At 46.1% G+C, this 72,089-nt stretch overlaps 1 protein-coding gene and 1 pseudogene across 2 annotated transcripts; one reads left to right on the top strand and one right to left on the bottom strand.

Annotated features, from left to right (window-relative positions):
* Positions 1-15,814: 15,814 nt before the first annotated feature.
* LOC148140951 (cytochrome P450 2K6-like) lies at positions 15,815-39,215 on the bottom strand (annotated as a pseudogene). Its single transcript, XR_015753108.1, has 6 exons — positions 39,079-39,215; positions 32,467-32,600; positions 26,326-26,467; positions 22,701-22,887; positions 22,235-22,375; positions 15,815-16,897 (listed from the first exon to the last, which is right to left on the bottom strand). The product of XR_015753108.1 is annotated as a cytochrome P450 2K6-like (transcript).
* Positions 39,216-44,688: 5,473 nt separating this feature from the next.
* Positions 44,689-70,909, top strand: LOC148140950 (cytochrome P450 2K1-like). The gene is made up of 9 exons (XM_087978932.1): positions 44,689-44,889; positions 47,930-48,092; positions 50,212-50,361; positions 58,810-58,970; positions 60,002-60,175; positions 61,507-61,648; positions 64,863-65,047; positions 67,787-67,928; positions 70,459-70,909. The coding sequence occupies exons 1-9, from the start codon at positions 44,698-44,700 to the stop codon at positions 70,635-70,637; spliced, it is 1,488 nt and encodes a 495-aa protein (XP_087835058.1). The 5' UTR covers positions 44,689-44,697; the 3' UTR covers positions 70,638-70,909.
* Positions 70,910-72,089: the final 1,180 nt, after the last annotated feature.

The following is a 72,089-nucleotide window of genomic DNA, read 5'->3' as shown; positions in this document are numbered from 1 at the left end:
GTGTGGCATTGCTTGTCAAAGATCGTATTACAGCGGTGGAAAGGACGATGGATGAAGACTCGCCATCTGAGGTAGTTTGGGCTGAGGTTAGGAATAGGAAAGGTGAGCTCACCCTGTTAGGAGTTTTTTACAGGCCTCCTAATAGTCCTAGAAACGTAGAAGAAAGGATTGCGAGGATGATTCAGGAGAAGAGTGAAAGTAATAGGGTGGTTGTTATGGGGGACTTTAACTTTCCTGATATTGATTGGGAAAGCTATAGCTCTAGTTTGTTAGATGGGTCGGTGTTTGTCCAATGTGTGCAGGAGGGCTTCCTGACACAATATGTAGATAGGCCAACAAGAGGTGAGGCCATACTGGATTTGGTTCTGGGTAACGAACCAGGCCAGGTGTTAGAATTAGAGGTAGGTGAGCACTTTGGGGACAGTGACCACAATTCGGTGACTTTTACTCCAGTGATGGAGAGGAATAAGTGTGCACTGCAGGGCAAGAGTTATAGCTGGGGGCAGGGAAATTATGATGCGGTGAGGCATGACTTAGGATGCGTGGCTTGGAAAAGTAGGCTTCAAGGCAAGGGCGTAATTGATATGTGGAGCTTGTTCAAGGAGCAACTACTGAGTGTCCTTGATAAGTATGTACCTGTCAGGCAGGGAGGAAAGGGTCGTGTGAGGGAGCCGTGGTTTAATAAGGAATTGGAATCCCTTGTTAAATGGAAGAGGGCGGCCTATGTAAAGATGAGGCGTGAAGGTTCAATTGGGGCGATTGAGAGTTATAAGGTAGCCAGGAAGGACCTGAAGAGAGAGCTAAGAGCAGCAAGGAGGGGACATGAAAGGTCCTTAGTTGGTAGGATTAGGGAAAACCCTAAGGCTTTCTATAGGTATGTCAGGAATAAAAGAATGACTAGGGTAGGAATAGGTCCAGTCAAGGATAGTAGTGGGAAGTTGCGTGTGGAGGCTGAAGAGATTGGGGAGACACTGAATGAATACTTTTCGTCAGTATTCACTCAGGAACAGGACATTGTTGCCGATGTGAATACTGAGTCACAATTAAGTAGAATGAATGGCTTTGAGGTATGTAGGGAAGAGGTGTTGGAAATTCTGGAAAGGGTGAAAATAGATAAGTCCCCTGGGCCTGATGGCATTTATCCTAGGATTCTCTGGGAAGCAAGGGAGGAGATTGCAGAGCCATTGGCCTTGATTTTTATGTCCTCGTTGTCTACAGGAGTAGTGCCAGAAGACTGGAGGCTAGCAAATGTGGTTCCCTTGTTCAAGAAGGGGAGTAGGGATAACCCTAGTAACTATAGGCCGGTGAGTCTCACTTCTGTTGTGGGCAAAATCTTAGAGAGAATTGTAAGGGATAGGATTTATGAACATCTGGATAGGAATAATGTGATCAAGGATAGTCAGCATGGTTTTGTGAAGGGCAGGTCATGCCTCACAAACCTTATTGAATTCTTTGAGAAGGTGACTAAGGAGGTGGACGAGGGGAAAGCGGTAGATATGGTGTATATGGATTTTAGTAAGGCGTTTGATAAGGTTCCCCATGGTAGGCTACTTCAAAAAATACGAAGGTATGGCATTGAGGGTGAGTTGGAGGTTTGGATTAAGAATTGGCTGGCTGGAAGAAGACAGAGGGTAGTAGTTGATGGTAAAGGTTCATCTTGGAGTGCTGTTACTAGCGGTGTTCCGCAAGGATCTGTTTTGGGACCATTGCTGTTTGTCATTTTTATAAATGACCTGGAGGAGGGGCTAGAAGCTTGGGTGAGCAAGTTTGTGGATGATACGAAAGTCGGAGGAGTTGTTGACAGTGAGGAAGGATGTGGCAGGTTACAGCGGGATATAGATAAGCTGCAGAACTGGGCAGAAAGGTGGCAAATGGAGATCAATGTAGCAAAGTGTGAGGTGATTCACTTTGGTAAGAGTAACAAAAAGATGGGGTACTGGGCTAATGGTCGGATACTTGGTAGTATGGATGAGCAGAGGGATCTTGGTGTCCATGTACACAGATCTTTGAAAGTTGCCACCCAGGTAAATAGTGCGGTGAAGAAGGCATACGGCGTACTGGCTTTTATTGGTAGAGGAATTGAGTTCCGGAGTCCTGAGATCATGTTGCAGTTGTATAAGACTCTGGTGCGGCCGCATCTGGAGTATTGTGGGCAGTTTTGGTCGCCATACTATAGGAAGGATGTGGAGGCACTGGAACGGGTGCAGAGGAGGTTTACCAGGATGTTGCCTGGTATGGTCGGAAGATCGTATGAGGAAAGGCTGAGGCACTTGGGGCTGTTTTCATTGGAGAAAAGAAGGTTTGGGGTGACTTGATAGAGGTGTACAAGATGATTGGGGGTTTAGATAGGGTTGACCATGAGAACCTTTTTCCACATATGGAGTCAGCTATTACGAGGGGACATAGCTTTAAATTAAGGGGTGGTAGGTATAGGACAGATGTTAGGGGTAGGTTCTTTACTCAGCGAGTCGTGAGTTCATGGAATGCCCTGCCAGTAGCAGTGGTGGACTCTCCCTCTTTATGGGCATTTAAGCGGGCATTGGATAGGCATATGGAGGATAGTGGGCTTGGTGGGTGAGGTGGGCTTGGATTGGTGCAACATCGAGGGCCAAAGGGCCTGTACTGCGCTGTATTCTTCTATGTTCTATGTTCTATCAAGATTGGATAATCCATTTACAGAACAAGTCTCAATGGTCTTTACCCTGTCAAGGTGTTGTGTGCCAGTTTGATTTCAGTTGTCCTATGGGCGACACTGGTGAGCTTTGTCCCCCTTCAAGTAGATCACGCTGCAAAAGAGGAAATGTTATCGTCCACTAATAATTTGTTTCCCTAAAGTCACAATAGAATATTTGGTAGGGATGAAGTGGTTTGTTATGCCCTAACTTCAGTAAAAGACTCCTTAACCCGTTTTTCCCCCTTCTGAATCCCAACGGAAGAGTATGGGACACTTCTAAAGTGTTTACTGGACATAATATTTCTTTTGAATATTATTTATCTCCACCTGCCAGTTGCTTATGGACTTCCTCCAATAAATCCGGAGTAGCCGATCCAAATTGCTACAATGGTAAGGGATGGAGGTGCACTTACATAAATGTGACTAAGACTATCCCCTGTGCAATGATCAAATGTACCAGACACTTCTGTTCCCCTGAAGGACCTCGCATCTCATGCATATCCCTTGAGGAGGAGTGTGTCTCTGTTATCACTGGTATTCAGGCCCTTTGTGGAATGGGTAATAGCATCCACCTTTATTATGAGACCCCTAGTGGCACCTCCATCTTCCCAATTGTGGGATCGAAGGAACCATTCTGGGACATTAACCGCATCTCTTACTGAAAGACCCACCTTTTTCTATTGAACAGCGTTCACCCCAAGCGCTCAGGACAGCCGTACTTTGTAGCTGTGGACTACCCATATGTTCCAGGAAGTGACAAAGACAGGCCTGCTTCTTACTGGGAAGCTCCTTCCATTATCGATACTAAACCCACTTATTGTTTTCTCAGTCACATTAAGGCAACTAGCTTCCTTGGCCTTAATGAAATCGGTCCTCCCCATGCTGGAGCTGTAGGGACACGTTTTCCGACTACAGTTCCCTGTCCGATTACTTGGGAATGGGATCGGGATTTCCCTGTTAAATGTTCAGTCTCACCTGAGTTGTGCGCACATTGGAGGAATGCTCAGACTTTGAGCTTCAACTGAGACTGACTGTCTGGGGTGTGCATTCCTTAGTACCTTTACCTTAGGAGGGTCTGCAGACATCATCAGCCATCAAAATCGAAATGATCTCATTTGCGGTCTCACCCTCTTGGGTAACGAGGCAGCTGCTGCCCTGGCAGGAATTAGGCAAATGCTTTCAGAATTGCGCCTATTTTCCCAACAAAACCGGTACCGCCCTCGATTACACACTGGCAAAGGAAGGTGGAGTTTCTGCCCTAGTCAAAGGCAAATGCATTATGGGGGTCACTGACCTCATCGAAAATATTACCAACCATGTAGATAACATCCACACTTTGTCAGCCAAATGACTGAAGGTGCGGGATGGGGAGATTGGGGTTTTGGCTCATGGTACAACTGGCTGATCAATATGGCTATGTATGTTGTTATTGTTTTAGTTGGTCTTTTTGTTGGTATTGCTATTGTCAATTGTATTATTGCTAAAATGCTTCTGCTCCATTCATGGGGAACATGAGGAGGTGCCATTACCTGCCCCTATTTCCTCCCTGGAGGAGGAGGAAGTAGGGCAGTCATAGAGTCATAGAGATGTACAGCATTGGAACAGACCCTTCGGTCCAACCCGTCCATGCCAACCAGATAGCCCAACCCAATCTAGTCCAGCCTGCCAGCACCCGGCCCATATCCCTCCAAACCTTTCCTATTCATATACCCATCCAAATCCTCTTCAATGTTGCAATTGTACCAGCCTCCACCACATCCTCTGGCAGTTCATTCCATACACATACCAGCCTCTGTGTGAAAACATTGCCCCTTAGGTCTCTTTTATATCTTTCCCCTCTCAAGATATAAACCTATACCCTCTAGTTCTGGACTCCCAGACCCCAGGGAAAAGACTTTGTCTATTTATCCTATCCGTGCCCCTCTAAACCTCTATAAGGTCACCCTTCAGCCTCCGACTCCAGGGAAAACAGCCCCAGCCTGTTCAACCCCTCCCTATGGCTCAAATCCTTGTAAATCTTTTCTGAACCCTTTCAAGTTTCACAACATCTTTCTGATAGGAAGGAGACCAGAATTGCATGCAATATTCCAAAAGTGGCCTAACCAATGTCCTGTACAGCCACAACATGACCTCCCAACTCCTGTACTCAATACTCTGACCAATAAAGGAAAGCATACCAAACACCTTCTTCACTATCTACCTGTGACTCCACTTTCAAGGAGCTATGAACCTGCACGCCAAGGTCTCGTTGTTAAACAACACTCCCTAGGACCTTACCATTAAGTGTATAAGTCCTGCTAAGATTTGCTTTCTCAAAATGCAACACTTCACATTTATCTGAATTAAACTCCATCTGCCACTTCTCAGCCCAGTGGCCCATCTGGTCCACATCCTGTTGTAATCTGAGGTAACCCTCTTCGCTGTCCACTACACCTCCAATTTTGGTGTCATCTGCAAACTTACTAACTGTACCTCTTATGCTTGCATCCAAATCATTTATGTAAATGAAAAAAAGTAGAGGACCCAGCACCGATCCTTGTGGCACTCTACTGGTCACAGGCCTCCAGTCTGAAAAATAACCCTCCACAACCACCCTCTGTCTTCTACCTTTGAGCCAGTTCTGTATCCAAATGGCTAGTTCTCCCTGTATTCCATGAGATCTAACCTTGCTAATCAGTCTCCCATGGGGAATCTTGTCGAAGGCCTTTCTGAAGTCCATATAGATCACATCTACTGCTCTGCCCTCATCAATCTTCTTTGTTACGACTTCAAAACAGTCAATCAAGTTTGTGAGACATGGTTTCCCACGCACAAAGCCATGTTGACTATCCTTAGCAGTCCTTGCCTTTCCAAATACATGTACATCCTGTCCCTCAGGATTCCCTCCAACAACTTGCCCACTACTGAGGTCAGGCTCACCGGTCTATAGTTCCCTGGCTTGTCTTTACCACCCTTCTTAAACAGTGGCACCACGTTTGCCAGCCTCCAGTCTTCCGGCACCTCACCCGTGACTATCGATGATACAAATATCTCAGCAAGAGGCCCAGCAATCACTTCTCTAGCTTCCCACAGAGTTCTCGGGTACACCTGATCAGGTCCTGCTTCCATTCAATTGGACTAATCTAACCCATGTCCTCACATCCTATGATGTGGTCATGAAATGACCAAAGTGGGGAGATGAGGATCAAAAATCTGGATTTAGGCTGTTATCAAGAGTAACTATTTTATGCATGCTTTTATTAACCACAAATAGCTTCTTATGCAAAGTTACATAACAAAATGGCTTCAGGCTGCAAATTAACACTATGTTTGAAATGGCTTCTCACCCGGCTATAGGCTACATTCCTGCCTTGCTGAGCTAACCAGTCAAAGATAAAGCAGAACAATGGATCCCTGACTGTATGGAATTAACTAAGCTAGATAGGACATTACTAACCATCCAAGCTAACCTTGAAATGTAGGTGGGAAGAGAATGGGTGGTAAATAACTTTGTTTCCCATGAAATATCATTGGGCTAGCCTGCTGTCCATTATGTCAATTTATTCATTGGATTCATTCTGCGATTAAGGCTGTACTATTTCTTAAGAACATGTAAAACTTGCCTTTGTTCCAAGTGAAATTGCGCAGGTTCTCCAAGGAACACAGAAGTCTTTAACCTCTGTATTGCTGGACAAACCTGTGCCTGGCGTCATAATAAACTGTGAAATCTTGCTGAAGCAGACCGTATTCCTGTAGATTATTTAACCGATTGCGGAACCAAGAGACCCCTCTTGGGGAGGGGGTTGAGATCCTCAGGCCAGTGTGGTCAAGCTTGTGGATCTTGGGTAGGAGGTAGAACCAGGCAGTGTGGCATTCCTTAACAGCTGCCAATCTCATAGTTTGGGAACGCCACACTGGCCTGTTTTACCCCCTCCCCAAGATATACAAGCCTGACTTCACCGGCCGACCCGTTATCTCAGCCTGCTCCTGTCCCTCGGATGCTGCCTGACATGCTGTGTTTTTCCAACTGTATTCTTTGCTCCTGAGACAGTTAGCTCACCAACCTATCCCACTCCTCTAGGACTTTCTCATTATTTAATGTAGTTTGAGCCATATCAAGCTGCATGACATTTGGATTTGGTTCCTCACTCTGCGGGGCATAACTAATCTCTGTTTCTCCAGTTCCCAATCTCTATTTTAGTAAGGTTTCAATATATTCATGTGACATACCTGATACAGTTTTTTTTCTATACAGATGGTTTACTTGACTCCACTTTGTCTCAGTTTGATAGTGACCACTAAACCTGGCTTTGAAGGGATTCCTACCACTGGTAACAATAGTAATAAGTCATCCCCACAGGAACATGTCTGAATAGTAGAGTTTTTTTCTATCTGCTCTTTTGGAAAATGTAGCGGGTGGTGGATTCTCAGGGGAATGTAGCACAAACAGTCAAGACTGGCTCTAATGCCATGAGGGGTTCATCTGGTTCCAAGAGATCAATTGTATTAGGGAACTCCCTAGTCCGAGGTACAGACAGATGTTTCTGTGGCCAGCAGTGAAAAATCCCAATAGTGTGTTGCTTCCCTGGAGCCAGGATCAAGGATGTCTCAGAGAGGGTGCAGAATGTTCTCAAGAGGGAGTGGGACCAGCAGGAGGTCATTGTACACATTGGAACCAATGGCATAAGAAGGGAAAAGGCTGTAATTTTGAAGATAGATTACAGAGAGTTAGGCAGGAATTTGAAAAGGAGGTCCTCAAGATTAGTAAAATCTGGATTACTCCCAGTGCTACGAGCTAGTGAGGGCAGGAGTAGGAGGATAGAGCAGATGAATGCATGGCTGAGGAGCTGGTGTATGGGAGAAGGATTTGAATTTTTGGATCATTGGAATCTCTTTTGGGGTAGAAGTAACCTGTACAAGGAGGACAGATTGCCCTAATTAGAAGGGGACTGATAAACTGGCAGGGAAATTTGCTGGAGCTGCTCAGGAGGATTTAAAATAGTAAGGTGGGGGAGCGGGGTGTGACCCAGGGAGATAGTGAGGAAAGAGATCGATCTGAGACTGGTACAGTTGAGAACAGAAGTGAGTCAAACAGTCAGGGCAGACAGGGACAAAGCAGAGAACAAGGTAGGACTGATAAATTAAACTGCATTTATTTCAATGCAAGGGCCTAACAGGGAAGGCAGATGAACTCAGGGTATGTATAAGAACATGGGACCGGGATATCATAGTAGTTACAGAAACATGGCTCAGGGATGGACAGGACTGGCAGCTTAATGTTCCAGGATACAAATGTTACAGGAAGGATAGGAAGGGAGGCAAGGGAGGAAGGGGGAGTAGATAAGGGATAACATCACAGCTGTACTGAGGGAGGATATTCCCAGAAATATCCAGCGACGTTATTTGGGTTGAACTGAGAAATAAGGAAGAGATGATCACTTTATTGGGATTATATTATAGATCCCCTATAGTCAAAGGAAAATTGAGAAACAAATTTGTAAGGAGATCTCAGTTATCTGTAAGGTTGGTTATGATAGGGGATTTTCACTTTCCAAACATAAACTGGGACTGCCATAGTGTTCAGGGTTCAGATGGAGAGGAATGTAAGTGTGTGCAAGAAAACTTTCTGATTCAGTATGTGGATCAGAGAAGGTGCAAAACTTGACCTACTCTTGGGAAATAAGGCAGGGCAGGTGACTGAGGTGTTAGTGGGGGAGCACTTTGGGGGCAAAAACCATAATTGTATTAGTTTTAAAATAGGGATGGAAAAAGATAGACCAGATCTAAAAGTTGAAGTTCTAAATTGAAGGAAGGCTAGTTTTGATGATATTAGGCAAGAACTTTCAAAAGTTGATTGGGGGCAGATGTTTGCAAGGAAAGGGATGGCTGGAAAATGGGAAGCTTTCAGAAATGACATAATGAGAGTCCAGAGACAGTATATTCCTGTTAGGGTGAAAGGAAAGGCTGGCAGATATAGGGAATTCTGGATGACTAAAGAAATTGAGATTTGGCAAAGAAAAAGAAGGAAGCATATGTCAGGTATAGACAGGATAGATCGAGTGAATCTTTAGAAGAGTATAAAGGAAGTAGGAACATACTTAAGAGGAAAAAGGGGACATGAGACAGCTTTTGCAAATAGAGTTAAGAAGAAGACAAAGGGTTTTTCCAAGTACATTAAGGGCAAAAGGGTAACTAGGGAGAGAATAGGACACCTCAAAGAGCAGCAAGGCAGAGTTTGTGTGGAGCCACATGAGTTGGGGGAGATACTAAATGAGTATTTTGCGTCAGTGTTTACTGTGGAAAAGGACATGGAAGATATAGAATGTAGGAAAATAAATAGTGACATCTTGAAAAATGTCCATATTACAGAGGAGTAAGTGCTGAATGTATTGAAATGCATAAAAGTGGATAAATCCCCAGGATCTGATCAGGTGTACTGTATAACTCTGTGGGAAGCTAGGAAAGTGTTTGCTGGGCCCCTTGCTGAGATATTTGTATCACTGATAGCTACAGGTGATGTGCCAGAAGACTGGAGGTTGGCGAATGTAGTGCCACTGTTTAAGAAAGGTGGTAAGGATAAGTCAGGGAACTATAGAGCAGTTGGTGGTGGTCAGGTTGTTGGAGGGAATCCTGAGGGACAGGATGTACACGTATTTGGAAAGGCAAGGACTGATTAGGGATAGTCAACACGGCTTTGTGTGTGGGAAATCATATCTCACAAACTTGATTGAGCTTTTTGAAGCTGTACCAAAGAGGATCTATGAGGGCAGAGCGGTGGACGTGATCTATAGGAACTTCAGTAAGTCTTTTGACACGTTTCCCATGGGAGACTGGTTAGCAAGGTTAGAGCTCATGGAATACAGGGAGAACTAGCCATTTGGATACAGAACTGGCTCAAAGGTAGAAGACAGAGGGTGGTTGTGGAGGGTTATTTTTCAGACTGGAGGCCTGTGACCAGTAGAGTGCCACAAGGATCGGTGCTGGGTCCTCTACTTTTTTTCATTTACATAAATGATTTGGATGCAAGCATAAGAGGTACAGTTAGTAAGTTTGCAGATGACACCAAAATTGGAGGTGCAGTGGACAGTGAAGAAGGTTATCTCGGATTACAATGGGATCTTGATCAGATGGGCCAATGGGCTAAAAACTGGCAGATGGAGTAATGTACCAGCCTCCACCACTTCCTCTGGCAGCTTATTCCATGCACACACCACCCTCTGCATGAAAGAGATGCCGCTTTGGTCTGAGGGGTGTAATTGTGGCCGTGACATTGATAAGGAGCAGAGACTATTGGCGGGGTGTCTGTGATAGACTATAGCGAGGCTGGAACCACCCTCCAAACGTGTCTATCCTGTATCCCACTGATTGCCACCAGAGGGGGGTGTTGTCCCCGTAAGCCGAGGGGGCCCCTATCAGATTCAGGAAGGTCGGAGGGATGTGAAAGGTCATGACAGCAGCAGAACAACATTGATGCAACCACCATTCAGCAGCGTCTGAGTCATTAAAAGGTACGGCCCTCCAGGGAATCCCACCTTTAGAATGGAAAGGAACGTGTGCACAAACCCAGCAGCCAGAGTGGCTGACCTACCGTGTGTAAAGATATGTATATAATTAAACCTGTTGGACTATAACCTGGTGTTGTGTGATTTTTAACTTTATATAAAGAAAGGCATTAAAATGCAATTCTTTCTTAGTTGAGGCCACCAGGTTCTACCGAGGACCCCAGTCAGATAAGATCGACATCAGAAAATCAAGCAAAACCAATGTAATAACTGCAAAAACAATCAGTTGGGGACATCTGCGGCTGTGGGTTTTCCAGGTAATGCAGCAGGAATCAGTAGATGTTCTCCTTGGGGTGGTCCTCCCTTGCACTGCGTCCCCTGTGTCCATACGGCCTCCCCTTGACCTTGATCGCTGAATGGGTGACCAGCAGGACTAGGAACGGGCCTTTCCACCCAGGCTCCAATTTGCCCGGGCCTAATTCTCAGGCCTGGTGTACCTGTGAATGTAAACTTTGAAGAGTTTTGGTTAACTGATGCAAATATTTCCCACTTGTCCAACACTGTAGTGGCAGCTGTATCAGTCATTGGGATAGTTTGATTCATCTACTAAATACATCCACTGTTATTAGACAATATTCAGAACAATGTGCACGAGGCGATTCTATAAAAGCAAGTTGTGGACAAGTAAAAAGGCCCACCAGGCAAGGAAGGGGTTAACAACCGCACGGCATCCCTCTTACAGCGTGCGTCTCGTTTGTTTACAAATTAAACAACGCGTCAGCTCTTTTCCTGGCTGCTTTCTGGAAATCTGGGTGCCACCGTGTTTGTAACAGAGTATTAACCATTCCCTCCTTGCCCAAGTGTGTACAAATATGCACATAATCAACTACAATAGGCAGCAGCAACACAAACTTGTCCAGCAGGAGTCACCCACATTTTGGTTTGAGTATTGAGGGAGTACTCTATTTGAGTCCACAGTTTGTGCTGTCCAGCAGAGGGCTTCCCCTGTGATTTCTGTACCTTACCCAGGTCTGGCATACCTGTCCCCATATTGTCTCTATCTGGGTGTTGCTGGGGACCCAATGGGACCAGAGGTTTGGGGTGTAAGGCTGCATGCAGGGCTGCAGCATCTATCTGCTGATTGCTTTGGAAACTGTATCAGTTGCCTCAGTGTGAATCGAACATCTTAATAACTGCCAGACTGATTGGACAAAACAGCATTACTATAATGCCATCCCGTGGGTGTTAACAATCCTTTATGTTCCCACAAGGCTCTGTAATCATGGGTCACCCCAAAAACACAATGAGGAGTCAGTATATATTCACAGATTTTCCTTTTGCCAGGATGCAAGCGTGTCGATCCCTGCAATTGCTCCAAGGTAACATTAAGGACACATCATTCCCTCGTGGCCATATTTCCACAGTAAAGCAAGGGCCTGCCATTTGTCCCTGGGGGATTTCACTGTCTTGTTCCCAGCCTCAAAGGTGTAGCACTGGGGCCTGTCTGTCCCCATTTGCAGGGTCCCCTCGAGAACGTGTTGATCAGCTGTGGTCGCTGGGTGGGCATCCGAGGTAGATTCCTCTCCCAGTGAGTATCCTGGCGCCAATTAACCCTGTCAGGGCTGGGCACACAGCACTTGGAATCGCGAGGTTGCTGGATATAATCAGTTTTACCTGTAACTTGCACCGTGGTTCAGTCTGGTTTTGGCCATCCCAATAGAAAACCACCATTTGTCTCATTGGCGACTGGAAAATCCTGGACTAGTTCATATTGTGTGTTCGGATCATGTCAGTGACACCAGGAGGAAAACATTGTAAAAGCATAGGGTTAAACAAAGGTGCATCAGCTCCTTGATTATTTTTTCAATTGTGGGCTGTATACCACTTCCATCAAACAGATGGCCACTTGTTTCAGTCCTATAACACAAGCCATTCGTATTCAGGCTGCTCCCAGAATCTCACTGAGTTTATATCTGTATCACCCTTGGACATTCTGAGCAAAGTGGGCTGGTTTGTTCTTGTGGTCAGGGGCATGTCTCATTAACATTACTCTGATTCCCAGGAAGGCCCCTGGTTTAGGATGGCACAGGCCACTCATCCCCATGATATCGGCAATGAAGGCTGGATGCTTCATTTTCAAAAGAGGGAAAGGTTTGTAATAAGGGTGGGGGGTGGGATCTATCAGGAGATGTTAGGGGCTCAGTAGGTATCCAGGAATAAAATCCCCATCTTCATCCCTATCAGCGTCATCCCCATCCTCAAATAGGGTCTGTATGCCAGACATAGGCTGGGGATTCCGAGTAGAATCTAAGTTCTGAATTTCACAGCATTGTTGCTTTAACCCTGTTTGTATATTCCTCAGCCTTAGTCGCCTTACACTGTTTCACATGGCCCTTTTATTTTTTTCATCTACCCATTCACAGTCTGCTATGACCACCTCCCACCTTTTGGAAGTTCCATCTACTCTCCATACCTCTGTTCCTCAATCACAAGCAGAATTCCTTCAACTGGCCAGTAAGGGATCTTTCCATTCTTTAGTTCGCAACGAATCAATGTGGCCATGCTTCAAATTACCCATGAGGCAATGAGGCAGGTCACTGACAATGTGTAAAGGAATAAAACCAAGCGATCCTGCCAATTCATTCTGATTTTGTGATTCAGGGCTCATACAATTATCAACTGGAAATTCATTTATTCAGTATTCAATATTTCAAATGAAAAATGTACACAGTTTCCAACTCTGAAATCCATTATCATTACCTGGTTCTAGTCCCTTAAATTAAATCCCAGATTAGGTTCTGTAAGCAGTCCTGACCAGTCATTGCTCATTGACAATGCTATAGGCCGTGAAATGTCTACAGTTGCTGTAAAGGGTCTTGTCTACTCACATGGTAACAAAAAACATCTCATGCACAAATAATGGCCGAATCCAAAGACACAGATATTAACAATAGGATGTTAATTTTGTAACATGATTTATCACAACCTAATGTTGAACTGAAATTACAGTTGCCAGTGAGGGAGAGGAAATTGCTATGGAATAAAGCTACGACTGGCACATCATAATGACCAATGAGACACGGCAGTCTTAAAATTAAATGGAAACAAACAAGTCTGAAATAAAAATTAAATCTGCTGGCATCATTTTCTGAAACCAATGCTGTTAGTTTGAGATATTTTGGATCTATCTTTATACTTCCAGTTTTCCAAATTAAAGTAAATTAAATAAGGTTCATGCAATTCCTCCACTCACTGAGCAAATATTAAAGTCTCAGGTGATTTTCCTCAATGCCAGGCTTAGATTATAACTAAAACTGTGCAGAAATGTGCTGTCATCCTGGTACAGAATGATTCTGCACCTCAGACCCAGATTTAGTGCTCCTGCTTCACTTCCTTTAATCAATTCTATGACAATGTTCTGTGTTGAATCTGCACATATCTCTGTGCAGATCTGGACTTGGATCTCTGCTGATTCACTATTTGATCAGTAACGTAGTTGGCAATGAGGCAGCACCAAACGGTAATGAATATATATCCAGGAGCTATCTGACTGTACTGTCACACCACCCACTCTGCACTTTGAGTTCCATTTTCCAATTGAGCAGAAACCTGCGCTCATCCCGGAACAGAATGATTCTGCAGCTGAGGCCCAGGTTTAGTGTGACTGCTTTACTTCCTTTAGTCAATTCTTTCATTTGTCCAACAGGTAGGGGTGAGACGGGTGAAAATGAACTTTGGCAGTAGTATGAAAGTATGGGGAATTTGAGAGAAGGTTTATACTGATGTCAAATGGTGCAGAATCAAAGGAGAAGATTTTTTAAAAAGATTGTAATGTCGTCCTTCTCCATATTAAACTGATTTGAAATTAACTAAGATTGGCTTTCATGTAAGCATAAAAGAGATTAGTTAGAAATTGACAGTAGCGCAGTCAAGAACAGGGGTTAATATTTCATTTCATAATCACGGATGGATCCTTAACCTTAAAAGAAATCATCTTAAATTCCCAAAGGACAAATCAAATTCAAAACAGTCCTAGATCTGAAGCTCTAGGAACAAAACACAAACATTCAATCACCAACAAACAAATGTGCATTCAAACTGAATCACAAAGGGTTAAACTTGCTGCAAGCTGCAGGAAATCAGCACTGATTCTCTCTCTCTCTCTCTCTCTTTGTCTCTCTCACACACACACATATGAACATTTTAAGGGTAATGAGGCACTCACATTCCAAAACAGTTAAAGTTAAGGCGTTTAGTCTCATAAATCCTGGCTGTGGCACACAGATGCTTAACCAAGTGTGTGAGAGTTGTATCACTGGCCAGCTTTCTTTTTTTTAACACGATAAAGGCAGGAACCACCCTCTCTATTCCATAAACAAAGGACAAACACCAAAACAAACAGAACAAAACTATAGCAGACAAACAAGACAAAGCAGCAAAGCAAGACAAGCCAAGCCGAGTAGATACAACAGAGAAGATAATCTCGACCTAAAGCTTTCACGAAACAACAATCTGACAATGAACATCTAGACTAATGGTTTTTGCAAAACACTCTCGACATTCTCTAACCCTGACAGTCTCCTTATAATATATCATGATGTTTCTTTGTTTTGTCTTTCACAGAATAATTTGGGAATTAATTTAGACAACGCCAATTTGACTGAAGTTGAGTCCCCGACTCATTTGAAGTATTTCCTTACGCAGGTCCATGACCTGTTCGTGGGACTCTCCGACTCCCTTGAAGTCCCTGACATCTTTTTTAAGGGTCCCCGACTCTATTTGGGCCCTGATCCGCAGGTCCCTGACCTGTCAGTGGGAGTCCCTGACTGGAAACAAAACAAATCAAACTTGTGATTTTTCAAGGTAGGTCTCCATCTGGAATCTGACTTTTCTGGTATTTCACTCAGCATATCCCAGATCCAACCATCCATTTCCCCTCCCCCCACCTTATCCCAGATCCAACCTTCCATTTCCCCTCCCCCCCACCTTATCCCAGATCCAACCTTCCATTTCCCCTCCCCCCACCTTATCCCAGATCCAACCTTCCATTTCCCCTCCCCCCACCTTATCCCAGATCCAACCTTCCATTTCCCCTCCCCCCACCTTATCCCAGATCCAACCTTCCATTTCCCCTCCCCACACCTTATCCCAGATCTAACCTTCCATTTCCCCTTCCCCCCACCTTATCCCAGATCCAACCTTCCATTTCCCCTCCCCCACCTTATCCCAGTTCCAACCTTCCATTTCCCCTCCCCCCACTTATCCCAGATCCAACCTTCCATTTCCCCTCCCCACACCTAATCCCAGGTCTAACCTTCCATTTCCCCTCCCCACACCTTATCCCAGATCCAACCTTCCATTTCCCCTCCCCACACCTTATCCCAGATCCAACCTTCCATTTCCCCTTCCCTCACCTTATCCCAGATCCAACCTTCCATTTCCCCTCCCCCCACCTTGTCCCAGATCCAACCCTCCAACTGGACACCGCCTTCTTCACCTGTCGACCCTATCCATCTCCCTTCCCACCAATCCACTCCATCCTCCCCACCGTCCTATCACCTTCACCCCCAACTTCATCGAACTATCGCATTCTCAGGTACCCTGCTCCCCGACCCCATTCCCCTCCCATTTATCTCTCAGCCCCTTGAGCTGCCTTGGGCCATAAACCTCATTCCTGATGAAGGACTGATGCTCCGAACATCGATTCTCCTGCTCCTCAGATGCTGCCTGACCTGCTGTGTTTTTCCAGCACCACACTCTTTGACTCTGATCTCCAGCATCTGCAGTCCTCACTTTCACCCTGTGATCACAATACGGCAAAATTCTGTGTTAAATCTGCACATATCTCTGCACAGATGTGGACTTGGATTTCTGCTGATTCACTATTTGATCAATAACGTAGTCAGCAATGAGGCAGCACCAAACGGTAATGAATATATATCCAGGAGCTATCTGACTGTATTGTCACGCCACCAACTTTGAGTTCCATTTTACAATAATGACATTGCCTTAATTGGATATAGAGCACATTTATTAGATATTTAATCATCACATCCATGATTAACTTTATTAGATATTTAGATTAATCTGACAGAGTTTGCAGCTCCCTGAGGATTTGTATGTGATTGGGTAGGAGACTGACTAACGTAAGGTGGTCTCCCTAATTCAGAATCAGTGAAACATGCTGGTTATTGTTAAAGAACAAGGCTTAACCATTCGGTAGTTGCAATATATCCATTTGAAAGCATTTCGCTAACCCGATTAAGTCAATGCTCCGTGTGTAAAGTTTTCTCAAACTGAACGAGTTGGATTGGTTGAGTGGTCAGTGGACTCACGCCTCTCGATGGGATTCCAGCTTCTTTATACAAGTGGAGAAAATGTTCCTTGGAATTGTTATCATTCATGGGAGAGTATTTCGGAGACAAGCTGATTCACTATTTGTGAATTACGATTTGTGCAAAAAGTAAACGATAGTGTCGCAGCTAGCATAGAGATAGGATAATCAAGTCCCACCTTTATAAAGCCAGCAGTGAAAGACCAACTGGGCCTTTCGCTGGGTCCCATCAGTGAGACACAGCACAAACCCAGTGGGGTTTCGGGTTGGACACTAAGCCGATTCTCGGGCTGGTGTCCAGGTCTGTCACACCTGGTGGGGCCTGGAAGTGGAACTTCTGCAGCAGGGTGGTGAAGAACAGGAAAAGCTCCACTTTAGCCAGTGCCTCACCAGCGCACACCCTCCGACCTGAAAAAGAACAGGGGACGGTCAGTACCTCACCCACACACACAGACACAGACACACACACACACACAGGCACACACAGAAACACACAGACACACACACACACACGGTTCGTTCATAAACAGGTGGAGTCCATTCGCTCACTCGACCCCCCTGCCCCTTTCAGTAAGATCCTTGCTGATCCTTTCCCTCCACTCTGCTCTCCCACACAAACTATTATGATCCCAGCTCATGGTATTATTCCGTTAGGAAAGAAGACAGGGAAAGTGACTGAGGTGGGGGAGCACTTTGGGCTGTGTGATCAGAATTTCTATTCGTGTTAAAACAGTTATGGAAAAGGATAGAACTGATCAAAAAGTGAGAGTTCTAAACTGGAGTAAGGCCGAGTTTGACGGTATTAGACAGGAACTTTCAAACATTGATTGAAGGAGGTTATTCACAGGTAAAGGGTTTGTTGGATAGTGGGAGGCCTTTAGGAACGAGAGTTCAGAGACAGTATGTTCCTGTTAGTGTGAAGAGCAAGGCTGGTAGGTGTACAGAATGCTGGATGACCAGAGAAATTGAGGCTTTGCTCAAGACAAAGAAAGAGGCATTTTATCAGGTGTAGCCAGTTGGGATCGAGTGAATCCCCAGCAGAATATAAAGGCAGTAGGAGTATACTTAAGAGGGAAATCAGGAGAGCTAAAAGGCGACATGATATAGCTTTGGCAAATTGAGTTAAAGAGAATCCATAAAGGCTTGATAAGTACATTAAGTGCAAAGGAGTAACTGGGGAGAGAATAGGGCCCCCTTAAAGATCAGCAAGGCCGCCTATGTGTAGAACCATAGGAGATGGGTGAGGTATTAAATGGAGACTTTGTGTCAGTATTTACTGTGGAAAACGACATAGAAGTGGGGGAACTCGGGGGAATAAGTAATGAAGGCTTGAAAAAAGTTCATATGACAGAAGAGGAGGTGCTGGAGGTCTTAAAACACATAAAGGGAGATAAATCCCTGGGAACTGAGCAGATGTTTCCCAGAACTTTGAGGAAAGCTTGGGAAGAGCCACTTGCTGAGATATTTGTATCATTGATAACCATGGGTGGGATGCCGTAAAACTGGAAGTTGGCTAATGTGGTGTCATTGTATCAGAAAGGCTGTAAGAAAAAGTGAATTACAGACAGGGTGAGCCTGATGACAGTGGTGGGTAAGTTGTTGGAGGGGGTTTTGAGGAATAGGATTTATATGCATTTGGAAAGGCAAGGATTGATTAGGGATAGTCAACATGGCTTTGTGCATGGGAAATCATGTCTCACTAACTTGGACACTGAGGGTCTTTTTCCATGCTGTATGACTCCAAGACTCTAAGTGAAATCCCAGGCTGAAACCATAGGAACAGCAGTGTGCCATTCAGCCCAACCAGTCTGTTCCACCATTTAATGACTGATCTATTGTCTAGCTCCATATCCCTTAGGCCCATACCCCTTCAAATCTTTGCTTAACAAAAATGTAAATATCTCAGATTTAAAACTAAAAACTGATCCAGCATCAACTGCAGTTTGTGGAAGAGAGTTCCAACCATCTCCCACCCTTTGTGTGTGGATGTGCTTCCTAATGTCTCTCCTTCAGACAATTAAGATAATAGAGAATTAACCAAGTAATTTACAAACAGCAAAAATGTAAAGGTTTTGTAAAAATCAATCCCATTTATTCCACTAACATGCCTCGACAGTACTCCCATCTGAGACAATTCCCTGCCCTGTCTGGAACTTTTAAACTAAACTCCTTAAACTGAGGGAGCCTTTCTCTTAAAACTAGTACCTCCTTTCTGGGGAGCAACTGCTTTATGCATCCAACTTCAGCCAAGGCTTCAAGTGAATTGATTTTCCCAGCATCGTTAAGACCCTGATGATCTTTGCAATTGTATCTTTCTGACTTGCCGTTTCGGTCTCCTGATTTATTTTCTTCCTCACATCCTGACTCTTGCTCAGAGGCTTGTACATAACACCCATCAGGGTCTTTTAGCCTTTGCTGTTCCTTGATTCTACCCACACAGATTCTGTGCTTCTGACTCTGTATCACTACTTGCTATCGTTGTAATTTAATTTCTTATTGAGAAGGCAACCCAACCCCCTCTGCCAATCTGTCTGTCCATTCAATAGAACGTGTCTCCTTGGAGATGTAGCTCCCAGACCTTATCCCCTCACAGTTACATCTCTGTGGCACTGACAACATCATACGGTGGCACAGTGGTTAGCACTGCTGCCTCATAGCGCCAGAAACCTGGGTTCAATTCCCACCTCAGGCAGCTATCTGTGCGGAGTTTGCACATTCTCCCCGTGTCTGTGTGGGTTTCCTCCCACGATCCAAAGATGTGCAGGTTAGGTGAATTGGCCATGCTAAATAGCCTGTGGTGTTAGCTGAAGAGGTAAATGTAGGGGAATGGGTCTGGGTGGGTTACTCTACAGAGGGTTGGTGTGGGCTTGTTGGGCCGAAGGGCCTGTTTCCACACTGTAAGTAATCTTAAAAAAAAACCCCAAGTTCAATCTGTACTACTAGCTCATTTACCTTGTTTTGTACACTGCACACATTTAACTGCAACACCTTCAGTCCTGGGTGGGCCATCCCCCTTCTGACAGTTAGATTCCCAACCCCTTTCCATACCCTCTGTCCTATTACTTGTTCAGGAAACTTTAATAACCTCTGATGAGCCCTTCTCCACCTTTAGCTAGTTGAACATTCTTGTGACCACTCTATTTAGCCTTTTCACTGGGATCCTGGTCTTATCCCAGTTCGGGTGGAGTCTGTCCCAACAGTGCAGTTCCTTCCTGTTCCAATACTGATGCCAGTGCCCCACAAGATGGAACCCCTTTTACCCCATACCACTCCTTTAACCTTGCGTTTTCTTCCCGAATGTTTTTAACATCCATCTCAATTTGGGCTCGGGTCATAATCCAGAAATTATAACCCTCGAGCTCCCTTTTCTTTAACTGTGTTCCAAATTCCTGATATATCCAAACAGGACTTCTTGCCTATGTTACTGGTGCCAACATGGACCACAGCTATTGGATCCTCCCTCTCCTACTCCAATATCCTCTCAAACTGATTTGAGATGTCCTTTACCATGGCACTGGGCAGGTAACAAACAATGCATGACTCTCGATCCTGCTCACCAAGGATGCCATCTATATCTCTACCGTTTTTCTCCTTTGCTCTCCCCACTTGAATGGCCTCCTATGTCCCGGTGCAGTGCCCAGTTTGTTCCTGGTAGCTGTGGAAGCACATGACAGGACTGCATCAGAGAGGAGGGAACTCCGTCCCCATGAGACAGAGGGCAGTGAGATCTTTCACCCTCTCCATCGGACAGATGCCCAGCTTGCCCTTGGCAACTTCCTGGCAATTTGGCGCCTTGGTGATTTCGACAGCCACCTCCTGCTCCAAGGTCATCAGTACGGTGACACCCACCACACCACCATTGCCCCCTTCTCATGCCCTGTGTGTGGGGGGGGGCTCTTGGTTCCCCCGACGTTAAGAGTGAGTTTGTTCAGACCACAATGCCCTCTGTCACTGCACCCCAGGGGCTCTCTGTCTGTCCCACTTCCAGCCTCCAAAGCTCTACGGGCTCCTCCCTTCCTTCAAATGCTTCATGTGAGTGTTTCCATTATTCAGGAGTACAGCCAGCTCTGCAATGGAGGGGGTGGTGGGCACCACCATCAGCTACCAACCTGCACCTCATCCATAGTAGTGCCCCCTGGCAACCAATGCCAGCCTTACATTAATGGTTCTATGGTGGTCAAAGACATGGAGCACGGGCCATGGTCTCCTCTGTCACACAGATATACACCTTAGAAGCTGCCTGACCCAGTCACAGGGATGATAAGCCGTGAGAAGGTTCGTTTGTCGGTGATGCCTCATTGGTATCGTTTTGAAGATGTGCGATCTGAAGCAGGAATTCATAACCTCAAAGGCTGGCCAAGAACAAAGGGCATTGGCTACGACAGCAAGAAAATTACACAGGACACAACCTGCTCGATTGGAGTCATTGGGCTCAGCGCACTTTCAGAGAGAGGCCTCATAACCCAGTTTCCGCATATGGGTCAAATATATGTACAATATATAGTGATCAGTAAAATCAACACAGATGGTCAGAGAGAGAGAGAGAGGGGGAGAGAGAGAGAGAGGGAGAGAGCCACAAAGGCAGCAGTCCTTGTCCGCTCTGTCTTTCTCTAAAACCCATCAACGTTTGTGAATTGAAAGGGCACCTGCCTCCAGAAAAACAGTCTTCAACCAGCCATAGCTGATCCAGGAAGAAGCCACGTGCTAACTGTTGTGGTGTTGGCCACAGACCAGTTTTTGGATGAATATGTGATTAATTATTGTACTGTTATTTGACTGAAGTGCTTCGAAGGCAACACTCTGCAGAACCTTCTTTTTATGTTTTCTCCAATGGCTAGACCATGACATCATGAGAGTAAAAACATAGGCCATTCAGCCCATTGAGTCTGCTCTGACGGCTGGTCTGATAACCCACTCTGCTGCCTTTTCACCACCAGCTGTGATTCTCTCACTTACCTCAGCCTTGAATAGACTTAATGACCCAACCTCTGCCACCCTCTGCAATGAAAAACTCCATAGACTCGCCACCCTCTTAACAGCAACAAAATTCCTCATCATCTCTTTGCTAAATGGGCTCCCCGTTATTCCAGATTCTGCCCTTTGGTCCAGGACTCTCCTATGCTGTCAAACAGCCTCTTTGCATCTACTGCGTCTTGTGGCCTGGTGTATAAAGCAGTTCAGACCTGAAAGGGTTAATTGACATCATGGGATGTGCTCCTCCCATCTAGTTCTAAAGTGTCAGCGTTTGTACATTCAGTCACGTTGACCCCCCTGCAGTTGCTGTACTCTTAGATTGGACCCGATATCTCACAAGAGGAAATCGTAGTATCTCAGATATGATGCAACTAGTCATTCAGTAAGATGTAATAAACCTAGTTACTGTACATCAAACTAAGGCTACCTTCTGCTCAAGACGTTGTGTCAGTCTCCTTCCCCATTGGATGTCAGTAACGCAGATGGATACCAATTAGAAGGATTGGTGGTAGTGAATCAACCCAAGATATCTCTCGTGGTCCCAGCAGGAACTGGAATGTCCCAGATGGGACCAGCAACAGTAGCAGCAAGATACAAGACCACGTTCACCCTGTACAGTTTACACCCGCGGTAAATGCTAAAGCATGTCTAATTGTGACATTGTGGAGTTCCTGCCTGTTCAAAATAAAGATTGTTCTCAACAGTTCCTCATCTCACTTCAGAAATGGAAATATTTAACAACAGGAATACATGTCCCTCTCGTCCAGTTACCTGCAGAGAAAGGCATGAAGGCATCCTCTTCACAAAATTCCCATCAGCATCCAGGAAGTGAGCTGGGTTAAACTCCTTTGGAGTTTTCCATTGAGTTTTGTCACGCAGCACCGAGGTCAGGACAGGAATCACGTACATTTCCTGCAAACAAGAACAATAATTCGGAATGCGTTTCTGAGCCTGACTTCAATGGAGAGTGAATGAAGTGGGGTGTGTGAACCCAGTGTTGTACCTGATCCTGTTAGTTTCCAGTGGTCAAGGCAGGGCCCATACTTAATTTAAATGTCATTGGGATTCCTCCACTATGAAAATTGCCACCTCCGATTCACGGATTTCCAAATCAGTCCCATTTAATTTTTTTTTGTTTTCTTTCTCTGTCATTTTTTATTTTAGTTTGAAGGTATTTCCAATTTCTCGCAGACACAGATTGTGAAACCCGAGCCTGGTTTATATCATTCAGAACTACCTTTGGAATGAAATGTCCTTTCACATGTGTGTCCTCGGTTGTTGAATGAGGAAGGTTCATGGGGACGATGTTGGCAAATCTCTGGATTTCAGAATCACAGCCTCAGTGTAAGGCATTCGCTTTCGGTCTTCGGTTACAGGGGCTCATCCGGCTCCTATCACCTGATCGATTTCTTCCTGAACTTTCCCTGAAATAGAGAAAGCTTGGATTGGGGAAACTGCCGTCAAACAACGGGATAGAAATTCATCAGTGACAGAAATTAGGTGCGATCAATGTGTCTTATGTTCCCCATTGGATATTCATCAACTTCAATAAACACAAAAGCCAAATACATACAACAAGCGATTGGTTGTATTTGGGTCACTGTGTGCTAACCTTCAAGATCAATTTTATCATTTTATTTTTCACTCATGGGATGGGCATGTTGCTGGCTCAGCCAGCAATTATTGCCCGTCCCTAGTTGCCCCTCGAGAAGGTGATGATGAGCTGCCTTCTTGAACGGCTGCAGTCCACCTGTTGGAGTGAGACCTGCAATGCTGCTAAAGATGGAGTTCCAAGATTTTGACCCAGTGACGCTGAAGGAACGGGGATATATTTCCCAGTCAGGATGGCGAGTGGCTTGGAGGGGAACTTGCAAGTGATGGCGTTGCCATGTATCCGCTGCCCCTGTCCTTTTAGATGGACTTGAAAGGCTATTTACAGATTTTTGGTGAATTGCGGCAGTGCATTTTATCGATGGTACACACTACTGCTACTAAGTGCCGGTGGTGGATGGAGTTGATGCTTGTGGATGTGGTGCCAATCATGCGGGCTGCTTTGTCCCTGGGTGGTGTGAAGCTTCATGAGTGCTGTCAGAGTTGAACTCATCCATTTACTTGTGAAGACAATTGGACAACACTTCTAAAATAATTCCATGCCAATTTTGGAGTGACAGATATTTATTACCATTGAGAAGAATTCCATTGCAAGTGGATATTTACTGAGCCTAAATTTCTATGAAAATACCTGCTAGGCTCAGAACTCACCCAAGACAGGAGGACCCCGGGTGGAAACGCTTTCGGGGTTTCCTCAAAAGCAGCCCAGAAGGGGTCAAAGGTTTCAGGCCCCTGGACTGTAACCAAGTAAATAGGAGACAGTGTGTTCAGGAAGCAAACAAACGATTCAAGAGAGGAGCAAATTCCTGCAGAGGCTGGAGTCTGGACTGAAACAACAAACGCTGAGGATCACAGCGGGTCAGACAGCAGCCGTGGAGAAAGAGGAAGCTGACTTTTCAAGTCCACATGACTCTTTGTCAGAACTGGACTGAGCAGCTCTCGACTTGAAACATTAGCTTCCTCTCTCTCCATGGATGCTGTCTGACCCGCTGTGATCCCCAGCGTTTGTTGTTCCCAGAACAATTCGAGAGAGTTCATCGGAAACACATGGAGGTGAAGTTCAAGTTTCAAAGAGATCGTACAAAGAACTAAACTCTCTGACCCCTGACCCATGTGTGGCCAAGTCCTCAGGTCACACATGAGACTTATTGCTGAGTTATTGAACTGGATTGACAACAAGCCATTCCAAGGGACTGCCTGTGTAAAGTGACCTATATCAACCAATGGCTTAAGGTACTGTACCGACAGTATGCATTGTATTGCAGGAAATACCTTGCCAGGTTAAATGTGAGAGAGATCGTTCTGCTCTGAATTACAATGAGAGACCTTGGTGATGTCCAGGAGGCCTGCCATTGCTTTGTTCTCTCGTGCAGCATGCTTGTCTACAACCAGTTACATTGAGATCGAGATGAAGGAAATCGTTTTGACATTTTCTGAAAGGTTGCCTTGCCCTTGCTTCTGAAACATGTTTATTGGTATCATTGGCCATTCTCATCTCCACAAACCCTTCTCGCCATCAGTCCATGTGAATCTGGCCAGTTCTTGTCGGGTTCCTGATATTTCTGTAGAAACCCTCAGAATATTTAAGAAGTGCACATGCGATCCCCAGTGTTATGGACCACACCAAACCCACTCAAAATATATTAAGAAGATAGCCTAAACCCCCAACATTTCCTTATTTTTAAAGGCAAGTGCGTTCTGGATACAATTTGATTGGTCAAACTACCAGGCTTGAAAGCAAACACAGTTTAGGGCAGCATGGTGGCTCAGTGGTTAGCATGCTGCCTCATCGCACCAGGATCCCAGGTTCAATTACCGCCTTGGGTGACTGTCTGTGTGGCGTTTGTGCATTCTCCCTCTGTCTGCGTGGGTTTCATCCCATAGTCCAAAGATGTACAAGTCAGGTGAATTGGCCATGCTAAATTGTCCATAGTGTTAGGTGCATTAGTCAGAGGGAAATGGGTCTGGGTGGGTTACTCTTTGGAGGGTTGGTGTACTGATTGGACAAAAGGGCCTGTTTCCACACTGTGGGGAATCTAATCTTTATTCTTAAAACCCTGTTCAAATACAGACAAATAAGAAATTCTAAAAATTAATTTAACTGTGACTCTATTGAATTGCTTAATGAGATAATATATATGCTAACTACTACTTATTAGCTATTCCAAGATAGTAACATCCCATAAACACACACTTGGCAAAGGCAAATTCAGTGAAACAGATTGTCTCACGCGCAACTCTCTAGTTCAGTCCATCCAGGGATAACTCTGAGAGAGAACTCGAGCGTTTTGCTTTAACAGGGAGAGATGTGTAGCAGCTTCCAAACCCCAACACGACTGAAAGTTAAACTAAAATCCTGGTTCTGTGGGAGCTTGACACCACCCCTTCAGGCTGCTTCTATTGTTCCAACATTAAAAAAAACAAAGCTCGCTGGGCTCAGAGCAGACCGCTGGGCTTTTAGTTTGCAACACTTGCTTTCAAAAGGACAAATCCTTCTTAAAGCAGCACCTCATAACATCAGGTAAACATGGCTCTGGTAATTGAGATTAGAATAATTTGGTTGCTGATTCTAACCAGCACGGACCCAAAGGACCTTTTATTGTGCTGTAGAGCTCCATGACTCTTAACTCCAATCATCTGTGCGTGAAGTAAGGTGTGTGATACAGTGTATTTGGATTATTGAATTTTGAACCAGTGGCATTTGGATTTTCCTTGTGTCTGAAGGGGTTTAATGATTAACTTGTAAGTATTTCTGTCACTGTGGTGAGTTTTCTTAAAGTACAGTATTAGAGAAAGAGAGAGACCTCCTGGAGAGTTTTATTTACCTTTGTAGAGGTTATGAGTGAACAGAATAAACAGAGTAGTATATTAGGCTTTCAGACAGAAGATTCCAGAATTTGGGGGGAGGCTTAGACGAGACATCCATAGCATGAGCTTTATGGTGGTTTTGACATTGATATCACGTTGTTATGAGTGTCACACTGGGTATAATCTCTGAATCTGCAGTGCACGTCATGCCTGGGGGAGTTACCTTGGGTTCAACTCAATTTCAGAAAGACTCCACTTGCTGACTCACTCACCATCAGCTCTTCCTGAGACCAACCAGTTGAGGTGTTACTGATTAAAATGACCAATGTCACACTGACCATGGGCCTAGTTCACTACTGACCTCGATAGTCCTATCCATATGCTCAAGTAACAGTTTGGAGACCAACAACAACTAACAAACACAAAGTTAGTGATTCCCTTACTCTGGATATCCGGATATTTCATCATGAGAAGGAGTCCCCAGCACACGGTGGTGGAAGTGGTTTCTGTGCCGGCACCAAACAGGTCAATGATTGTAATCAGCATGTCCTTTTTCTGAATTTCCAAGGCTTGGCCTTTTGATTCCTTCAAGACAAAATAGAATAAAGGAGAAGCTGCCACATTCTTGACAGAAATATTTTAGTGCAACTGGATGCAGCAGGAACAGAACCAAATAAATCCCAGATGACACAGTACAACAGCACTTCCCAGGAGGCTCCAAGGCACTGAAGGTGTCACCGAGACAGGGAACGGCACGTCAGCAAATCAACTTCCCAGCTCGGGGCGAACATACCCACAACTACGGCAGAATAAAGGAGAAGGTACCACGTTCTTGGGGGAAATATTTGAGTGTGTATATTGCTGGACGGGTGTGTCATTGGGGGCAGTGGCTGTCTTGCTCAGAGTCAGGATTTCATGAATTTAGGCCACACTTCACAAATCTGAGTGCACAACCTCAGCTGAAATTTCAGCTCAGTTCTGAGAGGGTGCTGCACTATCAGAGGTGCTGCCTTTCAGATGAACTATTTAACTGATGAAACACAGGTGTAATTCTGGTCTCCCTGCTCAGGGAAGGATGTGGTGAAACTTGAAAGGATTCAGAAAAGATTTACAAGAATGTTGCCAGGGTGGAGGGTTTGAGCTATTGGGAGAGGCTGAATGGGCTGGGGCTGTTTTCTCTGGAGCGTCGGAGGTTGAGAGGTGAACTCATCAAGGTTTATAACATCATGAGGGGGATGGATATGGTGAAAAGCCAAGGTCCTTTTCCAAGCAAGGGGTGTCCAAAAGGAGAGGGCACAGGTTTAAGGAGAGAGAGGCAAGATTTAAAAGGGACCGAAGGGGCAACTTCTTCACACAGAGAGTGGTGCGTGTGTGGAATGAGCTGCCAGACAAAGTGGTGGAGGCTGGTACAATTACAGCATTTAAAAGGCATCTGGATGGGCATATGAATAGGAAGGGTTGAGAGGGATATGGGCCAAGTGCTGGCAAATGGGAGTTGATTAATTCAGGGTATCTGATCAGCATGGACGAGTTGGAGCGAAGGATCTGTTTCGATGCTGTACATCTCCAAGACTCTGGGTACATGTAAAACATCATGTTATTAATTTAACAAGGACAGAGATGCTCTTCATTGGTATCTTAGCCAATGTTTACACTTCTACCAAAAGAGTGATCTGGTCATTATCACTGTTATTAGTGTGGGGCCTTGATGCACACAAATTCATTAACTCATTCCCCTGTGTCACATTTTAAAAATCAGTCCTTCTCCATAGAATGCTTTGGGACATCGCAATGACATGAAAGGTAATATATTGAGGAGCAAGACTTGGGTACGCAGGCTATATTTATTACTACTTTTGTACACTTGATAGAAGTCAGCAATATATTCAGCAATGAACAAGATATTAACAAACTTTAGGACGTCAAAGGCGGATTGGTAAAATGGACAGACGAAAGTGACCAGAAAGAATGGTGAAGTGATACACTTTTCTATGAAGAATGAGGGAAAGACAATATGGAGTCAACCATTTGATTCTAAAGTCAATGCAGAAGGAGACAGAGCAGATGGGAATTGACATTGACCACAGATTCCGAGTGAAAAACCGATGGGAAACCTGAGTGGTTTTCCATCAGGAGCTATTCCATTGCAGTCAGGAGCTAACTTGGGAAGCCTCAGGCCTATGGCCCATTTCAGCCCAGGGTGGGAATGATGAACCTGCCAGCCAATCAAAGTGGTGGGCACTGCCAGTGTTACACTCAGGCCTTCACCATAGATAGTCACTGGATTACCACAGACAGACAGTGGGGCAAGGGGTAAAGTCACTGGCCTGGTAATCCAGTTCAATGCTCTGTGAGTATGGGTTCAAATTCCACCTATGGCTGATGGTTAAATTTTAATTCAATAAAATCTGGAATAAAGAGCTGGCCTTGCTGTGAAAGCCCACCTGGTTCCTATGTGGAAGGGAATATCTGGATTCTTACCTAGTCTCGCCTATACACAAAGGCAGAGCCACTGAAAGGTAACAAAAAAGAGAAAATGCTGGAAAATCTCAGCAGGTCTGGCAGCATCTGTAAGGAGAGAAAAAAGCTGATGTTTCGAGTCTAACTGACCCTTTGTCAAAGCTTTGATTCAAAACATCAGCTCTTTTCTCTCCTTACAGATGCTGCCAGACCTGATAAGATTTTCCAGCATTTTCACTTTTGGTTTCAGATTCCAGCATCTGCAGTAATTTGCTTTTAGCGACTAAAAGATGGTTGACTCTTTACTGCCCTCTGGACAATTTGGGAGGGGCAATAACTAGGCAGTACAGTGGTTACCACTGCCTCCCCACAGCACCAGGGATCTGGGTTCCTTGGATGGCTGCGTGGAGTTTGCACGTTCTGCCCGTGTCTATGTGGGTTTTCGCTGGTAATTCCGGTTCCCTCCCACAGTCCAAAGATGTGCAGGTTCAGTGGATTGGCCACAGGAAATGCAGGGTTACAGGGAAGGGTAGGATGCTGTTCGGAGGGATAGCACAGACCCAATGGGCCAAATGGCCTCCATCTGCACTGTCCGGATTTGATGATTCTATCCCCCTGTGATGCCCACTGTGATTTGAAAGAGCTGGTTTAGGATTGTGGGAATGGGAGAACGGAAGGGGCTGAGTGTAAGCTGATTGTTCTCAAAGCCCGATTGTGAAGTTGTGATGTTGTGGGAATGTCACAGGGATTACTGATTCAGAACCCCAGGCTCGTATTCTGGGGGTATAACTGTGGATGCTGTAAATCTGAGAGAAGACCAGAAAGTGCTGGAGAAACTCAGCAGGTCAGGCAGGATCTGTGAAGGGTGTAACAATGTTAACGTTTCATGTCTGGCCTGGTCCTTCTTCCGAACTAATTCGCTGGAGGAGTCCTGCCAGGGCAAACTGCAAAAATTGAATTGAATGAAAATCTGGAATTAAAAGCTAATCAAATGGCAATTGTAAAACTCCTGTCATTGAAGCCAATCTGGTTCAATAATGTCCCTCCGGGAAGAAAATTGGCCATCCTTACCTGGTCTGGTCTACATATAACTCCAAACACATAGCTATGTGGTTGACTCTTAACTGCCAGTTAAATGAGCAAAAAAGCTGGCCCCATCCCATGAAGATCGAAATCACTGTAAGGATATTGTCAGCTACTTCACAGAGAACAGGCTTTGGGAGTTATTGAAAGAAGAGTTATTGAAAGGGTGGCACGGTGGCTCAGTGGTTAGCACCGCTTGCCTCACAGCACCAGGGACCCGGGTTCGATTCCACCTTCAGACAACTGTCCATGTGGAGTTTGTGCATTCTTCCCCGGGTTTCCTCTTGGTGTTCTGGTTTCCTCCCACAGTCCAAAGTTGTGCAGGTTAGGGTGGGTTGGCGGTGCTAAATTGCCCCGTCGTGTCCATGGATGTGCAGGCTAGGTGGATTAGCCATGGGAAGTGCAGGGATAGGGGGATGGGTCTGGGTTGGATGCTCTTTGGAGGGTTGATGTCGACTCGATGGGCCAAACGGCCTGATCTATGATTTGAACTCAAACACAAAATGAAGTGCGAGCAGACAATGGATTGGGAAGTTGAAAGCAGAGATGGGACACCTTCCTTCTCCCTATCGCTCAGAGTAAAGTCCTTTGCTTGGTCATGATGTGCCTGAGCATAAAGAATATCCCTTTCTGATATTTGTCACCCATGAGTCCCAAGGTGGAGGGTAAGGACAGACTTGGAGTTCCTGGCCTCCCAGGAGTACGATACCTGAGGTGGTGGGGTGAGGCCTTCAGCTAGGCCTTGGCTTCAGAAAGGCTCCTGTGGACAGGAACGCTGCCCTCCGACCTTCTCACCTTGAAATAAGGGGAGCCCAACTCAGCTGCATGCCCTACCATGGCCTCCAAAGGCACTTCCTGGGGTTTGGGAAGTGGGGGGGGGGAGGGGCACGGGGAGAGAGGTTGGTGATGATTAAATCCCACTCACCCCGGGGTCAGACTTTGGGAGGCAGCTGTTGGTCTGCACAATACCCGAAGTTGGCACAGCCAATCCAGAGACCCCTTAGAAAAGAATCAGACAAAGTCTTTGGCTCTTTATTGTCAGGGAGTACAAGGGTGAGGAAGTGACCTTAAACCTCTATACCGGGGAAAATAAAATCTGGCATAGCTTCAGCTGGTGCACTGTATCCATTGTGACATTACACTTTGAGAAGGATCTTGGAGCTGTGCGGTGGGGCAGAATATTCCGTGAAGAATAAATGTATTCCTGAGTGTTGTACCAATTGCCGGGATGGCAGAGAGACTGTGGGAGCTGCAGGGGTATGAGCATGGTGGGGTTTGTTTATTCCCCTCAGAATGAAGAAGGCTGAGGGGAAACTGAATGGAACCGTTCAAAGGCTTGAATGGTTTTGTTTGGAAGAGTAAAGTCAAACTGGTATTGGGGGGAGGGTGGGAGGTCAGTGGACTCGGGATTTCAGGTGATTTCCAAGAGACCCCGCAGAGCTGACAGGAAGGAATGTCTGTTTTATCTGCACCGTCTATTAAGTGATGGGGCTTCCACTCTGAAGACAGCGGTGGGGACAGACTCAGAGTAACATCTTGATAATGAGTGGACAGGAAGGGTCAGGGGGCTGTTGAGGCTGGATCGTTAAGCGTATGCAAGACTGAGATAGGAAGGTTTTGAATCAGTGAGAGAATCAAGGGTTATGGGGTAAAGAGTCAAAGAAACGTTGTGCTGGAAAAGCACAGCCAGTCAGGCAGCATCCCAGGAGCAGGAGGGTTAATGTTCGAGCATAAACACTTCATCAGGAATGTGTGCCCTCATGCTCGAAACGTCGATTACCCTGCTCCTCAGATGCTGCCTGACCTGCTGTGCTTTCCCAGTGTCACACTCTTTGACTCCGATCTCCGGTATCTGCAGGCCTCACTTTCTCCGAGTTGATTGCGGGGTAAAGGCAGGCAAGTGGAGTTGAGGCTATCATGATCTCGCCGGATGACAGAACAGATTTGATGGGCTGAAAGGCCCATTTCTGCTCCTATGTCTTACGGTCTGTAGTCTTATTTGTAAGAGGTGGATAAATACTTGAAGGGAAATGAGTGATAGGGCAGTGGGGAAAGAATAGGGGAGTGGGATAGCTCAACCTGGGAGCAGCCACCGATTTGATGGGCCAAATGATCTCCTTCTGTCCTGTAACACCCTACAATTCTCTGAAGGAAAGCTGTCTCTCCTGTCTAAGATCACCATTAGACTTCAATCCACTCTGGCAGCACAGCAGAGATGAAAGGCTGGTCTTAATGGATGTGAGGTTTAAATTCATTTGTCTCAAAGAGATTGACATTCCAGACAACATGAGCAGAGGACGGCTCCAAAGCACTCGACAACACATCCAGGTGTAATTTGAGGGACGTTATTCAGGGAAAATAACGTGTAAAGTAAGTAGAAGCTCCTCACCAATTATATTCTGAGAAGACATCTCTCTCACATTGTAAATTGCGAGATTAAAACTCATACATCCTTCAGGGATGTGTGATTGTAATGTCACTGGAACCATCATCCAGATGACAGGCTAATGTACCCATGCCCCTACATGTGTTCAAAACCCACCATGGCACATGGTGAAACTTGAATAAAAATCTGCAGTTTATCGCTGGTCTAATGGTGACCATGTATCAAACTGTCATTTGTTGTAAAAAATCCATCTGGTTCACTGATAACCCTTAGGGAAGGAAATCTGCCAGTCTTACCTGGTCTGGCCTACATGTGACTCCAGACCCACAGCAATGTGGGTGACTCCACTGCCTTCTGTGTAATAAATGTTGGTCCAGCCCCTGTCACTCACATCCCATGTCTGAAACCAATGCTACACCCTGGACACAAACATCCACATGATGTCATGAGCACTACGATCAGAGAAATGATCAGATACAATGCATGCTTGAAGCTACACATTTGTAGTTCCATCCAGAAACTAGGGGCAGCACTGAGCGACATATTAACAGATGTTTAACACAGAATCTTCCTCCATCAAAACCCACAAAGTCCTGGTGTGGAGTCTGAAATCTGGGGAGATTCCCCTTACTGCTGAAAAGGTGTGTCACTGTACCTGCTGATGCCTCAGAATTAAGGCTTCGTTGAGGGTCTGAATGCTGTTCTCACTCAAGGTTTCTTCAGCTGCTTTGAAGAAACTGTTGAAGATTTCCATCATCTTATCTCGATTTTCAATCAACTTCCTGCGAGCTGGAATCAGAAATTCCAGAGATGGGTAAGAATTGTACAGCTGGATTGGAACAAGAACATAACCAATAAGTTCAGGCGTTGAGTTGATAAGTGACTGTCCGTCTGTAGTCGATGCGTTGGCCAAGTAACTTACGGTGACATAAAACAAAGAGCTGCTGGATATCGGAAACAAAAGCAGGAATTTCTGGAGAAACTCAGTGCGTCTGGCCACATCAGTGAGAAGAAAGCAGAGTTAACATTGTGAGTCCGGTGAGGCCTTGGGATTTTTTTCAAAAATTGGAATAGGAAGGGCAAGTTACGTGAACCTTGCATGACCTTGGTCAAAAAGAAAAAGGAGAAATATGTAAAGTCTGGGAGGATGGAATTAACTGATTAGCGATGAAGAAAGGTTGGATAGATTGGGTTTGTTTTCACCGGAACGCAGGAGGTTGAGGGGTTAGAATAGAGGGGTGACTTAATAGAAAATAATAAGGGGCTTGGATGGAGTGGATAGGGAGGACCCGGGTTACCTCACAGAGAGGCCAAAAATTGGGCACACAACTTTATGGTGATTGGTGGAAAGATTAAAGAGGAATAAAGGAAAAAATTTTTTCCCAGCCACAGGGTGTTGGGAGTCTGGAATCTGCTGCCCAGTTTGGTTGCTGAGGTGGGAAATCGCTGGAAAGGAGCCTGCATCCGCACTGGACGCACTGTAACCTGCAAGGAAATGGACTGGATCACGGAAAGTGGAATTTGACCGGGTGGTGACATTATTCATTCAAGGGCTGAATGGCATCGTTCTGATGTGTAACTGTTCCGAGGGGCTCCCACCTCTCACCTCGTTATTGACCTTCTGATTTATCAGTGAGGCAAGGCCGCTCTCTCGTTATCCCCACAGACTTTAAACGCCTGGCTGACCTGAGGCCTTTTCTGAAATACTGTCAAAGTGATCTGATCCCATCTTGTCACTGTCCATGGTATTGTTGGTCCTGGCTTCACAGCAATGTCTTCTGTTGTCTTTTCCCCCTTGCTTTTGGGTTTTCTATCTTTTGTTTTCAAAGTCTTGGTCTGCACCATTTGGAGTCTTCCCATTGTTTTCTCAGCTTCGCCTTTGAATCTTGCAAGGGCCTGTTCCGCTATCGAAGTCATAGAGTCATCGAGCTGTACAGCACGGAAACTCGAGCTGTACACCCCCTTCTCCCCTTTAAACAACCACCAAACCTCAAACAGATCATTGTTCGTAGCAAATTGCCCAGCTTTCAGGACAATACCATACAACCCTGTCACGGTAGATGCTGCAAGACGTGTCAGAGTGTGGACATGGATTCCACCATTACAGGTGGGGACACCTCCCACCATGTACGTGGCAGGTACTAATGTGACTCAGGTAAAAACAAGGACTGCAGATGCTGGAAACTAGATTCGAGATTAGAGTGGTGCTGGAAAAGCACAGCAAGTCAGGCAGCATCCGAGGAGTGGGAAAATCGAGGTTTCGGGCAAAAGTCCTTCATCAGGAAAAGAGGCAAGGTGTCTGCAGAGTGGAGAGATAAATGAGAGGGGGGGGTGGGGGTGAGGAGAAAGTAGCAGAGAGTACAATAGGTGAATGGGGGTGGGGATGGAGGTGATAGGTCAGAAAGGAGGGTGGAGTGGATAGATGGGAAGGAAGATAGGCACGTAGGACAGATCATGAGGGTGGTGCTGAGCTGGAAGGTTGGAGCTGGGGTGAGGTGTGGGAAGGGGAAAGGAGGAAACTGATGAAATCCACATTGATGCCCTGGGGTTGAAGTGTTCTGAGGCGGAAGACGAGGCATTCTTCCTCCAGGCATCGGGTGGTGTGGGAGCAGCGGTGGAGGAGGCCCAGGTCCTCCATGCCCCAGAGTGGGAGGGGGAGTTGAAATGTTGGGCCACAGGGTGGTGGGCTTGATTGGTGCGGGTGTCCCAGAGATGTTCCCTAAAGTGCTCTGCGAAGAGGTGTCAGTCTCCTCAATATAGAGGAGACCGCATTGGGAGCATCGGATACAATAAATGCTTTTGGTGGATGTGCAGGTGAAACTTTGATGGATGTGGAAGGCTCCTTTGGGGCCTTGGATGAAGGTGAGGGAGGAGGTGTGGGCGCAGGTTTTGCAATTCATGCGGTGGCAGGGGAAGGTGCCAGGACGGGAGGGTGGGTTTTTGGGGGGCGTGGACCTGACCAGGTAGTCACAGAGGGAACGGTCTTTGCGGAAAGCGGAAATGGGTGGGGAGGGAATTATATCCCTGGTGGTGGGGTCCGTTTGGAGGTGGCGGAAATATCATCGGATGATGTGGTTTATGCAAAGGTTGGTAGGGTGGAAGGTGAGCACCGGGGGGGGGTTCTGTCCTTGTTATGGTTGGAGGGATGGGGTTTGAGGGCAGAGGTGCGGAATGTGAATGAGATGCATTGGAGGGCATCTTCAATCACGTGGGAAGGGAAATTGCGGTCTCTAAAGAAGGAGGCCATCTGGTGTGTTCTGTGGTGGAACTGGTCCTCCTGGGAGCAGATATGGCGGAGGCAGAAGAATTGGGAATAAAGGATGGCATTTTTGCAAGAGGTCGGGTGGGAAAAGGTGTAATCCGGGTAGCTGTGGGAGTCGGTGGGTTTGTAAAAAATGTCAGTGTCAAGTCGGTCATCATTAATGGAGATGGAGAGGTCCAGGAAGGGGAGGGAGATATCAGAGACGGCCCGGGAGAATTTAAGGTCGGGTTGGTGAAGTTGATGAATTGCTCAAACTCCTTACGGGAGCTCCCATTCACCCATTGTACTCTTTGCTACCTTTCCCCAGCCTCCTCCCTGACCTATCACCTCCATCCCCACCCCCATTCTCCTATTGTACTCTATGCTACTTTCTCCCCACCCTCACCCCCCTTCTTATTTATCTCTCCACTCTGCAGGCACCCTGTCTCTATTCCTGATGAAGGGCTTTTGCCCGAAATATCGATTTTCCCGCTCCTCGGATGCTGCCTGACTTTTCCAGCACCACTCTAATCTAGACTTATGCGACTCAACGTTGTCTATCTGATATGCTGTTGGTAAGGATGCCCTGAGGCATGGTACGTTGGTGAGACCAAGCAGAAGCCACAGTAACGGATGAATGGACACCGCACAACAATCAACAGACAGGAGTGTTCCCTCCCAGTCAGAGAACATTTCAGCGATCCGGGACATTCGACGTCAGAACTTCGGAAGACCATCCTCCAAGGCGGACTTCAGAACAGGCAACAATGAAAAGTAGCCAAGCAGAGGCTGATAGCTAAGTTTGGTACCCATGGGGAGGGCCTCAACTGGGACCTGGGGTTCATGTCACACTACAGGTGACCCCATTGCACTATACACTCACACGCACACACGCACACACACAAACACACACTCACACACACACAAACAAACACTCTGACACACACACAAACACACACAGACACTTCTACACACACACACACACAAATATACTCCTTCACACACACAGACACTTCTACACACACACACTCACACATATACTCCTACACACACGCACACACTCCTACACACACACACACATACATACTCTCTTACAGACACACACTCATGCAGACCCTATCTCATACACTCACACGTACATTCCCACACTCACAGACGCACCCTCTCACAGACTTATACCCCTTTACACTCACACTCACACACATACACACACTCTCTCACAGACCCCCATAACATCCCCCCAATACACACATACACATATAAGTTTGTCGGGTGAATCTGTACTTGCAGAACTCCATTTTAATTTACTCAAAAACTGCCTGAATCCATGTAAGATTCTGTAAATCTGTTTTCCAGATTAGAATCAGCCCGACCATTGTGGCACAGACAGTCTCACAGAAGGAAGCTCACACCTTCCATTATCTGGGCTAACGTGACACCAATTGTTAAAGTTCACTTGAGAATGTAATTTTTAAAAATGTTTTGCGATTTACATGTGTAAGAACTGAACCAACATGGTCATTCTAATTGATGAGAGACTTAACAAACAATCCATGTCTTTATCAATATATAATTTCAGTCACATCACACTGTAAACTTTGCTATAAATTCTGTGTGTCTTACAATCTTCTACTCCACAACCACCTGATGAAGGAGCAGCATTCCGGAAGCTAGTGTGCTTCCAAATAAACTTGTTGGACTATAACCTGGTGTTGTGTGATTTTTAACTTTGTCCACCCCAGTCCAACACCAGCTCCTCCAAATTAAAAATAGTCAACTAAATCAAATATCTACTTTTCCTCTTGTGCTGCATGTTTCGTTGTGAGGTGATAAAACTCTGCAATTTATTTTTCCTTTTTAATCAAAGTCTGAGCAAAGTTCAGAGATCGTAGGCCCAGAGATAACAGATTCCCTGATCACGGATTCCAGATTAGCTTCGAGCTCTCTCCTTCTGTGGCTCTCTCGGTCTCTGTGAGCTTTACTTTGGGAGCTGTTCCTTCACACCGCCCCATCCCTCAGACAGTCCCCCAGTGAAGGATTCTCACTTACCCCCATGAGAGACCAGTCCAGCTTCTTGAGGTCCAGTTGGTGCAGGTTTCCGATCAGAGGAAGCGGGGTCGGTCCAGGAGGGAAATTCCTGGGAACTCTCCACCGAATAAAGGACACGGCCAGGCAGAGAAAGAGGCCAGCAGCGATAGGGCCAAGGTATAGTCTGTGGGGTAGAGCTTGAGGAGAGCCATTGTGTCCAAGTGCCCACACACTAAGTGGAGTCACTGGTGTTCCTGATGTTATAACGTAGGCTGTCCTTCACTCCAACTCTCCACTTAACAGTTCCCAAAGAACCGCCTCATTTTGCTTCATCACCTGTGTCTCTTTAACCCCTACCTTGCTGTGTGCTGGGCTATTAAATTAAACAGGTCGGTGTACATTCCCGGAGCTTCAGTTTGAAGTACAGGACAGTTTCTGATAAAGGGCACAGAAAATGGTGGTGCCCTCACCTGGAGTCCCTGGGGGGAGTGATGTTCAGGCACAGCAAGATCCCACTCAGAGGAAGTGCTGCAAACATTCACAGCTGACTCTGGCTGAGCTTGTCTGGACAGGTTAACCTGACGTGGTTTTATGGGAAGATTCTCATTCCCAGGATACAGGTTTCAATGAGAAGTAAGGATATCCAGTCACCTTCCACACATGTAGCAAAGCAGAGAATTATATCTCTGCAGGTTTGCTGTTCCAAATCACACCTTAAAGGTTATTGACATCCATGTGGTGAATCGTTGCTTGGTAGTACAGTCTTGAGCATTCCTAATAAAAGAGGCATTCTACTGAGGACTTGCATCTGGTACAGGTCATAGAGTCATACAACATGGAAACAGACCCTTCGGTCCGACCAAACCATGATGAACATAATCCCAAACTAAATTCATCCTACCTGCCTGAGCTTGGCCCATATCTCTCTAAACATTTCTTTTTCATGGACTTATCTATAAGTTTTTTAAACATTGCAACTGTCTACTACTTCCCCTGGAAGTCCTTTCCGCACACGAACCCCTCTCTATGCAAAAAAGTTACCTGTCAGGTCTTTTTTAAAATTCTTTCTCCTCTCACCTTAAAAAATATGCCCCCAGGCTTAGGGAAGGGACACTGTCATTCACGATTTTATGGCTCAACCACAAGTTCATCCCTCAACCTCCTGCACTCCAGTGAGAAACAGCTCAGCCTATCCAGCCTCTCCTGATAACTCACACCCTCCATTCCAGGCAAAGTCCTGGTAAATCTCTTCTGAGCTCTCTCCAGTTAAATACTAACCTTGCTATAACGGGGCGACCAGAACTGAACACGGGCCTCCAGAAAAGGCCTCACCAACATCCTGTTCAACCTCAACATGAGGTTCCCAACTCCTTTGTCCAAAAGTCTCAGTAATGAAGGCAAGCATGTTAAATGCTTTCTTCACCATCCTGTCTACATGTGATACATGCCAAGCAATTACGTCTATGATCTCTTCTGTTGTCCGGTCTGAGGGAACAACAGGTTGTGCTACACGAGAAGAGGTTGCTCATTCATGGGAAAATACGGTCTGACTGGGCGAGATGATTCCATGCACCAGAGAATTATTTCTTGCCAAGCATTTGGTTAAATTCAAATCAGGCTGACTCTGACTGACCAAGACATTGCCATGAGGAATACATGTTTTGCTGAGACAGCTCCACAGAGGTTGGCATCTTGTCACTGAGTCACCCTTTATTGAATGGCCCTTGACTTTAGTACTGCCTCAGTCAGAGACAGGTACTAGAGTGTCGGCATCTCATTGTCATTCTCAGTGTCTGGCCTATTCTCTTTCAATGTTCCTATTGACCCTGCTTCCACAACCCTCTCAGGGACTGCATTATAGATGGGAATGAGAGGCACTAAATGAAATCTTACCCTCTCTTCTGATTTGCTGTTAACCAATGATCCTCCCAATTCCAGTGTTTGTCCATTCATCCGGTTCACTAATATCCTTTCGGGAAGGAAATCTACCATCCTTACCTGATCTGGCCGGCATGCGACTCCAGAGCCACAGAAATTTGGTTGACTCTCAACTGCCCTCCGAACTGGCCAAGGGCATTTAAGTGTCAGTTGTATCGATCGCTAGAAAGTCACAACAGAGACCCACAGCCAGTGGACTGCAGCGATTCAAGAAGGCAGCTCACCACCACCTTCTCAATAGGGACGGGCTGTCCATGCTGGCCAAGTCCCACAAATGAACAAAAAAATTAAGATGGTCCTATGCTAAAACAAGCCAACCCAGTCAGGAGTTATGTTTGTTGACCAAACATTGACCAGCTCGAACATTTCACATGCAGGTCAATGTTCTGGCGCTTGAGCAACCTTTATGGAGTTAAAAGAATTGTTGACGCACGGGGAGGTTTGGTTGATAAAGCCCACAGAAAGTCTGGATGATTTCCAGGACTATTCCTTGTGCCAGGAATTCAATGATGAGAATTATCTAGAGCCACGTGGGAAAGGAGTGCAGTACCTTGAGTCAGCAGGGCATTGGCAATTGGCCAATCTCAACAGCAAATAAAAAGTAGGGAGGTAACTGGGTTTGATTGTCAACCCAGCAGCTTAACCAAGGGAGGGATCAGCTTGAGATCCGATTGCTGGAATTTAAATGACAAGAGGAAGCTCAATCACATTCGGGGTTTGGACGAGATGGTGATACTTTTATAGCACTTTAGCCTCTGGGTCACAAGGTTTTGGGTTCATTTTGACTCTCAGCCTGAGCATGAAAATCAGTGCTTGTGCTCCTGTGTAGGACACATTGAGTATTGCATTGTTGAGCTGCCGTGTATTATTTGAGACAAAGTCACAAACTGTCTGTTCGGGAGGATACAAACAATCATCACGACACGGTTTTGGGATGTTATTCCCAGTCACCAAGCCCACAGTCACCATCCCAGAAATCAGATTGCATGGTCATTGTCACATTGCTGTCTGCTGGAGCTCGCTGTGTGCAAATTGCCTGTCAGATATAACATGAGAAAATGTGAAATTGTCAATTTTGACAGGAAAAATCAAAGAAACCATATTTTTGAAATGGTGAGAGATTACACAGCCCTGTGGTGCAGAGGGATTGTGGGGCATGAAGCACAAAAGGTTTGTGTGCAGCTGCAGCAAGTAATTAGGAAAGCGAGTCAAATGTGATCATTTATCACACGAATAACTGAACATAAAAATGTAGGCAGGTTATGCTTCAGTTATACATGGCACAGCTGAGATCACATCTGAATTATTGCCGACAATGTTGTCACTTAATTTAAAGAAAGACGCAAAGACATTTGGAAGCAGTTCAGAGAAAGTTTCCCAGAATTATACCTCGAACATGTTAGTTTTCTGATAAGGGAAGGTTGGACAGGCTTGGCTTGTATTATAGAGGAGTGAAAGGGGATTTGATTTCACACATAAGGCCCTGACTGGTCAATGTCAGGTCATGAGATGAGATATTGTTCATCAATACAATTTTGCTGTTTCTGCTGACCCTGGATACCCAGGCGTGAGATGGTGTGTCTGAATGGAGTCTATCTTATTTAGCTCGTCAGTAATGGAACACGACATGATGGATGTTATCCTCAGCATCAAGACAGGGCTTTGTTTCTGATAGGCTGTGAGGTGGTCACATGTCCCAATGCTGTCATGGCCAGATGCATCGGCACAATGGACAGTGATGAAGATTAGGCTTATCCCTCATATTGGTTCCCTCAATCCAGCCTCAGCCACCTTGACTAGTATGGGATGCTGCCAATGCACTCATGGTGATCAACATTGAAGGTCACCATGCAAAGCACATCCTCTAGCCTTACCAACATTCCAAATTACGCCCAGCATGGAGGTGAACTGATACATTGGCTGACTATTGCTTTACCTGTCTGTGGAACAGCTTTCCCAATTTGGTTTAGCTCTCTAGGTATGGGTGCTGGGTCACTGCACAGAGAGTGCCTTTATTGTTTCCAGTAACTGCACTGGTACTGGGTGATCCATCCAGTTTGATTCATATTTCACTACTGTGTTCAGCTGATGCAATGGATTGGTGGTTCATTTCAGAGGGCATTTAAGTGTCAAGCATGTGGCTGTGGGTCCAGGGTCACATGTAGCCTATTACCTCACTGTATTTGATGTAAACATACCAATTGTACAACAAGTGTTGGTGAGATATTAATTCCTTATGTAGAGATAATTGAAGAGTTCACTGGGTGAAGCACATGGGACCTGGGCTGTATTCAGAGTAATGGGACTAACTACATCACAGCTCGATGGGAGGGATTGGCAGCAGTTTGAGAAAAACACCCTGACAGGTACATGCACGTCATAGACCAGACTGGGTGGAGAGAGCAGATTGCCTCTCCTGAAGAATATTAACAGGTTTTTACAATCATCTAACATTTTTGTGATGATCACTCAGCAGACGAGATTTTATTTGAGATTTATGAACTAATTTATTTCAAATTTCCCAAGCTGCCTCGTTGGGATTTGAACTCACATCTCTGGAGCATTTGTGTAGATTTATGAACATAAGAATATGGCCACTATATTCCCATGCTCTGACATGACAAAGTACGATGAACAACTGACCCGGTATCACTCAGCATTAACACTAAAATTACCTCCTCGATCAACACAGTCCTCCCCATTTCCTAGTTAATTCCTCACCAATTTTCTTTTAAGGAAAATACATGATTTATCTTCAGGCTGAAGTCAATGCCCCCAAACTGATAGATGAGAGAACCAGAAATAATACTCACAGGCTTGACCATGACCTTTGCAGGAGGTTAGCTTACCAGATTGTCTGAATATTTAATATTTGCACTGCTTAAACCTCTTCTCTCAGAAGCAGTAGAGAGGAGAGTTGAGGGAATGGGTGGGGTATCCATTTCAACTTTCATGCAGGAAACGACTGTGGATGATCATTGAGAGGTAAGACCATTGCAGAGCTTGACAATGCAACTGCCTAATGTACAAAACCACAGTCAAATTCATCAGAGGGCAAACACCAGTCAAACGGCAGTGACTTATTACTGATTCAGGCCAATGTGGGAGGGACGAAGGTCCCAGGAGTATCCCAGAAACAGCAAATGGATCATTGCTATTCAGAAACCGAGCTGAGCTTTCTGATATCGGATATTTGTCGCAGATATATATTTCATAAAGATACCGGGGAACATCTTAGTTCAACACCATCCGAGTGAATGGGCAAATGGGTTAACCATCTTATCTCAGGCAGTCTCTTCAAGAATGTGGCACACCTATCCAATCATCTTAGACAGCCTCTTCAAGAGTGTGACACACCTATCCAATCATCTTAGACAGTCTCTTCAAGAATGCGACACACCTATCCAATCATGTCACACAAAAAACGTGTGCGTCCTTCCTGCGTGCCCACTGGTCTGCTGCAGCGCTCACATCAATAGGGACCAATAGCAGTGAGAGGCAGACAGAACATGGAAACTTTTACACAGGAGGGCTGATTGTGATAATGCAATTGATGTGGATCCAGGGACTTCCAAAAGACATTGGACAAATTGCCACATAACAGGCTTGCTGCCAGAGGAAACGCCCCATGGAGTAAAGGAGACAATGACAATGTGGAGTTTGAATGTGTGGGAAATTAGATACTGCTGCAAAATGATGTTTTGTTTTTGATTGCAGGAAGGTTTCTAGTGGGAGTTGTTCACCGGTTGGTCCTGGGAGCAATGCTTTTCTTGATGTAATTGAATGACTTATACTTAAACGGAGAGGACACAACTTAAATATATGAAGATGAATCCAAAGTTGGGAAGTATCCTGAACAGCGATGATGATAACATCAACTTCAAGAGGAGATGCAAAACAAATTAAAGGATGCAATTCTGAGGGGAGTGCAAGTCCAGAGAGACTGGGAGAACTGGGGTTAGGAACTGAAAACAACAAATGCTGGAGATCACAGCGGGTCAGATGGCATCCATGTGGAGAGAGCAAAGTAATGTTTCAAGTCTAGATGACTCTTCATCAGAGCTGACATGAAGTGGGGGGGGAGGGGGCAGCATTTATGCTATAGTTAGGTTGGGGGAGAGGGCGTGGGGCTGGTGGGGTGTAGAGTGCTGGTGGAGAAAAGATGTTGATTAATGTTTGGAAGGAGAGAATGGCAGAATAATGGTGTGTCTAACTACCAGATGGGAAAGGACAGGCTGTCCCACTGGGGTGGGGGGAGGGAACGAGAGGACATGGCGACAGAGGATGCAACAAATAAAGCTATAAAGGAATAACTTGGAGAAGGTAACAAATAAAATAAAAGAAAAGGAAGAAGTCGGAGGTGGTTCACAATCTGAAGGTGTTGAACTCAAAAAAGAGTTGTGGGCCGGGGCCAGTGTGGGACTGGAACAAGGATTGTTCCACATCCCCCAAAAAGAGGCAGGTATAACTGGAACCCATGCAGGTCCCCTTGGCCACTCCTTTGACTTGGCAGAAGTGAGATGAATTAAAGGAGAAATTGGTCAGTGAGAGAACAAGTTCAGTCAGGGGGAGGAGAGTGGCACTTAAACTAACAGGCATTTTTGCACAGTTATCTCAGTAATCCCACACACCAGACAGTGTCTCATCATCTCATTAAGGGTTATAGTCATAGGGCCATAGGGATGTACAGCACGGAAACAGACCCTTTGGTCCAACTCGTCCATGCTGATCAGATATCCGAAATTAATCTCGTCCCATTTGCCAGCACTTGGCCCATTTCCCTCTAAACTCTTCTTATTCACAGACCCATCCAGATGCCTTTCAAATGCTGGAATTGTACCAGCTGCTACCACCTCCTCTGGCAGCTCATTCCATATACACAGCACCATCTGTGTGTAAAAATTGCCCCTGAGGGCACTTTTGAATTTTTCCCCTCTCACCCTAAACCTATGCCCTCTAGTTCTGGACTGCCCCACTCCAGGGAAAATACTTTGTCTATTTATCCTATCCATGCCCCTCATAATTTTATAAACCTCTATAAGGTCACCTTGCAGCCTTTGACGCTCCAGGGAAAACAGCCCAGCCTATTCAACCTCTCCCTATAGCTCAAATCCTCCAACCCCAGCAACGTCCTTGTAAATTTTTTCTGAACCCTTTCAAGTTTCACAACATCTTTCTGATGGGAGGGAGACCAGAACTGCACACAACATTCCAAAAGTGGCCTGGCCAATGTCCTACTGTACAGCTGCAACATGACCTCCCAACTCCGATACTCAATGATCTGACCAATAAAGGAAAGCATACCAAATGCGTTAAAATAGATTCACATGCTCCTGTCAGTCAGCCGATTATGAACGCCATGTGACTTGTTGGCATTGTTGGTGGCACTTTCCACCTCTTTGCAGTTATCCTGGGATCCCGACTGAAGCCAAGAAACCACCTCAGGCACGTCCACCTCATGAGACAAGACAAAACAGGCTGGAGAGGGGTGTGGGAATTGACACAGCTTCCATGTAGAACTACAAGAGAGGGCAGCACCACTTCTGTGCCAAGAGGCTGTCCTATACTGAAGCTCAAAAACACTCGGTGAGACAAATCAGGAAAAGGAGGCTGTTGTTTGCCAGTGGGGGACTGGACTGAAGGACAGAACACACACTGGTGTCTGAGCACTCTGACACAATGGCTCTCCTCAAGCTCTTCCCCACAGACTACACCTTGGCCCTATTGCTGCTGGCCTTCTTTCTCTTCCTGGCTGTGTCCGTTATTCGGTGGAGAGTTCCCAGGAATTTCCCTCCTGGACCGACCCTGCTTCCTCTGATCGGAAACCTGCACCAACTGGACCTCAAGAAGCTGGACTGGTCTCTCATGGGGGTAAGTGAGAATCCTTCACTGGGGGACTGTCCGAGGGATGGGGCGGTGTGAGCTCACAGAGACCGAGAGAGCCACAAACTGAAGCAGATCCCTAATCCCTGATCGAGGAATCTGTTAGTCCTGGGGGCTGTGTTCTGAGAATCTCTGATCTCTGATCTCTGATTGGACTTTTACTCTAAACAGAAAAAAACAAACCAATTGCAAAGTTATGGAAGCTCAGAGAGTCTGGCACAGTGGACAATCTGGGAAATGTTCAATTTAATTAACATGCAAAATTAATATGTGCCATTCCTGACGAAGCCTGAAACATCGACTCTCCTGCTCCTCAGAGGCTGTCTGACCTGCTGGTCTCCAGCATCTGCAGCCCTCACTTTCTCCCAGATCCTTACAATCACATATTTAAAATATAGAGCGGATAGATATAAAATCATGGAAGAAGATCTGGGAGAATTGAAAATCTCTGGGCTTTTTTTTTATGCCATTATAACCAGAGATATTGACATTGTGAAAGATCAGGAAAACACTGGAATTCATGTCCTGATCAAAAAACCAAAGTGAGGTCAACACAAAGGGAAGGGACTGATTTGTGAGAGTGAGTGTTCCTTTGAGGTATATCCCAGAGCCAAGTGTCCATCAAATACGTGGTGTTGGGGGAACAGAAAAAAAATCTTAAAATTCAGTCCAATAATCGTGAACAAAATGAAAGCTGATTAAAGTCACCGCTTCCCAACGCAATTTGAAGTCCATGGGTCCGTACCACCACAGGGCGCCCAAGGGTGGGTATGGGGTGGAGTAGGTTTGCAAGGGGAGGATTGGGAAAGCAACAGCTCTAAGGAATTTGGGACTTGGGAGAAAAGGCAGGTGTTTCTGCGGCCCCAGCTGGGAATCCAGGGCAGTGTGATGTCTCTCCGGTTCCTGGTTCATGAACGTCACTGAATGCCTGCAGAACACTCAGAGGGTGAACAGCTAGTGGCTATGCACATCAATAGAAAGAGGGATGGGGTCCTGCAGTTCGAGTTGAAGGAGCTGGGAATGGAAATAGCCAGCAGAACGTCAAAGGCAGCAATCTCAGGATAACTTACAGTGCTACACACCGGTCAGGAAACCTTCAGTGGGATAAGCAGATAGACACATAGAGTCGTACAGTTATAGAGTCATAGAGATGTACAGCATGGAAACAGACCCATCTGTCCAACTCATTCATGCCAACCAGATATCCCAACCCAATCTAGTCCCACCTGCCACCACCCAGCCCAGATCCCTCTAAACTCTTCCTATTCATATACCCATCCAGATCCTTTTAAATTCTGTAATTGTACCAGCCTCCACCACTTCCTCTGGCAGCCCATTCCACACATGTACCATCCTCTGTTTGAAAAAGTTGTCCCTTAGGTCTCTTTCATATCTTTCCCCTCTCACCCTCAACCTATCCCTACTTATTCCGGACTCCCCAACTGCAGGGAAAAGACCTTGTCTATTTACCTGATCCATGCCCCTCATGATTTTATAAACTCTACAAGGTCACCCCTCAGCCTCTGATGCTACTGGGAAAACAGCCACAGCCTGGTCAACCTCTCCCGACAGCTCAAATCCTCCAACCCTGGCAAAGTCATTGTAAATCTTTCTGAATCCTTTCAAGTTTCAAAACATTCTTCAGATAGGAAGGAGACAATTATGCCAGGGGATATAACACAGGAGGGTGAGCTTTAGACTCCTCGGAGGTTAGTAACAATTCTGGAGCAGAATGAGATTTGTCCAAGCTGGATGTTTACGCCTAAATAGAGGCTAGACAAGCATCCTGATGGGATAGTATGTTAATGCTGTTGAGAAGGGTTCAAATTAATTTTTCGGGGGAATGGGAATGAGGAGATAACACTAGAGAGGAAAAGCCAGGAATTGGAAGAGGCAGCTAGCAAGAGAATGAAAAAGGTTACTTACATTCTGAGTAAGAGGAACAGCAGTAAGGTCCAAAAAACAATCACTGGGCCTACCCGTGAATGCACAGAGTGTGGTCAATGATATTGGTGAGTCGCTGATGCAGATAGCCAGCCACATGGGACCATGACAACATGGAAGTAAGTTAGTGCTGAATCTACAAGGAGAAAGTATTGCTGTTCCTTCAGCGTCACTGGCTCAACAGTGGGTGTGCAAAGTGACTTGAGAGTTTGGGTGCACAGATCTTTGAAATATTGTAAGTAGGTTCAGAATATAATCAAGAAAGTTGGTTGAATGTTGGCCTTCATACCTGTAATACAAAAGGATGAATAAATTAAGCTGCAGTTAGACAGGACCCTGGTCAGAGCCCACGTGGAGCACTGTGAGCAGGTCTGGGCTCCACACCTCAGGAAGGATGGAATGGTCTTGGAGGGAGCACAACGAAGGTTTACAGGAATAATACATGTCCTTCAGGGGTTAGGTTATGAGGAGAGATGATCCAAATAAGGCCTGCTTTCTCTTAAATTTAGAAGGATAAGGGGTGATCTGATCAAAATCTTCGAGATTGTTAACATGAAAAGGGTGGATAAAGATAAACTATTTCCACTGTTTGGAGAGTCTCGAACGAAAGGACACAGTCTGGGCCAGACCGTTCGGGAGGGAGATATGAGAAAGGGTGGTAGAACACTCTTCTACAAATGGCAGTGGGTGTGGGATCAGTTATTAGTTTTAAACTTGAGGTAGATACATTTTTATGAAGCAAAACCATGAGGGGATATGGGCCAAAGGCAGGAACATGGAGTTCGGCCAAAGATCATTCATGATGTCATTGAGTTGTGGAGGGAGCTTGAGGGGCTGAATGGCCTCCTTCTGTTTCTATGTTCAACATTCTGGAATCCCTTTCCCAACACCATTGAAGGTTTACCCACCTGCGCTGCAGTGAGTCAGGAAGGCAGCTCACCAACACCTTCTAGAGGAAAAATACAGATGGGCATCAAATTCTTAAGAATTGGGGATTAATATTCTTTCCTTCATTTTTCGCCCCTGAATTGTGCTCCAGCTGATTAGAAATAAAACCTTAATGAAATAAATCTCTCTTTGTTAGCTTGCAGAGAAATATGGCAGTGTATTTTCAGTGGAGCTCGGACCGCTGAAGGCAGTGGTGTTGACTGGTTATGATGCAGTGAAAGACGCTCTTGTGAATCACGCTGATCAATTCAGTGGGAGGCCAAACTTACCGATATATGACGCAGTTTCATTCCGAAGTGGTAATTTCCCTCTTTCATCTCTATGTTACTCTTTGATCATTTCCATCTTCAATCAACTCACCTGATCATGGTGGTCAAAGTGACACAAAATGTTATGATATTGAACTGTAGCATTTTAGCCACTATTTCCCTCAATTATCAATACCCAAGCTTTTCATTCCCAATAATCCTGGGTTAGGCCAATGTTTATCAGCGATTACAACTGAACTGGTCCTGCTCCCCTACCCTTTCCTCCACCGCTGAAAAGCTTTCCCTCGTCAGGCACTTATGCAATTCTCTTTTGAAAACTTCCATTGAATTTCCATTGATCAGGCACTTCTGATCATCACCATTCAATGTGTCTTTCCACAAACCCTCTTTGTTTCTTTTGCCAATGCTATGAGCTCTGTGCCATCTGATTCTCAGTCCTCCAACCAATGGGAAACATGCAGTGTTCACCTACTCTGACTAGATCCCTTATGATCTTAGATATCTCCATCTAAAAGCTCACACAACCTTCTCTTCTCCAAGGTGACCACCTTTGACAAGCGATCATCATTCATTCATCTGATGGCGACCCTTGCTCAAGCATTTCCCAACAATGTGGCGCTCAGAATTTAATACAATGCTCCACTTCAAGCCAAACAAGCATGTTGTTAAATTTCAATAAAACTTCCTTTATTTTTGCTGAAGAAATACACATTCTATCAATCTGTTACCTTGCATTTTGCTAGAAAATGCCAAAGTAATGTCAACCAAAATTTGTGCTGTGTGAGAGGAGGGCTACTATCAATTAAAGTCATTACATTTACACATCCACATAAATACATTGTGCAACTTCGACATCTCATTCAAAACCCCAATACACTCGAGCTTCCTGCTGTCATATTAAATGGCAGGGATCAGATCCCGAACTGCTAACAGACCTCACATCCCTCCCTTGGTTAAGCTGTTGGGTTGGCAGTCAGACCCTGTTACCTTCCTACTTTTTATTTGCTGCCAATTAACTTCTTGCCAATACCTTGCTGTCTCAAGGTACTGCATTTTTCATCACATTTCTCAAGATGGTGTTAATCATCAAATACCTGGTACAATCCCCTGCGTCAATAATTTGTCTCACCCCATAAATGTTGCTCAAGCATCAGAACATTAATCTTCACGTGATATATTTTAGATGGTCAATATTAAATCAACAAATAATTTTACTGTGGGACAATCTTAAATATGAACTGACAAACACTGAAATTGGGAGGGTTATTATAGTATCATAGAGTCATAAAGCACTGAAACAGACCCTTCGGTCTAACCAATCCATGCTGAACATAATTCCAAACTAAACTAATCCCACCTGGCTGCGCTTCGTCCACATTCCTCCAAACATTTCTTATTCATGTACTTATCCAAATGCCTTTTTAATGTTATAATTATATCCACTTCTACCACTTCCACAGGAAGTTCATTCCACACACAAACCACACTCTGTATAAAACAATGGCTGCCATCTCTTGTTTAAACCTTTCTCCTCACACTGAAAGAATATGCCCCTCGCCTTGAAATCCTCCACCTGGGGGGAAAGGACACCTGTCATTCACCTTATCCATGTCCCTCATGATTTTATAAACTTCTACAAGGTCACCCCTCAACCTCCCACACACCAGTGAAAAAAGTTGCAGCCTCTCCCCATACCTCATACTCTCTAATCCCGGGAACATCCTGGTGAATCTCTTCTTAACCCCATCCAGCTTAATAATATCCTCCCTGCAGAGGGAGACCAGAATTGGACAGACAACACCAAAAGAGGCCACTTAGTTACAAAAACCAATCAGAGGGAAGATGAGATTTGGTTTTACGGCTCTCATTGTCACCTGGAATGCAGTACCTGGGATGGTTCTGGAAGCAGGGTCAACAGGAACATCCAAAGGGGAATTGAGAATGACAACATGAAGAGGAATCTTGTGAAGGGAGACCAACGGGCTAACGCCTCCAAAGAGCACTCATGGATACAATGGTATTCGTCTTGGTTTTTGTAGAATGGTGTAATTCTCAGGAAAGGAAAGGGTGTCAGAAACCTGGGGTTTGGCAGCACTCACAGCAGAACCCGTGTACGATATTTGATCTGCTTTTCGTGTGTCACTTTCAGGCGTGATATTCAGCGACGGGAAGTTGTGGCGGGAGAACCGAAAGTTTGTGATCTCAGCTCTCCGAGGATTTGGCATGGGGAAGAAATCCATTGAAGACAGGATCAATGAAGAAGCCAGCTTTCTTGTCAATGTGTTTGAGAGTCACAAGGGTGAGTGCTTGGTGGGTCATAACATGCTGGAATTCATGGTCCCCTCGAAATTGACATCTACAGAAAAGATTTTCACTTGAATAAAAGATGCCAACACCAACTTTAGATCAAGATAATGTTCCAGGGCAGCATCCACATACCAATGCTGCTGCTGCTGTGAGGATTCAGGTCTATGCTTCCCCTCAGTTTAACTCAGTCCTGCCTGATCAGCAGAGACTCTGCCACTTGTGGGGCAGGTCTGCTTGAAGAGTTCGCCACACGAGTCCTTTGACCATCGCCTCCACGTGTTGGTGACAGGCTCTCACGTATACAGCAGAGATGTGGGTGGCGAGGTACCTAGACTTGCTGAGCTACGGCGGTGGTGAGGCTCCCAGGTCAGTCACTGTAGGGGTGGCCCAATGGGGGCCCTCAGGTTCCAGGTCCCAATGCAACTTGGAGATGAGTGGAAAGCACCATTGTGGGATTTCTTATTTTAAAATGTGGGCTGGTCCGTGCACACCGATTCCCACAGGACACAACAGGGTGTGACACTGGTGCAGTGGCAAGGGAGTTTGAAGGTAATTTGAGTCCAGACTCTGGTGTGTAAGCACGGACACAACATGGTCTGTGTCTGGTTGTCTGCTCCTGCACAAAGCTTACTGAATTACTTCCATTCCTTCAGTGTGGACGGTGGTTGCTAAAGGTTAGGTGTGATGGGGTATTAACAGCCTTTCTCATGCTCTTCCCAACTCTTGGGTCAATTTAGACATTTGGTTGTTCAAACCAATGGTCCATTTCACCCCGAAGATCTGTTTGTTCCTCCTTGACCTGGTGTGACATAATTGACAGGTAAAGTCACCGCCGTCCTTCTCTCTCACTGAGTAGACATGACTGGTGCTGAGTTTAACCTTAAACATGCCTCAGGTAAGGGGTGAGGTTGAAAAGGTGGGACCTTTATAGCAACCACTGCCAGTGTGAGAATTGACACCATGCAATGTTTTCAAAATTTTACGCATGGAATTGGCACTGCTGACTGCCAGCAACATTTTTGCCCGTGTCGAGTTGCCTCCTGAGAAGGAGACGGTGAGCTGTCTACTTGAACAATTCCAGTTCACATGCTGTAGGTTGACCCATAATGTCCTGATGGAGGGAATTCCAGGATTTTGATTCAGTTATGCAAAATAGCCATACATTTCCAAGTGAGGATGGTGAGTGGCTTGGAGGGGAATTTGCAGGTGGTGATGTTCCCACGTACCTGCTGCCCTTGTCCTTCGAGATGGAAGTGGTCATGGGTTTGGAAGGTGCTTCAAAGGATCTTTTGTGAATTTTTGGAGTGCATCTTATAGCTTGGTTGAAGGGCGGTACAGTGGCTCTGTTGTTAGCGCTGCAGCCTCACAACACCATTGACCTGGGTTTGATTCCAGCCTCTGTTGACTGTCTGTGTAGTTTTCACTCTCTCCCAGTGTCTGCGTGGGTTTCCACACCATGGTCCAGGTTCCTCCCTGTTTTAAAAAGAATTCTCAAGGTCAAGGACCAGGCTCGCAGGAAAGTAGTCTGACACAGAACAAACAGCCAAGAGGCGAGTCTGCTAGAATATAAGTGTTTTATTCCCCGCAGCGTCGCCGCAACCAGTCTCGTACTTACAACGGGTCTGGTTTATACTCACTCTACGTGTTACCGGAACTGGGAGCCGTCAGTTCTCGTAGAGCGGTTGCCAACAACCCACGCTCGGCGGTTAAACGCAACCCCGGAGCAGACTCTCCGAACTGGAGACTTTTCCAGCTGATATACTCTTTTCGAGATATAAACATTCATGTGAACAGCAGAGCAAGGCTAAAAAACACATTCCATTCTGGTTACATACAGATAAGAAGATTCACACGGGGAGGTGTGTAATAAGATTCACACGGGACTAAGCAACACCTCCATTCCGGTTAGATTCACACATGTATTGGGACATAATTTTTTTAACCGTTTCACCACATTCATTTTACACCACACTCCCACAGTCCAAAGTTGTGTAGGTTAGATGAATTGGCCAAGCTAAATTGCCCACAGTGTTCAGGGATGTGTAAGTTAGGTGGATTAGTCAAGGTAAACGTAGAGTTATAGTGTAGGGAAATCAGTCTGGGTGGGATAGTCTTCAGAGGGTCAGTGTGGACTTGTTGGGCCAGTGTTTCCACACTGTAGGGATTCCACGATATTAGTTACGACAGAGCATCGGTAGTGGAGGAATGGTTCATTATGGATGTGATGCCAGTCAAATGGGCTGCTTTGTCCTGGATGGCGTCTGGCTTCTTGAGTTTTGTTGGAAATGCACACGTCCAGGCAAGTGGGGAATTTCCATCACACTCCTAATTTGTGCCTTGTAGATGGTGGACATGCTTTGGGGGATCAGGAATTGAGTTCCTCTCTGCAGTATTCCTAGCCACTGGCATGCTCTTGAAGCTACTCTGTTAATGTGACCAGTCCAGTTGAGTTTCTGGTCAATGGTAACCTCAATGAAAGTAAGGGATTCAGTAATAGTAAAAACTCCAGGAACTTCCTACGTACGTTCGAGACACCACCCACGCCCTCCACCTCCTCCAAAACTTCAGTTTCCCTGGCCCTCAATGCCTCATCTTCACCATGGATGTCCAATCCCTCTACACCTCCATCCGCCATGACCAGGGCCTCCAAGCCCTCCGTTTTTTCCTCTCCCAACGTCCCCAACAGTACCCTTCCACCGACACTCTCATTCGTTTGGCCGAACTGGTCCTCACCCTTAACAGTTTCTCCTTCGAATCCTCCCACTTCCTCTAGACCAAAGGGGTAGCCATGGGCACACATATGGGCCCCAGCTATGCCTGTCTCTTTGTTGGCTACATAGAACAGTCGATCTTCCGTAATTACACCAGCACCACTCCCCCCTACATTGATGACTGCATTGGCGCCACTTCATGTTCCCGCGAAGAGGTTGAACAATTCATCAACTTCACCAACACATTCCACCCTGACCTTAAATTTACCTGGACCATCTCTTACACCTCCCTCCCCTTCCTGGACCTCTCCATCTCCATTAATGATGACCAACTTGACACTGACATTTTTTACAAACCCACTGACTCCCACAGCTACCTGGATTACATCTTTTCCCACCCTGCCTCTTGTAAAAATGCCATCCCGTATTCTCAAATCCTCCGCCTCCACCGTATCTGCTCCCAGGAGGACCAGTTCCACCACAGATGGCCTCCTTCTTTAGAGACCGCAATTTCCCTTCCCACGTGGTTGAAGATGCCCTCCAATGGATCTCGTCCACATCCCACACCTCCGCCCTCAGACCCCACCCCTCCAACTGTAATAAGGACGGAACACCTCTGGTGCTCACTTTCCACCCTACCAACCTTCGCATAAACCACATCATCTGATGATATTTCCTCCACCTCCAAAAAGACCCCACCACCAGGGATATATTTCCCTCCCCACCCCCTTCACCTTCCGCAAAGACTGTTCCCTCCGTGACTACCTGGTCAGGTCCATGCCCCCAAATAACCCACCCTCCCATCCTGGCACCTTTCCCTGCCACCGCGGGAATTGCAAAACCTGCACCCACACCTCCTCGCTCACCTCCATTCAAGGCCCTAAAGGAGCTTTCCACATCCATCAAAGTTTTACCTGCACATCCACTAATATCATTTATTGCATCCGTTGCTCCCGATGCAGTCTCCTCTATATTGAGGAGACTGGGCACCTCTTAGCAGACCGCTTTAGGGAACATCTCCAGGACACCCCCACCAATCAACCACACCGCCCTGTGGTCCAACATTTCAACTCCCCCTCCCACTCTGCCGAGGACATGGAGGTCCTGGGCCTCCTTCACTGCCGTTCCCTCACCACCAGACACCTGGAGGAAGAATGCCTCATCTTCCGCCTCGGAACACTTCAACCCCAGGGCATCAATGTGGACTTCAACAGTTTCCTCATTTCACCTTCCCCCACCTCACCCTAGTTCCAAACTTCCAGCTCAGCACTGTCCCCATGACTTGTCCTACCTGCCTATCTTCTTTTCCACCTATTCACTCCACCCTCCTCCCTGACCTATCACTTTCATCCCTTCCCCCACTCACCCATTGTACTCTATGCTACTTTCTCCCCACCCCCACCCTCCTCTAGCTTATCTCTCCACGCTTCAGGCTCTCTGTCTTTATTCGTGATGAAGGGCTTTTGCCCGAAACGTCGATTTTGCTGCTCCTCGGATGCTGCCTGAACTGCTGTGCTCTTCCAGCACCACTAATCCTAAAACAAGATTCAGTAATGGTAATGATCTTGATTGTTAAGGGATAAAAATTAGATTATCTCTTATTGGTGATGGTATTAGTCTGGCATCCATGTGGCATGAATGTTACTTGTCACTTGTCAGCTCAATCCTGGATATTGTCCGGATCTTTTTGCCTGCGAACATGGACTGCTTCAGTATCGGAGGTGTCACAAATAGGTGGTGTTCTCCTGCATCACAGTCCAGCCAACTGAGTGAAACCGACCCCCAACCCTCAATTCACCAATTTACCATAAATCATTACTTTCACTGACAATGAAACTGCCCTGCTCCTTAATTTGGCAGAATCTTTTTCTTCCTCCCACACTCCACTCCCTTCGGAGATGTAGGTTTGAATCCCACCGCTGCCAAGTCATTTTTTAAACTGGAGGATCCTGAGGTGGAGGACGGGAAAAAATAGTGGCTGTAACAGCTGCTCCATATTGGAGGTATTTCAGGTTGGAGATGATTTCCTGGAATTTTTGAAGCAGTAATTACTGTTTTATAAGCTGTTGCTTTGTTTACTTTGGGAAAAAATCAAAACAACAGTGTTTAGAAAAAAGAGAATGAAGTGAGACAAAACAGAGACAACATGGGAGGTTAGAAATGGAGACATAAACCTGCAAAGTTGTGTGACCCAGCAGTGACCCTGTACAGCTGTGTGACCCAGCAGTGACCCTGCACAGCTGTGTGACCCAGAAGTGACCCTGTACAGCTGTGTGACCCAGCAGTGACACTGCACAGCTGTGTGACCCAGCAGTGACCCTGCACAGCTGTGTGGCCCAGCAGTGACCTTGAACAGCTGTGTGACACAGCAGTGACCCTGGACAGCTGTGTGAACCAACAGTGACCCTGTACAGCTGTGTGACCCAGCAGTGACCTTGCACAGCTGTGTGACCCAGCAGTGACCCTGCACAGCTGTGTGACCCAGCAGTGATCCCGCACAGCTGTATGACGCAGCAGTGATCATGCACTGCTGTGACCCAGAAGTGACCCTGCACAGCTGTGTGACCCAGCAGTGACCCTGCACAGCTGTGTAACCCAACAGTGACCCTGTACAGCTGTGTAACCCAGCAGTGACCCTGTACAGCTGTGTGAGACATCAGTGACCCTGCACAGCTGTGTGACCCAGCAGTGATCCTGTACAGCTGTGGGACCCAGCAGTGACCCTGTACAGCTGTGTGAGGCAGCAGTGACCCTGCACAGCTGTGTGACTCAGCAGTGACCCTGCAGAGCTGTGTGGCCCAGCAGTGACCCTGCAAAGCTGTGTGACCCAGCAATGACCCTGCACAGCTGTGTGGCCCAGCAGTGACCCTGCACAGCTGTGTGACCCAGCAGTGACCCTGCACAGCTGTGTGACCCAGCAGTGACCCTGCACAGCTGTGTGGTCCAGCAGTGACCCTGCACAGCTGTGTGACCCGGCAGTGAACCTGTACAGCTGTGTAACCCAGCAGTGACTCTGCACAGCTGTGTGACCCAGCAGTGACCCTGCACAGTTGTGTGACCCAGCAATGCCCCTGCACAGCTGTGTGACCCAGCAGTGACCCTGCACAGCTGTGTGGCCCAGCAGTGACCCTGAACAGCTGTGTGACACATCAGTGATCCTGCACAGCTGTGTGACCCAGAAGTAACCCTGCACAGCTGTGTGACCCAGCAGTGACCTTGCACAGCTGTGTGACCCAGCAGTGACCCTGTACAGCTGTGTAACCCAGCAGTGACCCTGTACAGCAGTGATCATGCACAGCTGTGTGGGCCAGCAGTGGCCCTGCACAGCTTTGTGACCCAGCAGTGACTCTGCACATCTGTGTGACCCAGCAGTGACCATGCACAGCTGTGTGACCCAGCAGTGACTCTGCACAGCTGTGTAACCCAGCAATGACCCTGCACAGCTGGTGACCCAGCAGTGACCATGCAGAGCTGTGTGACCCAGCAGTGACCCTGCACAGCTGTGTGACCCAGCAGTAACCCTGCACAGCTGTGTGACCCAGCAGTGACCATGCACAGATGTGTGACCCAGCAGTGACCCTGCACAGCTGTGTGACCCAGCAGTGACCCTGCACAGCTGTGTGACCCAGCAGTGACCCTGCACAGATATTTGACCCAGCAATGACCCTGCAGAGCTGCCTGATTTTGCTGTTTAGTAACCAATGTATCTGGACATTGGAGTTCATTCTGACAAAAATGAACAAACAGTGAGATTCACAGTTGACCTTTGAGAAACCATGTGGGGATCTCACAACAGGGGAGCAGCAAAGTGACTAGTTTTAAAGTGTAACCTTATTGTGTTTTTTGGTAAATGTACAATTGTGAGAACAATTATTTTTTGATTATATATTTTTATTGAGATCGCTCTCTTTAATATACTTTAAAGATATAAAATATAGGTACTAAGTTATCCTTTTAGAGCAGCAAGACTGAGCTATTTTCTGTGTCTGTAGATTATTATGGTGTGAAGATGGCCTTTATTCGGGTGATGTGCTCTTCCTGTTGGATGTGGGAAATTAGGGAGAGTTTCCAAGTTACTGATGATGTAACTGAGGATTCATGAGGGCAGAGTGGTGCATGTGATCTGTATGGACTTCAGTAAGGCATTCAACAAGGTTCCGCACGGTAGACTGGTTAGCAAGGTTAGATGACATGGAATACAGAAAGAGCTAGCCACTTGGGTACAGAGCTGGCTCAAAGATAGAAGATGGAGGGTGGTGGTGGAGGGTTCCTTTTCACTGGAGGCCTGTGACTAATGGTCTGCCACAAGGATCAGTGCCTGGGTTCACTGCTTTTTGTCATTTATATAAATGATTTGGATGTGAACATAGGAATTATTGTTACTACATTTGCAGATGACACCAAAATTGGAGGTGTAATGGACAGTGAAGGAGGTTATCTCAGAGTACAATGGGATCATGATCAGATGGGCTGATGGATCAGTGAGTGGCAGATGGAGTTTAATTTCGATAAATTGGAGGTTGGAATAGCAAATCAGAGCAGACTTATACACTGAATGGAAAGGTCCTGGGGAGTATTGCTGAACATTGGAGTGCATTTTCATAGTTTCTTGACAGGATAGTGAAGAAGGTTGTTGGTCTGCTTGCCTTTATTGGTACATTGAGTAAAAGAGTAGGGAGGTCATGTTGCGGCTGTACAGGACATTGGTTAGGTCACTTTTATAATACTATGTGTAGTTCTGGCCTCCCTCTCACAGGAAGGATGCTGTGAAACTTGAAATAGTGCAGAAAAGATGGAAAAGGAATTTGCCAGGTTTGGAGAGTTTGAACTATAGGGAGAGGCTGAATAGGCTGGGGCTGTTTTCCCTGGAGTGTGGAGGCTGAGGGGTGACGTTACAGAGGACGATAAAATCATGAGGGGCATTGATAGGTTAAATATACCAGGTCTTTTCCCTGGGGTGGAGGAGTCCAGAGCTAAAGGGCACAGGTTTAGGGTGAGAGGGGAAATATTTAATAGGCACCTAAGGGGCAGTGTCTTCACACAGAGGGTGGTGCGTGTGTGAAAATGTGCTGCCAGAGGAAGTGGCAGAGCCTGGTACAATTACAACATTTAAAAGGTATCTGGATGGGTACATGAATAGGAAGGGTTTAGAGGGATATGGGCCAAGTACTGGCAAATGGGATTAGATTAATTTCAGATATCTGTTCAGCATGGGAGAGCTGGAGGGAAGGGTTTGTTTCCACACTGTGCACTTCTATGTGCACTTTGTTGTAATTTTGACTTCCTGCTTCCTGATTAATCCCAATTCTTCCCAATTCTGACAAAACTTAGCAGGTCTAACCTTTTGAGTCCCCGTCTTTAGAACAGAAACATTGAATAGAGAACTGGACAGATTCCTGAAGAAGCAGGGAATAGAGGGATATGGAGTGTGTGGAGGCAGAAGGGTTTTAGTTCAGAAAGGTTTCATGCATCAGTACAGGCTCGATGGGCCAAAGGGCCTGTTCCAGTAATGTACTGTTGTTTGTTAAAACACTAACTCTGCTTTCTCCCCAGGGATACTGCCAGATGTGCTGAGTTTCTCCAGCAATTTCTGTTGCCGCTTCAGATTTGCAGCCTCCGCGGTTCTTTGTTTTATATGAGTAACTTGTGCTTTGTAAAAGAGGACAATGATTGAAGTATTATTACTGTTTAGAGGCCTTTTTGTAATGGAATTCTGTGTTTATTCACAGGTCAGCCTTTTGAAACTGCACAGATTATGTATTTGGCTGTGAGCAATATCGTCTGTTCCATCATATTTGGAGACCGTTTTGATTATAACAATGAAGTATTTATCCATCTAACAAACATGGTTAATGAGAACACGAGACTGTTGGGAACAGCTCCAATACATGTAATTGTCGTTTTGTGGTATTGTACTCAGGCTGAGTGTTGAGGTCATTTGCAATTTGGTGTGTGTGACGGTTTCCACATCTGACTTGTTACAGGTTGAAGACTCTTGTTAACATTGTGTCTCAGCCATAAATGCTGATATGTGAGACAGGCTTACGTGGGCTAAATTGGAAAACTTTTGGTCAGAAAATAAACGTGGAAAACTATTTTAAAATAAAGCAAAGAACTGCTGGCAATCAGAAAATGGTTGGGAAGTTGCTGGAAAGACCCAGGAGGTCTGGTAGTCTCTGAGGAGAGAAAGTTTCAGGTCCAATGGCCCTCTTTCAGCACTGACAAAATTAACCTGGCCTGGCTCTGAACGTGTTGTCACCGGAATGAGTTTTCTCAACTCATTTAGAATGAAATGAGGCATTTTATAGAATCACAGAAAGATTCCCTGAAGTGGAATCATTCTCCCAGACTCTTGATATGGAGAGGGAGTGGGTGGGGGTGGGTTCGGGGGAGGTGGGGGTGGTGGTGGGGGAGGCAGTAATGCTTTCAAGAGATGTGATTCCCTCAGCTTCCCACATGAAGGAAAATGATGCAAGTGACCTGGGGGAGCCGGGTTCAAATCCTGCTGTGGTGGATGGCGGAATTTCAATTCGCTTTAACAATACAAATCTTTATTTAAGAGTATAATGATGAATATAATTGGCAAGAAAAGCCCAGCTGGTCCACTAATTTGGAGGAAATCTGCTGTCCTTACTTGGTCTGACCTGTATCTGAGTTTTGGAATCCATATGTAACAGATGATAGCTGATAGGTCACCCATTCTGGATGAGAGCTAAAGCATTCAAACTAAAACTGTAAATTTGGAGGGTTTATGGGTTGGGGTGGGGGCACTGAGGAGAGGAGAGGAAGTGCGGTGTTGCCATGACAATCTCCTATCTCCCATGAAGCATCACTGAATGTAAGTAGTTGCTGCACTGACCATGGACGAGCGATCACTGGATCCTCCAAAGGCCTGATCCTTATGTTCTTGTTCCAATCCAGCTGTTCAACTCTTTCCCATCTCTGGGATTTCTGATTCCGAGCCGCAGGAAGATTATTCAAAATCAAGTGAACATGCATGAAATCTTTGAAGGTTTCTTCAAAGCTGCCAAAGAGACGTTGAGCGAGAACAGCATCCAGACACTCAGCGAGGCCTTAATTCTGAGGCATCAGCAGGTACAGTGTCACACCTCTTCAGCACTAAGGGGAATCTCCCCAGATTTCAGACTCCACACCAGGACTTGGTGGGTTTTGATGGAGGAAGATTCTGTGTCAAACATCTGTTAAAATGTCGCTCAGTGCTGCCCCTCGTTTCTGGATACAACTACGAATGTGTAGCTTCAAGCGCTCACTATATCTGATTATTTATCTCATCGTAGTGCTCATGACATCACGTGGATGCTCAATGTGTCCAGAATATAGCACTGATGGTGTGTGAGCTTCAATCTTGCAAAAGTCAACACGGAAAGTCTCATGAGTAATATAACTGAGGAGAGGTCTTTCCTAATTTTACACATTATTTTCCCCGAACACTGCCCTTGAAATTACACCTGGATCTGTTGTTCAGTGCTTTGGAGCCACACTATTCTCATTTTGACTAGGAAATCAATCTCTTTAATGAATTTAAACCCCACATTCATTAAGTCCTGCCCCTTCATCTCTGCTGAGCTGCCAGAGTGGATTGAAACCTAATGGTGAACTCAGACAGGAAAGGCAACTTTCCTTCAGAGAATTGGAGGGTGATACAGCAGAGGGGAAGGTCGCTCGGCCCATCATATCGATAGCTGCTCCCTGGTAGAGCTATCCCACTCCCCTATTCTTTCTCCACTGCCTTGTCACTTATTTCCCTTCAAGTATATCCCCGACTCTCGTGTGAATGTAGCTTTGTGTCTGTGTCAGGAATTCCAATCACTCAGCATCGCATTGCAGTAGAGTACTCCTTGTTGCCCCCTCCTACTGGACTTGTCCCTTGACCCACCCTGCTCCTGCAATCATCTCTCCTTACTTATCCAGTCAAACCCATTCATGATTTCCAACGGTTCTATCGAATCTCCCCTTGATCTTCTCCCCTTCAGTAAATCTGCCCTGCACCCACGCCCCAGCATTGACATTTTCCCAAAAGTGTGACACCAGAACTGGATGCAATATTCCAGCTGAGGCCTCACCAGATTTTTATATATATTTGTATATAAAACAGAATGGTCTGGGTTAACTTCCTGATGTACGTACTCAGTCCAACAAAAGCTGTAAAGTTGCTTTAAAGGACTTCTCGACCTGTCCCTCCACCTTCAAATTGGTGAAGTCTATTGCCTCCCCAAAGCCTGACCATGAGTGAGTGTATTTCTCCTCCCTCCACTTCCCATTTCCCTGCATTGTATTCCATCTGCCAAGTCTGTCATTGTCATCGTGACATTCATGACCAGAGGCTGGAAGGATCTGAATTTATGGAGCTGAATATTTTCCTGAAGGAGGCGACACACTCTCCTTTGTTTCATTTTGTCTTGAAGGAGCTGGGAGGTGAAGATTTAGAGAGTAAGAAAAAGGATATCGTGGTTACAATTACTGACCTGTTTGCTGCTGGCACAGAAACCACCTCCACTACCCTCTGCTGGGGACTTCTTCTGATGGTAAACTACCCAGAAATCCAGAGTAAGGAATCCTTCACTCTGTGTTTGTTAGATTAGATTTAGATTAGATTACAGTGTGGAAACAGGCTCTTCGGCCCAACAAGTCCACACCGACCCGCCGAAGCGAAACCCACCCATACCCCTACATTTACCCCTTACCTAACACTACAGGCAATTTAGTATGGCCAATTCACCTGACCTGCACATCTTTGGACTGTGGGAGGAAACCGGAGCACCCGGAGAAAACCCACGCAGACACGGGGAGAATGTGCAAACTCCACACTGTCAGTCGCCTGAGGCGGGAATTGAACCCGGGTCTCTGGCGCTGTGAGGCAGCAGTGCTAACCACTGTGCCATCGTGCCGCCCGTGTTAGTTTGGTGGTTGTGCCTAAATTGGCATCTGAATCTAATATAATATTGTTACTTGTATAATTATATCTTGTTGCTTGTAATGTATATAAATGTTTGGGAGGGGAATGCAGACATGGTCTGATTGATGCGTTTGTGGATGACACACAGTTCAGGGGTGCTGTGGATGGTGAGGAGGATTGTCAGAGGATACAGCAGGATAGAGATTGGTTGGAGAGTTGGGTGGAGAAATGGCAGATGGAGTTTAATCCAGACAAATGGAAGGTGATGCATTTCGGGAGATCGAATGCAGGAGGGAAGTACTGCACACAGTAAATGGCAGAAACCTTCGTAGCACCAACATACCGAGGCATTTGGTGTGCAGGGCCACAGTTCCCTGAAAGTGACAACACAAGTTGATAAGGAGGTCAAGAAGACATCTGGGCATGCTTGCCTTCACTAGTCAGGGATAGAGGATGAATAATTAGCAAGTCATGTGGCAGTGGTGTGGTACTTTAGTGAGGCCACATTTGGAATATTGTGTACAGTTCTGGTCGCCACACTACCAGAAGGATGGGGAGGCTTTGGAGAGGGTTCAGAAATGGTTGATAAGGATGTTGCCTGGTGTAGAGGGCATTAGCCATGAGGAGACAGTGGAAAAACTCAATTGTTTTCACTATAATTTCAAAGGATGAGGGGTGACCTGATAGATGTTTACAAATTATGAGAGGCATGGATAGATGAAGTCCTTAATGACAGTTCCTGGGTGACATCAATTTAAGGTAAAAGGGGGTAAGTTTAACAAAAATATGAGAGCCAAATTTGTTTTACCCAGAGGGTGGTAAGTGCCTGGAGGAGGTGGTGGAGGTGGAGACAATAGTAACGTTTAAGAGACATCTTGACAATTGAGGAACAGGCAGGGAATAGAGGGATACTGACCACATAGAGGCAAAAGGGTTTTAGTTAGAGAGGCATCACGTGTCAGCACAGTCTTGTTGGGCTGAAGGGCCTGTTCCTGGGCTCTACTCTCCTTTGTTTTGTTTTAGTCAGTGCTTTATGTTCCCTGAGGGAGGTTAGATTAGATTAGATTACTTACAGTGTGGAAACAGGCCCTTCGGCCCAACAAGTCCACACCGACCCGCCGAAGCGTAACCAACCCAGACCCATTCTCCTACATTTATCCCTTCACCTAACACTACGGGCAATTTAGCGTGGCCAATTCACCTAACCTGCACATTTTTGGATTGTGGGAGGAAACCGGACCACCCGGAGGAAACCCACGCAGACACGGGGAGAATGTGCAAACTCCACACAGAGAGTCGCCTGAGGCGGGAATTGAACCCGGGTCTCTGGCGCTGTGAAGCAGCAGTGCTAACCACTGTGCTACCGTGCCGCCCACTAAGGTGGGAGTTCCTGTCATGAGTGTCTTGGCACGTGGCATTTCATATCTACATCTGGTGCTCAAACCCACCCTCCCCTCGGGGTAAAATACTGACCCCTGTAAGAATCTGATTGAGAATAAGACAAGACATTGTCAGTCAGGAACCCAGTGACCATCAAGAGCAATACTGAAACAGCTCTGGGCTCAGCACGATATTGGCCATCTCAATCAGAAACCCCTCCAATGGTTGGGATTAGAAAGAGCTGATCATTAGTGAGCCAGCAAGTGGAGTCTTCCTGAGCTTGAGCCCAAGGTGACACCTCTGGGCACAGAGGAGACAACTTTCATTGCAGGTTCCGGGATGATTCCCAGGGTGACATTCAGAAAGACACAAAATCAATATTGACACATCTCATCAATCCACATTTTAAATTCTGTATTTGATTTCTGCCCTGGAATTGGAGCACAAAAACTTTATTAAGTACCAGAGAAAATGCTAGACCTGGGAGTGCAGGTTTGAAGGAGAGCAGAGCTATAACCTGTTGACAGTGTGACACAGTCATAGTCCTGCATCTATACACCAATCCCACTAGGTGGAGCCTTGCAGGCCAGCACTGAGCTCCATACCTGGATCGATATTCGGAGAATTATCCAATTTATCACAATTTTCCTGAGTTTAAGCCCAGGTGAACACACCAGTAGCTGCACAGTGAACACTCCAATCTTGTGGATCGTTGTGGTCAAGGGGAACCAACAGCATGGAATGTGGAGACAGAGCATTGATAAGCCTCGAACAAGTTGTATCCAAGACCTCTCTCGCTCTCTGACAGAGAGACAAAGCCTCCCTCAGGGACATCGGGAATCCAACAGAATTGGCAGATCCTCTGTCAGTCTGATTCACTTGGGTAAATAATTACCTCACTGTCTGATTCCCAATTGGACTGAAGGCAAGAAGGCTTTATGTCGGTTGAGGTGAACAGTTATCCCAATAAACAGGTCACTGCAGAGGGGATGGGCCACTTGGATTGATTTGTTATACTTTCGATCTAGGTTGAGGGGGGAATACTCTGGGGGTGGCCCTAAAATGTCCCTCCTGGGATCATCCTGCCCCTGCCGAGTTTCCTGCCCAGCACTTTGTTTGTGGAAATTATGACACTCAACAAATCAGCACTTTCAATCGGAACCTTCTCAAGGGTAATAAATATGAATAGTGGTATGGAATTATTTTAAATAGATTGTCAAATTGTCCTCAGTAGTGAACAATAAAAATTTACCTTGGAGGTTAGCACACAGTGGGTGGTATCACATCAGCTGCGTGTTTGGGGCAGTTTGATGTTTATGCCTGTCAGAGTTGATGAAGCAAAGTATTGAGAGGGGAATGTACTGGCAATGGAACTAATCGAGCCTGTTCCATGTCACTCAACAACACAAAGTTCTCCACTTCAGTTCAGTCTGCTGTAAACTGTTTCCCTCCATCCAAAGATCTTTACCTTTTTGTCTGTTTCAGGGAAAGTTCAAGATGAAATTGATCGGGTGATAGGAGCTGGTCGATACCCGAGGACAGAAGACCAGAGACACATGCCCTACACTGAGGCTGTGATTCATGAAATCCAGAGGTTTTCCAACATTGTCCCGAACCTTGCTCATTCGACAACCGAGGACACACATTTCAGAGGGTATTTCCTTCCAAAGGTATCCGAGATACAAGGCTTACTTTTCACAATTTGTGCCACTTGGAGCATTGTTCGAGACAAAAGAAACTGCAGATGCTGGAAACCAAAATAAACAAACAGGAGGCTGGAAGGACACAGCAAGTCAGGCAGCACCAGGAGGTGGGGAAGTGGGTGTTTCGGGTGTAACCCTTCTTCAGGACTGGGGGTGGGGGTGAGGGGGTGGGGTGGGGGAGGGGGGGTCAGAGTGGTGAGGTGGAATAGGTGAATACAGGGAGAGGGCACGATCTGGTTGGTCGATGGGAGGAATGTATCCAGTTGGTAAAAGGAAGGGTCAATCCGAGGAATGGAAGGGAGGGGGAGGGGCTGGGAAGGGAGTCAGGGGATGGAGAGAGAGGTTATTTGAAATTGGAGACCTCAACGATGAGTCCTCCTGGCCGTAGGCTGCCCAGGCAGAAGATGAGGTGTTGTTCCTCCAACTTGTGGTCTGGCAATGGTAAAGGTTGAGGATGATCATATTGGAGAGGGAGTGGGAAGGGTTATTAAAATGGACAGTGACTGGGAGGTCAGGTCGGCCCCTGTGGGCCCGGCTGAGAGGTTCAGTGAACCGTTCCTTAAGTTTACATTTGGCCTCCCCAGTGTAGAGAAGACCACATTGGGAGGACCTGATACAGTAAACTAGGTTGGAAGTGAGGCAGGTGAACCTCTGACTGACCTGGAAGGACAGTTTGGGGCCCTGGAGGGAGGTGAGGAAAGTGGTGTACCAGCAGGTTTTGCACCTTTTCCGGCTGCAGGGGAGGTACCATGGGTTGGATGTGGGGTGATGGGGAGATGTTGGTGGGAGAGTGGCACAAACCAAGGACTGTTGAAGGGAACATTTTTTTCCTGAGGGCAGAGAGGGGTGGGGAGGGGGAGATGATCTTGGGGTTGGGTCTAGTTGGAGTTGGCCAAACTGACCTCCCAACCACTGCCTATTTCAATTCCCCTTCCCATACCCTCTCCGACATGTCCATTATCCTCCACCTCAACATTGAACTCTCCAATTTCAAACAACCTCCCTTCCCAGACCCTCCCCCTCTCTTCCACTGCTCCCTGCCACCCGGCCCACTTCCTACCCAAAATCCTCCCCGACATCCCCCCCACCTTTATCTGCAGCTCCCCTCACCCCCCACCCCAGTCCTGAAGAAGGGTTCTACTTGGAACATTGTCACCATGGTAATAATATTTTGGTACTTTCTGAATAAATACAGGAACTGAGTTTTAAGGGAAACAAATTAAAAGGGGGAATTTCAATGTTGAGAATTGCTAATAAAAAAGTCACATCGAAGGTTCCCATCACACAACCTCAACAGTGAAAAATGAGGCCATTTCTCCCATCTTATCTGTACTAGCTCTCTTTAGCATTTTGACAGAACCAAACACCTGCCTTTCCCCCATAAGCCATTGGTCCTATTGAAATAATCATCAAGTGCTCTCCTGAATGCCTCATGTGACCCTGCCTTGACCATACTTCATTCCAAACCCAGTCACTAACTGTGGGAAGAGGTTTGATTTTAAATCTCACCTCACACTTGTGTTTTTTAAAATGCGTCAAATCGCACCTCACACATGCTTTTTTTCAAAATGTGGTTAAAATGTGCCATCTGACTCTCAATCCTGTTACAAACACTTTGCACTCATCAATGAAAAGGGTAACATTATTGTTTTTTTCTTTTCTTTCTTTTTTCTGTCGGGGAAGGGGATAGGGTGGCCAGTGACAAGTACTGCCCTTCACATCAAAGGGCAGTGCTGTGTGATCAAAACAGTGAAGGGGAGGGTAGGGACGACACTCTCGTTTATTTTTTTTTATTTTTTTGTCTTTTTTTAACCCCCACACTACCGCCTAACCGCGTTGGTGCTTATTTTTTCCCCAGCACCCATGGTGTGTGTGTGCAGGTGTGAGACACATTGAAAGACACAAAGCGCATGGACCTTTATTCAATTTCCACCACCAGGAAGATAGGAAAACACCCGAGTGGCCAGTGACAAGTACTGCCCTTCACATCAAAGGGCAGTGCTGTGTGATCAAAACAGTGAAAGGGAAGGTAGGGACTAAATCAAAATAGAGTTGGAGGGAGAAACAATGCACTCCACTCCCTGTGGCGCCCACCTCTCCGTGAACAACTCCAGGTGTTGGTGGACACCGCGTGCTCCTTCTCCAAGGACACCCGGGCCCTAACGTAACTACGGAAGAGGGGCAGGTAACATTATTGTTAATGAATGAGAGGAGAGTGCTGATTGGTTGGCCAGTAGACTCTGATTAGCAGAGGTCAAAGCAAATGCACCAGTTAATGATGACTGGTGCTTAACTGCCAAGCTCTGTTTAAGTTTTAAACTAGGTAGGTTGACTATGATTGCCCTGAAGAGTGAACTGGATAAAGGCAGTCACCTGTTTTATTGAATTGAACAGGCACAATCTATGTACGTGTTCCTTCTGTCAGCAAACAGCAGGGCCCTGTGCACTAATCTACCCAGCCTCCACTGCAGGTAATTATGTCCCACTGCAGGCCAAACAGCAAATTGGATTTTAGGAACTGAGTTTCTTTAATCGTGGGGAAGAGCCGCTACATTTGACAATAAGGTGGAGCCGGTTATAACCTGAGGTATCTAGTGAAACTAACAGGATCAGGGAGAAAACTGGGTTTTCCACATCCTGCATGACTCACTCTCCATTAAACACAGGCACAGTAACACATTCAGAACGACTTTCCGTGCTTTTCAGGGAACGTCCGTTATTCTTTTATTGACCTCGGTGCTGTACGATAAAACCCAATGGGAAAAGCCCCACCAGTTTAACCCGGCTCACTTCCTGGATGCTGATGGGAATTTTGTGAAGAGAGACGCCTTCATGCCTTTCTCTGCAGGTAACCGGTTGTACAAGGGGCCGTGTGTTCCGTTACTAAAAAATTCCCATCTCTGAAGTGAGGCAACTGACTGTGGAGGGCCAGCTCTGATTTGAACTGGGAGCAAGCTCCAAAATTTCACAATGGGTTGAGCTCCCCCATTTGGCTCTTACTTCATCCACGGTATGTGGGTGTCACTGGCTAGGCCCAGGATTTATTGCCCATTCCCAAGTCGCCCCGTGAGAAGGTGGTGGTGAGCTGGTGTCTTGACCCGCTGCAGTCCGTGCGCTGGAGACAAATGCTGTTACGGAGGGAACTCCACGATTCTGAGCCAGCGATACTGAAGGAATGGGGAGATGGAAAAGGCAGGCCAGTGGATGTGAAGAATGTGGGATGAGCCATTATCCTATTGAATGGCAGAACAGTCTCGAGGGGCCGAATGGTCTGCTCCAGTTCTTATTTCTCGTGGTCTTAAGGTCAGGATGGTGAGTGGCTCGGAGGGACTGTAGTGTTTCAAGAAGCCAGCTCACATCACCTTCTCAACGGGCCAAATCAGGAATGGACAATAAGTGCTGGGCCCAGACAGTGACGTTCATGTTCCATGAGTGAATAAGGAAAAGGGAAGTTAAATACGAAGGCTATGACCAGTAATGTCAACTAATTCAGCTCAGGAGGTGGCACAGGTCCTGCGATCCCATAGGGGTTTGGTGGGACCACACTCAGTCACAGTTTTGGTCTCTCCACCCAAGGAAGGGTAAAGTTACCTTAGAGAGAGTCACTGAGCTGGTTCCTGGAACAGGGTCTTGGTGCTCTATTCCTTAAAGACATTGAAAGAAGGATAATTCTTCAGGCCCTGGAGAGGGGATGTGTCATAGAGTCATAGAGATGTACAGCATGGAAACAGACCCTTCAGTCCAACCCATCCATGCCGACCAGGTATCCCAATCCAATCTCGTCCCACCTGCCAGCACCCGGCCCATATCCCTCTAAACCCTTCCTATTCATATACCCATCCAAATGCTACTTAAATGTTGCAATTGTACCAGCCTCCACCACATCATCTGGCAGCTCATTCTATACACGCACCACCCTCTGGGTGAAAAGGTTGCCCCTTAGGTCCCTTTTATATCTTTCCCCTCTCACCCTAAACCTATGCCCTCTAGTTCTGAACTCCCTGACCCCATGGAAAAGACTTTGTCTATTTACCCTATCCATGCCCCTCATAAATTTGTAAACCTCTATAAGGTCACCCCTCAGCCTCCAACACTCCAGGGAAAACAGCCCCAGCCTGTTCAGCCTCTCCCTATAGCTCAAATCCTCCAACCCTGGCAACATCCTTGTAAATCTTTTCTGAGCCCTTTCAAGTTCCACAACATCTTTCTGATAGGAAGGAGACCAGAATTGCACGCAATATTCCAACAGTGGCCTCACCAAGTCCTGTACAGCACCAACATGACCTCCCGACTCCTGTACTCAATACTCTGACCAATAAAGGAAAGCATAACAAACGCCTTCTTCACTATCCTATCTACCTGTGACTCCACTTTCAAGGAGTTATGAACCAGCACTCCAAGGTCTCTTTGTTCAGCAACATTCCCTCGGACCTTATTATTAAGTGTATAAGTCCTGCTAAGATTTGCTTTCCCAAAATGCAGCATCTCGCATTTATCTGAATTAAATTCCATCATTTCTGTTCAATGGACAGCCTCACAGTAAAGGAGTGTCCATTTCGGATGGGGAGAGGACAATGTTCTCTCACTCAGAGTGGGGTGTGTCTTTGGAATTCCCTGCCCTGAGGGTCTGTGGATGTTCAGTCATTGAGTAGATTCAGGACCAGGCTATTGGATCCGAACTAAATGGATAGGAATGGAGAAGGTTTGGGAAGGTGGGGTGGAGGGAGCAGATCAGCCAGGTTCTTATTGAATGAGCAAAGAGCATGAAGGGCCGAATGTACTCCTAGCTGTTCGAGTTCTGTCTGTACGGGGATAGAGAGACACACTGTGGGAATGAGATTGCTTGCAGTTGGTGACCATTGGGATGGTTTCAGCGATGGGGGTTTGGAAGATGGTGGTCTATGAACAGACTCTGTGTGTGTGTGTGTGTGTCTGTGTGTGTGAGTGGGTGGGAGTGTGTGGGGGGGTCAGTGTGGGTCTGAGTGTGTGTTGGTGTGTGTCTGTGTCTATGCGTGTTTGTGTGTGTCTGTGTGTGTATGTGTGTGTGTGTGTGTGTCTGTGTGTGTGTATATGTGTGTGTATATGTATGTGTGTGTGTGTCTGTGTGTGCGAATGTGTGTGTCTGTGTGTGTATGTGTGTGTGTCTGTGTGTGTGTGTGTGTGTATATGTGTGTGTGTCTGCCTGTTTGTGTGTGCGAGTGTGTGTGTGTGTCTGTGTGTGTATGTGTGTGTGTGTATATGTGTGTATATATGTGTGTGTGTGTGTGTCTGTGTGTGTGTGTGTGTGTATGTGTCTCTGTGTGTGTCTGTGTCTGTGTGTGTGTGTGTGTGTGTGTGTGTGTTGGGTGAGGTACTAACCGTCCCCTGTTCTTTTTCAGGTCACAGGGTGTGCGCTGGTGAGGCACTGGCTAAAGTGGAGCTTTTCCTGTTCTTCACCACCCTGCTGCAGAAGTTCCACTTCCAGGCCCCACCAGGTGTGACAGACCTGGACACCAGCCCGAGAACCGGCTTAGTGTCCAACCCGAAACCCCACCGGGTTTGTGCTGTGTCTCGCTGATGGGACCCAGCGACAGGCCCAGTCGGTCTTTCACTGCTGGGTTTATAAAGGTGGGAGCTGCAGCACAAAGTGTGAGGCAGCACCAGAACCGGATTACCCTGTCTCTATGTGACGTGGCACACAATCATTTACTCTTCGTACAAATCTATATCGTCCCACCTTCACTTCTGTAACGATAATGTTTCCAGGGAATCGGCTGAGAATGTTCTCCCATTACAAAAGGAGGCAGACATTTCATTGAGGGTTTGAATGCTCTTTGCAAATTAACTCAGACCCCATTCCAAACCTATCTGACTGATTCATTTTGAGGCGAATCCTTGCTTTTTGGAGCATTACATTCATTGAGGTATTTGAACGGATGCATTGCAATGACTGAATGATTAAACCATGTTCCCGAATCTTGCAATAATTCGCATTTCTCTCTGAATTGTTTGTTTGGGAGGTTTCACACAGCCTAGTCAGACTGGTCGGTCTAGTTCCATACAAACCTAATTGTGCGAAAACTGTCAGATTAAAATGAATAACTGAATGGTTTAACCATGTTCGCTATTAGATCGTACAGTTATAGAGATGTACAGCACGGAAACAGGCCCTTCAGTCCAGCTTTTCCATGCTGACCAGATATCCCAACCTAATCTAATACCTTTTGCCTGCACTTGGTCCATATCCCTCCAAACCCTTCCTATTCATACACCCATCCAGATGCCTTTTAAATGTTGTAATTGTTCCAACCTCCACCACTTCCTCTGGCAGCTCATTCCATACACTCAACAGTCTCTATGTGAAAAAATTGTCCCTCAAGTCCCTTTTAAATCTTACCCCTCTGACAGTAAACCTAAACCCCTCGCGTTTTAGGCTCCCTACCTTGCGGAAATGACATTGGCTGTTCACCCTCTCCATATCCTTCATGGTTTTTGTAAACCCCTAGAAGGTCACCCCTCAGCCTCCGACACTCCAGTAAAACCAGCCCCAGCCTATGCAGCCTCTCCCTGTAGCTCAAATCCTCCAATCCTGGCAACATCCTTGTAAATCTTTTCTGAACCCTTTCAGGTTTCACAACATCCTGAAAGGGGGGGGGGAATGGGTCTGGGTGGGTTACTCTTCAGAGGGTCAGTGTGGACTTGTTGGGCTGAATAGCCTGTTTCCGTCCTGTGAGGATTCTACTCTATGAATAATGCCCAGAGTGTGGGGCCTGGACTGGTGGCTGGTTGCTTGCTGTTTTGAGTCAGAGCATGGAGACCAGAACTGAACACAGTATTCCAAAAGGGCCCTAACCAAGGTCCTGTACAACCACAGCATGACCTCCAACTCCTATACTGAAGTGAATTGTTAATCTGCGACAGCCCATTTTGCTCTCTGTAATAATTGAGGAGTCACAGCTGGAAAGGAAAATTGTTTCTTATTGGACACCAAAATAGAGCCACTACTTGTTTTGTATATGAGCCAGTCCCA

Source organism: Chiloscyllium plagiosum, unplaced genomic scaffold (assembly GCF_037043375.1).
Source record: "Chiloscyllium plagiosum isolate Xiang-an unplaced genomic scaffold, Cpla_swu_hap1 HiC_scaffold_35, whole genome shotgun sequence".
NCBI classification, from domain to species: Eukaryota; Metazoa; Chordata; class Chondrichthyes; order Orectolobiformes; family Hemiscylliidae; genus Chiloscyllium; species Chiloscyllium plagiosum.
Note: the sequence above shows the minus strand (reverse complement) of the source record. Positions and strands in the feature narration are given on the sequence as shown.

What these genes read in the sequence shown, in the direction of transcription:
- LOC148140950 (XM_087978932.1), top strand. Translation starts at nt 44,698, where the DNA reads ATGGCTCTCCTCAAGCTCTTCCCCACAGACTACACCTTGGCCCTATTG. An exon ending in TGGGAACAGCTCCAATACAT is followed by an intron (nt 58,971 to 60,001) that starts GTAATTGTCGTT and finishes GTTCCAATCCAG; the next exon opens with CTGTTCAACTCTTTCCCATC. An exon ending in GAGGGTATTTCCTTCCAAAG is followed by an intron (nt 65,048 to 67,786) that starts GTATCCGAGATA and finishes CGTGCTTTTCAG; the next exon opens with GGAACGTCCGTTATTCTTTT.